This window comes from Rhinoderma darwinii, chromosome 12 (assembly GCF_050947455.1).
Source record: "Rhinoderma darwinii isolate aRhiDar2 chromosome 12, aRhiDar2.hap1, whole genome shotgun sequence".
In the NCBI taxonomy this organism is placed as follows: Eukaryota; Metazoa; Chordata; class Amphibia; order Anura; family Rhinodermatidae; genus Rhinoderma; species Rhinoderma darwinii.
In genome coordinates, this window is record NC_134698.1 from 7,504,371 (window position 1) to 7,576,459 (window position 72,089).

The 72,089-nt window shown below is 42.2% G+C and overlaps 8 protein-coding genes across 8 annotated transcripts; all 8 read left to right on the forward strand.

Annotated features, from left to right (window-relative positions):
* The first annotated feature begins 691 nt into the window (after positions 1 to 691).
* LOC142665042 (olfactory receptor 5V1-like) lies at positions 692 to 2,399 on the forward strand. Its single transcript, XM_075844580.1, has 2 exons — positions 692 to 1,589; positions 2,368 to 2,399. The coding sequence occupies exons 1-2, from the start codon at positions 692 to 694 to the stop codon at positions 2,397 to 2,399; spliced, it is 930 nt and encodes a 309-aa protein (XP_075700695.1).
* A 5,043-nt stretch (positions 2,400 to 7,442) lies between these two features.
* LOC142665043 (olfactory receptor 5AR1-like) lies at positions 7,443 to 8,405 on the forward strand. Its single transcript, XM_075844581.1, has one exon. The coding sequence runs from the start codon at positions 7,443 to 7,445 to the stop codon at positions 8,403 to 8,405; it is 963 nt and encodes a 320-aa protein (XP_075700696.1).
* An 8,294-nt stretch (positions 8,406 to 16,699) lies between these two features.
* Positions 16,700 to 17,638, forward strand: LOC142665044 (olfactory receptor 5AR1-like). The gene has a single exon (XM_075844583.1). The coding sequence runs from the start codon at positions 16,706 to 16,708 to the stop codon at positions 17,636 to 17,638; it is 933 nt and encodes a 310-aa protein (XP_075700698.1). The 5' UTR covers positions 16,700 to 16,705.
* Positions 17,639 to 27,758: 10,120 nt separating this feature from the next.
* LOC142665214 (olfactory receptor-like protein OLF3) lies at positions 27,759 to 28,709 on the forward strand. Its single transcript, XM_075844825.1, has one exon. The coding sequence runs from the start codon at positions 27,759 to 27,761 to the stop codon at positions 28,707 to 28,709; it is 951 nt and encodes a 316-aa protein (XP_075700940.1).
* A 9,952-nt stretch (positions 28,710 to 38,661) lies between these two features.
* Positions 38,662 to 39,630, forward strand: LOC142665279 (olfactory receptor 5V1-like). Its single transcript, XM_075844927.1, has one exon. The coding sequence runs from the start codon at positions 38,701 to 38,703 to the stop codon at positions 39,628 to 39,630; it is 930 nt and encodes a 309-aa protein (XP_075701042.1). The 5' UTR covers positions 38,662 to 38,700.
* Positions 39,631 to 44,713: 5,083 nt separating this feature from the next.
* On the forward strand, positions 44,714 to 45,682 carry LOC142665045 (olfactory receptor-like protein OLF3). The gene has a single exon (XM_075844584.1). The coding sequence runs from the start codon at positions 44,714 to 44,716 to the stop codon at positions 45,680 to 45,682; it is 969 nt and encodes a 322-aa protein (XP_075700699.1).
* A 7,738-nt stretch (positions 45,683 to 53,420) lies between these two features.
* Positions 53,421 to 54,254, forward strand: LOC142665046 (olfactory receptor 5V1-like). The gene has a single exon (XM_075844585.1). It carries the CDS (start codon positions 53,421 to 53,423, stop codon positions 54,252 to 54,254), a length of 834 nt encoding a protein of 277 aa, XP_075700700.1.
* A 6,643-nt stretch (positions 54,255 to 60,897) lies between these two features.
* Positions 60,898 to 61,911, forward strand: LOC142665047 (olfactory receptor 5AP2-like). Its single transcript, XM_075844586.1, has one exon. The coding sequence runs from the start codon at positions 60,898 to 60,900 to the stop codon at positions 61,909 to 61,911; it is 1,014 nt and encodes a 337-aa protein (XP_075700701.1).
* Positions 61,912 to 72,089: the final 10,178 nt, after the last annotated feature.

Below are 72,089 nucleotides of genomic sequence, written 5' to 3' on the forward strand. Positions count from 1 at the left end.
TGTGGGTATTGATACTTTAAACATATTAAAAGTTATATTTTATAGTCTTGTGACACCATCTCTTTGACTTAATTCCTGGAATAGTTCGGTGCATTTATATTGTGCCACTATTGGGTTATTACTAAATCCACGCCACCTAAGAGCCAGTTACAGTAAGTGGCAGAGGCGGCGTAAAAACAGTCTATGACATAGAGTGTTTCATAAATTCCTCCCCTAATTGTTATCCGTCTCTTGGATATATGGCCATCCGACTAATTTTGTCCGGAAATGGAATTAATAATCAGAAACTTTTTTAAGAAATATTCTTATGTCGGGGCTCCATGAAAAATTATTTATTACCTACTGGTTCAAAATGGTGGTTTTCTACTTAAATCTTTTCAACATTTCTTTACTGTGGTCACCCATAGAAGCAATGCTTCCAGGGAAGACGGCATGAATTGGCGCATCCCAGAATTTTTTGGGAGGATCTCAGTATAATGGATCCATACAATATGAATTCGTAATATGGCCATGTGCATGAGATCAACATTCCAGATATTTAAATCGTAGGCAGATGCAATTTATTGGGATTATACTGTTTACAAAAAATCACCCCTAGAGTATGGTAAATCAGTAGATGGAAAAAATATAAAAAATTGACATAACTATTGATGTTGACTCTGTTTCCTTTAGGTTCCCACTGACATGTGTTATGGCATACTTGAACGAAACATCTTCATATAGATTTCTCTTGATTGGTCTTTCCACTAACCCATCTCTTCAACCACTATATTTTACGATATTATTGATCATGTACATGGCCACTGTAACAGGGAACATTTTGATCATTATAGTGGTTAGAGCTGAACCCCGACTGCACACCCCCATGTACTTTTTCCTCAGTAACCTCTCACTAATTGATCTCTGCTTTTCCTCCACCATCGTGCCTAAACTTCTGATGAGTACTTTGGCCAAAGACAAGAGTATTTCTTTCTGGGGATGTGCCGCTCAGATGTATTTCCACCTCGCTTTGGGTGGGACGGAGTGTATTATTTTGGCAATCATGGCCTACGATAGATATGTGGCCATCTCTCACCCCCTACACTACAATACTATCATGAACTTGAAGTTTTGTCTTCTTCTCTCTGTCGGAACCTGGTCTTCAAATTTCTTGAACTCCATTTTCTATGCATACATCACTTTCCGACTGCCCTACTGTAGGTCTAATCATGTGAATCACTACTTCTGTGAGATGCCTCCACTCTTCCGACTGTCCTGTAAAGACACCTTAATGAATGAAATAGCAGTCTATGTCTCTGGTGGGATTGTAGGTCTTTGCTCTTTTGTGTTGACACTTCTGTCCTATATACAAATAATTTCAACGATTCTAAGGATCCGCTCAAGCCCTGGTAGGCGCAAGGCCTTTTCTACTTGTGTCTCCCACCTTTCAGTGGTATCTCTATACTATGGTGCTGTTGTTTTCATGTATTTACGTCCTCGGGGTAGCTACTCTGTAGATCGAGATAGATCTGTGGCAATTCTTTATACTGTGGTTACTCCCATGTTTAACCCTATTATTTATAGCATTAGAAACAAGGAAGTCAAGAATAGTGTGAGTAAAATATTTTTCAACAGACATTCTCAATCTACAATTCTTAATTACCATCATTGAAGTCAGAAAATATTTTTTTATAATAATGGATTTTGGCATTATATCTATATGAATAAATTACTAAATTTATTATTCCAGCCACAAGATTGAGATTTAGAATATTGCAATACACTGAATGAAGGTGGTTTGTGCTGTTAGTTGCTTACAGATATATAATCTATAAAGAGCACACCATATGGTTAGGCATGGTACTGCAAATTACATTTAACACCATTATTATGTAAATGTTCATGAAGAAGTAACCTATGTAAAGCGAAATAAATATTTCAAAAGTGTAAATAGATATATCGAAAAATGAAAAGTATTCATCACTTTGGATTTTTTTTTAAGCTTTACAGTGTGACACTATTGGATCATTGTGGTTTTATTGACGCTTTTTTTTTTACACTGATTAACAGAAGAAATGCTTTCATGTCAAAGTGAATATAAATTCATTACCATTATTGAATATAAAAAATAATTGGTTGCGTAACTATTCACCCCCTTAAAAAAAATGAACAATATATACTGTTAAATAGTATTCCGGTATGAACATATGTTGTAACTCCACACAAAATACATCTGTTGGCAACTTGGCTGTTTTTTAAGCTATGCTCCATGTGGGAACAACAGTGACTCCAGCCTAGCTACAGAATACAGTGAGTCAGGGGTAGTCTGAAATCCACCTCCTTTATGATTATTGGCTAAAGCTGTTGCTCTGTTCCTCCCTACTGCAGCTCTACTTGACCAGATTAGCTGCTGTGCATAAGCACAAGCCCACCACAAACTCCATGGAAAGTCAGTGCAAGGAGAGTTGATTTTTTTATTACAGGAAAGAATGGAGTATGGAGGTACACTTTACATTTTAAGACAGTAATCCCCAATATGTAACTCTTGAGATGCTTGTGCCTCTTAGACCCCTGAAACATAGCTCCCTTGGTAATGGCGGCCGGGGGGAAGTGGGGGGGGGTTGACATTCGACCCTCATGAGGCTTATATAAGGACCCCAGGATAAGTAAAAATATTATGGCGCAGCTGCCTTCCTCAGGATTCAAGCACGAGCTCTCCTCCTGAGATTTCTGTCCAACCATAAAGAACTAAGAACTTGTCTCTATTTTCTTCTGTTATGGGGGCACTGTGGTATATTTTACAACTCCAAAAGTTGGGTTGTGTTTGATTATATCCATCTATCTAAGTATGGGCTTTTCATATGCCTATGGTCTTTGTACTACAAATATGCAGAGTCATAAAGGAGTGTGTGTGTTCCTACTCGTTGACCCAGCTCTTGCTGAATTTAATGTATGGCCTTTTAATTTGGGGCCCCCACAATAAGTTGGGTTGACCACTATTCTACTATACACATGACTCTATGTGGATACTATTTGCCAGTGTCAGCCATATAAAACAGAAAGTCAGCTAAAGGTATCAAATGGAACAAGCTCTATCTTCCCTCAAATCTGAAGCCAACCAAATATATCACAGAATACATAATTCTCCAGCCGCAAACGATATTCAAGAGCTAAGGTAGGTTAAACACTCTCTAAATTTGTTTGTAGGAGAAAGTACCGGATATGGACCTTCTGAATATAATTAAATGACAATGGCCATCCATTACACCATACCGTAAAGTTTAGATATATTATACAAGTGTAAGTCTATAGATGGTGGCACCTACAAAGCCTGACAAACAAAACATGTCAGGATAATGCCAACCTTTGTGTAAGAGATATTTTCCATCTCAAAGCACCAGGTGGCATAAAATACCACCCTTTACCTCAGACCTTTAGTTTTGACAGCGGAATCTCTTGTATCTACTGGGGTACGAAAGATGCAGGTAAAAACAAAAGGATCTATGTTGGCGCTGCTGCTTAATGTGGACAAGCAGCAGCGCCAACATAGATCCTTTTGTTTTTACCTGCATCTTTCGTACCCAAGCGGTCACCTCGGTAACCGGCTCGGATCTGGCAGCAGCTACCCCGTGGACCCCAGCGTTGAACTCTCCTAACCTCACGGTGAGCATATATATCTCGTCTATTTCTCACCTCCACCTTCTTTGATCCACACCAAGTGGCGCCGTGGTTCTTTGCTCTTTACCCTTGTATCTACTGGGTAAGGGTATTACCCATATACTGGTCAGCACTCTACCTGGCTCCCAGTGGCATACTTAGAAGAAAGGAGGCCCATAGCAAAAATCAAAATGGGCCACCATTGTGGTGCTGGTTTTTGCCACCCAGGACAGTGTTTGTTTACCCCTTCTATGACACTTGGGCCAATTCTTCACTCCCGTGTAACAAAGCAGCTCCTTTGGAGATAGAAGTCCTGCACAGGTTCTCGCCACCCGGTAGCAAAGTGGATGGGACCAACCAGGGCTAGACCCCTTCTCACCAAATGCCCATAGCAGCTGCATGCTCAGCCTCTATGGTACGTACGCCCTTGTGGGTTGAGCCTAGGAGAGTTGAGTCATCACATCATCATGTACCTATAAACAAAAATACATAGACATTTTTTAAATAAAAAATTCTAGACATGAAGTCCGTTACTGGATAGCACTCACCTTCTACAACTTTATAGTGTGTATCTAATAATTCTTACTCTTCGCTGGGGAGATGGGTGGCCATCATGTTCAGTCGACCACCAGCACTTTTATGGTGTTTGAGTGGCACAATTAGATCTCCACAAGAGCATTCAAATCTGGATGGGTCACCCACTGCCCAGAGCTTGCTTTGCTAAGGAAGAGCCTGAAAATTAAGGTGATCAAATCAATCTGTGTGACTTGCCCATAGCCATGTCCAACGTATCCTTCTGGCTAGTGGATTTACAATGGATTTACAAAACCGCTAAGGGAACACTCCGGAAAAAATGAATACACTGTGTAATACTTAATACAGGGTTTGAAGGGCAGAGCCTGACTAATCTCATTGGTGTTGTCAGAGTAATAAATCTAATACCTGCAGATTTATATATTGTATTATTATCAAAATGACTGCATTATATTGTTTGAGATATGTATGTATTAGATATGTTTTTAATCTTCTCTTAAATGAATGTATTGCCTATCATCTAAGATAGGGTAAAGATGAAATCATCTGGCATTCCAAACTGATGGATACTAGGAAGAAAGTCATTACCTTATATGGAAGTATTTTTGGGTGTATACCTATATGTACTTGGCATCATCTGATTGGTTAATGTGTGTTAAGTGAAAGCATGAACCTATAAATAAAGTTCCGTCCACAGCCATTTCTGTATATCAAACCATTGTATGTGCAATCTCTCCCGATCGGTTATTATTTGTGAATATGAATGAATCCTGGACAAATTCTGTTATGGAGAAAAGGAACTCAAGAGTGATGGGGATTAATCTCACAGTGTTCTTTGAATCCCAGTGTCATGCTCCGCCCCCTCACATTCTGCTCTAGACAAAATACAATATATATGTTTTATCCGCAGTATTCTTTTAAAGCAAATTAACCTTTTTGTCCTCTCATTACTGTTTGTATGAATCTTAAAATAGTCAAACAGAGAAAAGAAGCAAATGTCTAAATTAAAGCTTAATCCCTGTTGGGAGGAGAATTTCAACATTGGTTTTGATGCTCCGTAATTGCTCTCGGGCCAATTAGAGGGTCTGTAACCTTGTATATAAGAACACATTAAATGCACGTAACACTGTATTTACACTACTTGCTTCAATAGACGTTGCCATTACCTTAATATTTAAAAGATTTCTGAAGATTTCACTAAGAACTCAAGGAGATGAGTCCCTAATTAGGTTGCATTGTCGTAAGTTTACCCATCGCACATAAGACTGGACCACTGTGTTAGATATTTAAAACTGTACATGGAATAGGCTTCCTATATTTCTTGTTACAGTATGGTTTCTATATTGTAGCACCAAGTGGCTGTAATCACCATGACATAAACTATATGGACTAAAGTATTGGGACACCTACACATTACACCTACAGGAGCTTTTATGAGATCCCATTCTGAACTCTATAGACATTAATATGGAGTTGGTAACCACTTTACAGCTAAAATATTTTCCACCCTTCTGGGGGCTTTCTACAAGATTTTGGAGTGTCTGTGGGAATTTTTGCCCATTCATCCAGGAGAGCATTTGTGAGGTCAGACACTGATGTTGGATGAGAGGGCCTGGATCGCAATTTCCTTTCCAGTTCATCTCAAAGGTGTTGTATAGGTTTGAGGTCAGGGCTCTGTACGGCCAGACAAGTTCTTCCACACCAAACTCCCCCAACCATGTCTTTATGAAGCTTGTGCACTGGGGCGCAGTCATGTCTAGTACAGAAAAGGGCTGAACCCCAAACTGTTCCCACAAAGCTGGAAGCTACAATTGTCCAAAATATATTGTATGCTGAAGAATAAAGATTTCTCTTTACTGGAACTAAGGGGCCGATCCCTGAAAAACAACCCCATAGTATTACCCCTCCTCCACCAAACTTTACAGCTGGCACAATGCAGTCAGCCAGGTAACGTTCTCCTGGCATTCACCAAACCCAGACTCTTCCATCAGACCGCCCGATAGAGAAGCGTCACTCCACAGAACACGTTTCCGCTGCTCCAGAGTCCAGTGGCTGTGGGTTCATACCCCTCCACCCGACACTAGGCATTGCTTGGTGATGTAAGGCTGGCATGCAGCTGCTCGGCCACCATGCCATGAAGCTCCCGGGCACAGTACTGGTGCGGATGTTAATACCAGAGGAGGTCCGTACTCTGCAGTTATGGAGCCAGCAGAGCGTTGGCGACTTTTCTGCACTTGCTCCTCAGCACTCAGCGCCCAAAACCCCGCCCGCCGCTCTGTAACTTTACGGGGTTAGCACTTCGTGGCTGAGTTGCGGTGGTTCCTCCACTTTACAATAATATCATTTACAGGTGATGGTGGAATATCTAGGAGGGAAGAAATTTCAGAAACTGACTTGTTACAACGGTGACGTCCTATTACAGGACCACGCTGGAATTCAGTGATCTCTTTACAATGACCCGTCCTATCACTAATGTCTGTAAAGTGACGGCAGGGCGAGTGCCGGATTATATACACTTTTAGTAATGTGACTGAACGAAACACCTCAATTCAATGATTAAGAGGTGTGTCCCAATACTTTTCTCCATACAGTGTATTTTCTCCCACACCTGGAACTTTGTAATTATCTTGTGCTACATGTGTGTCCATTTTATTTATTTCCTTTCTACAAATGTTAATCCCCATCATAACTGGCACCCAGTAAGAGTTTGGTCAAGGTGAAATTATGAGTATTGAACAGACACAGTGAGATGTCCCATTAAAACTGATGGTTGACTCTAATATGAGATCTCTTCTTTAGGGCATCTTTCATGTCAATCCCTCTTGCCCTCATAGTGTACACATATCAAGAGACTGGAAGTTCCAGGAAAAGATCTCAGGGCCAAAATTAAAGATACTACTCAAAAAGGAACCATTGACCACTTTGAAAAGTCAATTTACGATAGAGGATGGCAAGAAATGAAGAATGGGACATAGCGAATGATAAGTAGACATTAAAGTCTTCATGCTGTAGGCGTACAATGTTTTTAGGAATATTTTTTAAGCTGACCATCGATGATCGTTCATATGTAAGTTCATATTTGTAAGCATCGGCACCAATACTATTGATTATGATGAAGCCCATTGTGTCACTGTCCAATGAATCATTAGCAAACGGTATTTCATATTTTGGTTGATTATTGATTGCTATTCTATAATCATGATGATGAGTCAATAAATACTGTAAGCTTCCAACTTCACATCTTGTCCATGTCAAGTTCTCCTTTAGATGTTATGGAACTGTTCAACCAATCCTCTTCAAGCAGATTTATTCTCCTCGGTTTGTCCACTGTTCCTTACTTGGAGGTTATTGGCTTCCTTGTATTTTTGGCGATGTATTTGATAACATTATCAGCGAATCTTCTACTGATCATTGTGGTGAGGACGAATCCAAAGCTCCAGACTCCCATGTACTTTTTCCTTACTAACCTCACCTTCATTGATATTTGCTTCTCTACCACCGTGGTCCCTAAAATCTTGATGAGCACATTATCCAAAGATAGGAGCATCTCTCTACTAGAATGTGCTGTCCAGATGCACTTTCATTTGACACTTGGGTCTACAGAGTGTTTCATACTTGCGGTCATGGCCTATGATAGATTTGCTGCCATCTGTAAACCGCTGCACTACAACGCCATCATGAGCAAGAAAATATGTATCTGTCTGGCCGCTGCATCATGGACCTCAAGCTTCATCAACTCCATGATACATGTGGTCTACACCTTCCAGATGTCCTTCTGCCAATCCCACCATATCAACCACTTCTTTTGTGAGTTACCACCATTTTTACAAATATCCTGCAGTGATACTTGGCTCCATGAAGTAGCAATGTATATCTCGACAGGGATCATAGCTAGTTTATCCTTTTTCTTAACTCTGATTTCATATATCCATATTGTCTCCACCATCTTGAAGATGAATTCGACTTACGGAAGGTATAAAGCTCTCTCCACGTGTGCCTCCCACATCATTGTGGTCACTCTCTACTTTGGGACCATTATGATAATGTATTTACGCCCACACTCCCGTTACTTTCCAGACATGGACAGGTCTGTCTCTGTCCTCTACTCAGCTGTGACGCCCATGTTAAATCCCATCATCTACAGTGTCAGAAATAAGGATGTCAAAGACACCATAAGAAAAAATCTAATTAAAGACGTTCTTCAATTAAATGTATTGTTACAAAAATCGGATTAATATGGCCGTTAAAGATAGAACAATAGATAGTTTGAGTTGTGTAAAACCTTTTTGCTTCTCCTCTGCCCCAAGCTCAGTGCCAAGTTGGACTTGACTTGAAGACCTGAGCACAAGCAAAGATAAAAGTTCTTGGTTCTTGATGCAAAATCTGTAAGAAATTCTCCACACACACATCATAACAAGCCATCATATGACATTTATAGTACTGTTGTCCAAATATGTGGTCTTTTGTCCCCATCATTCACCAGGGCCGAATGTGGCAGGAACCTGACCTATAGCTCCACCTCTGGACCTGAGTGATCTTCATAATAAACACAATGAAAAATAAAAACTTCTACATCTGGATATGCTTTGTAAATTTGTCTTAAAATAAATATAGTACCACCTCAGGAAATAGGGATACATGTAGCAGCCACTGTACGGCCAGTTTTACCTGTAAAAAACATTTGTATATTACAAACATTTGAGAACCGTTGCTATTTGTGTTAAAACTGCATGTTGACGCAGTTGTCGGCGACACTTCAGCCGGACAGGGGCCTCTAAGTTTGTCCTTACCATGAAAAGGACAATGATATTTTTTATTTTTTTGATAACTTCCTTTCTTGATCTGAGTGCTGTCCTTGGATTTACGTTCCTCCCTGGTCCTATCCACAACTACGTTATCATTATCACCTTATTGTTATCTGACATGTCCCAAACTATTTTCCTTGCGAATCTCAAGCATTTATATACCTAGACCCACCACAGATTGTATTATGGCTAACACTAATAATTCTACTGCCAAGAACCTGTCACGGCCGTGGTCACGGACGGCCACCATTCCTTACCACACGACAGCCGCGACCACAGACTGTTAGCATCCTGCCAGCGTCTCTCTCCTAAGAGACGCCAGCACTCATGGCTGTAAGACCCTTCTCGGAATGTTAGGGTGTGCTCGCTCAATCTCGGCCTTAAAAGACCAGTGCGCGCACATGTTATAGTTCCCTAACCTATCCCTGATCCCCCTGCACTATGAAAATTTCTCCGTCCTTCCACTGCTTGCCTGAGCGTTGTCTACCCATGTTTGTATTGCAAATGGTCCCTTAGTTTTATCCTGCTCCCAGTGTTCCCCTTCCCTGCTACCTGTATGCTCTATCCCGTGCTGTATTTGTTCCTGAGCCTGTCTAGTGTTGGAGTCATGTTGTGTCATCTGCTATGCCTGATGTTATACACCACGTCTGGTGTCATCCGCTACACCTGCTGTTATACATCACGTTTGGTATCACCTACCTCGCCTGCTGTTATTCACCACGTCTGGTGTCATCTGCTACTTCTGGTACCATCTGCTTTCTGGACTCTCCCAGGTACCCTTTTGCTAGGAACTTTGCATAGACTTTGTATAGACTGTGACTTGGCAACCTGCCACTCCGCTATGCTGGAGTGGCATAGTGGGTCCACATACCCCTAGATCACAACAGTATGCTCAGGCCATGAAACCCACTGGCCAACCAAGACTGCGGTTTATGTGATGCAAACGGATATGCGTGACCTGCGTGCATGCCAGGATCAACTCCTCGTGGCAGTAAACTCTATCATCGCTCGACTGGATCAGCCTCCTGCTCTTCCTCTGGATGCTGCTGCCATTCCACTGCCCGTTACTCCTCCTGTCTGTTCCGGATCCACAGTTTCGCTGCCTCTTCCACCTTGCTATGACAGTCATCCTAGAGCCTGTAGAGGTTTCATCAACCAATGTACCATCCATTTTAGACTGCATGCTCATCTTTTCCCCTCTGATGAGGCCAAGGTAGCGTTCATCGTTTCCCTTCTCGCTGGCAAAGCCCTGACATGCGTGAACCCCATCTTGGAACGACAGGTCCCTGAATTCTCGGACCTAGCATTATTCTTAGAGACTACTGTGTTCGAGAAGCCTGGTCGAATATCTTCTGCAGCGACCACACTGCTAACTCTCAAGCAAGGAGGGTCCACGGTAGGAGAGTATGCTATCTCCTTCCATACACTGGCAGCAGAGTTGGCCATGGAACAATGAGGTGTTGGTGGCGACCTTTTGGCAGGGACTGTCCTCGCACATCAAAGACGAGCTAGTAGCCAGCGATCTTCCTTCTACTCTGGATGCTCTTATCCTGTTGGCGACCCGAGTTGACATGAGGATCCAGGAACGTGTTCAGGAGGTTCAGCGGGAGAGACGTTTCCACAGACTAGCACCCTTGTTCCAAAGACCCCTATTGCCTCCGCCTGTTGCTCTATGTGAAGAATCAATGCAGGTAGACAGAATCAAATTATCCGAACAGGGGAAACAGTGCATGCGCTCTTCAGGTCTGTGTCTGTATTGCGGCCTCAAAGGCCATTTCATGCGGCAATGTCCACAAAATCCGGAAAACTCCAACCCCTAGGGTTGGTTGGAGAGGCAACCCTAGGTGGGTCGACGCCAAATGCCAAAGCCTCTTCCAAGTTATCTATTCCTGTGACCATCATCTCTGAAGAGACATCACCCTCCCCCTCTGCCTATCTGCCTTCCGGAGCAGCTGCAAACTTTATCCAGCAGGAGCTAGTGGATCACCTACATCTACCCACAGTTCTTCTGGAGAGGCCCCTGGCTGTTGCCTCTGTGAATGGTCTACGCTTGCCCGATCCTATTGTGTCCATCACTAAACCACAAATTGGAGTTCTTCACTCAGAACAGATCACCTTCCTCGTCCTACCTTAAGCTATCAATGCTGTTCTGCTGGGCCTGCCTTGGCTTCATCCACACACTCCAGTTCTCGACTGGAGTTCTGGCGAAGTCTTCCAATCGGGGCCCAAATGCCTTAACTGCTGCCTGCCACAGGTTCGTCCTGTTTTGCCTTCACTGCCTCAGTCACTCTCCGATCTACCTTCCCATTATGCTAGCTTTGCAAACGTCTTTAGTAAGAAGGAAGTAGAGACTCTTCCCACTCATTTCATCTACGATTACGCTGTTGAGTTACTTCTTGACGCCTCACCACCTCGAGGGTGAGTTTATCCTCTCTCCCTACTAGAGACCCTAGCCATGATCCCCTACGTTAAGGAGAAACTTGACAGAGGGTTCATCCAAAAGTCTTCCTTCCCGGGCGGAGCTGTATTCTTCTTTGTGAAGAAGGAGGACGGATTTCTTCATCCATGTATCGACTATCGGGGTCTGAACCAAATTACGGTCAAGAATAAGTATCCCCTGCCGCTCATCTCAGAACTTTTCGATAGAATTTGTGGGGCCAAGTTGTTCACAAAGCTGGATCTACGAGGAGCTTATAACTTGATCCGTATCCGCAAAGGTGACGAGTGGAAAACCGCATTTAACACCCAAGACGGCCACTACGAATATCTCGTTATGCCCTTTGGTCTATGTAATGCTCCAGCTGCGTTCCAGGAGTTTGTAAATGAAATTTTCCGGAACCTGCTCTATGTCTTTGTGGTGGTCTATCTGGACCACATCCTGATCTACTCACCTGATTTAATAACACATCGGAAGCATGTTCGCCAATGACTCTGAGGAAACTCCTCAATACAGTACATCATAGATCCTTCTAGGATTATTGCCGCCAACCATCTGCAAATTAGAGACATTCCTCCTGGAAAACGCTTGTTTGTCTTGTTGACAGAAAGAGAATTCTCCGCTGGGGGCACAACTCTAAACTGTCTGGGCACTCTGGTGTCCGTAAGACACAGAACTTGGTAGCGCGTTACTAATGGTGGCTCACTCTGCCTAGAGATGTTGCAGACTATTTCTTGAAAAAGTCTACCCGCTCCAATCCTGCTGGCCTGCTACTACCCGTGCCTGTTCCTGATGCCCCTTGGCAGCATATTGCTATGGACTTGTCAATGAGAGAATAAAAAGGTTATGGCTTTTGAAATGCAGGGAGGAAAAAACAAAAATGAAACAAAAATTGCTACACGGCCAAGGGTAATCTTCCATCTTTTCATCACTGTTTGAATGAATCTTAGAATAGTTAAGTTATACAAAGAGAGAAACGAAGTAACTTTTCAAATTAAAAAGATATTCCCGGTTGGCTGAAGAATTTGAACATCAGTTTTAATGGTTCAGTTATTGCTCTGGGGACAATTAGAGAGACTGTAACATAGTATATAAGATCACATCTCAAGCATGTAATACTGTATGCACCCTATTGTAGTGGAGACCCAACCACTAGATCGATAGACGTCAACAGACGTAATCCAAAGGTGAATAAAGAGGATTAATCTTGGAGAAATTTTGAATATCCAGACATAACCATTACATTTCAGGATTTGCTTCAACCGTCGTAACCACTGTATCATATTCTTCAGGATCATCATTACTGTAAAATTTCCAATCACTGAAGTCTTTTTTTACTCTAAAGTTGTTACCTACTTTGGATTTGAGTTTTTCTTTTAATCCGACCATGTGTCTTCGGACCACTTCTAGGACCTTCAGGCACCAGTGGTAAAGCGAAGTTCTGATCGTTTCCTGTTCTATGAGAAATGCACATACATGGATAAATTGCATTAAGTATTTTTTATATGGGTAAATTATAATGGCAGCACTAATAGAAGCATCTATATAGGAATCCCTACATGTCAAACTGTCTTATGCCCATGGTGTACAGATATCAAGAATTCGGACGCTCTGGGAATAGATCTCATGGACAAAATGAAAAATACAACCATGTACCATGTTTTTGGGACTATTCTTAAAAGCTGTCCAGTATGATTTTCCTTAATAAGTGTAATAATTATTTGCACAGTGCCATCCTGTGTAACATAAAATTACCAAAAAACAAAAATAAACAATTCCCAGGATATAACAGCACACATTAAGGATAAAAAGGTATGCAAATTTATTCAATAAATATCTTAAAAATGTTTTACTAAAGGCAATTGCTCTCTTTTATACAAAAAGACTATGGAAAAACCACCAAAAGTATAATAAAAAAAAGAAAAAAACACAGCTCTGGCCGGTGCTAATACAATGTAATGCTGAGATATTAGTATGTCTCCTCATATTCAATGCGATAATTTTAGGCTAGGATCATACACACAGTTTTTGGTGTAGTTTTTGCCTCAGGCTTTTTAGCCAAACACTGGAGTAGATACAAAAGAAAGGAGATGCATCGGTCTTTTTTTTTACACCTTTTGTTCCTTTTGGACCCACTTCTGGCTTTAGCTAAAAAACTGAGCCAAAAAGTGTCACATAAATTGCATCAAAACTGTATGTGTGATCATTGCCTAAGGGTTCATATGAATCCACGAGCCATGAACACTTGTGCGAAAGTCGAACACTTAGGCTGGATTCATACGAGCATGTTCGGTCCGTAAAGGACGGAACGTATTTTGACTGCAAGTCCTTGACCAAACACACAGCAGGGAGCCGGGCCACTAGCATCATAGTTATGTACGATGCTAGGAGTCCCTGCCTCTGCGTGGAACTACTGTCCCGTACTGAAAACATGATTACAGTATGGGACAGTAGTTCCACGGAGAGGCAGGGACTCCTAGCATCATACATAACTATGATGCTAGGAGCCCGGCTCCCTGCAGTGTGTTCGGTCCGGGACTTGCGGCCGAAATACGTTCCGTCCTTTACAGACGTAACATGCTCGTGTGAATCTAGCCTTAATAGAGCTTAATTACATGTCCGTTTTCCGATTCTCGCTTATTCAAAGCCAGATGCACCGACCAGGTCAATATAAAGTAAAGTCATATTGATTAGTCACAACAATAACTTATCTATCTGATGTGCATTATGAGCGGGATGTCCTACCGGTTCGAATACTTTGCCATTCTGTCCTTGCGTTCATTGTTCAAATGTTTGTGTAGTTGGTATCCTCCGGGACCCCGGTTTGGTATTCTCTTGGCTTCCTGAATAAAGCGTTGAAGATCAGAGTCCCTCACCTATTCGAAATCTTGAGTCAATGTGGCAAGGAACATGGTACCTGGCCAGAGTCTGGTACAGCCAGTGTCACGTGGCGTCATGGTGTGATCAACCACTATGTGATGACATCACTTACATCCATCAAGTGGCTCTTGGCTGATGGATTTGAATACATATATGCTTAATACAGTCCATAGTGGGACCAACCCTTTATTTTAGGCTAACATACGGCAACTTCAATTTTAATTATTTAAATACTAAACATACTACACCAAGGAGAAGATATTTAATATGACAAATTTATCTCGGTTCATTATTAAAAAATTATTAAATATTATTAAAAAAAGACAGTGCAAATCACAAACTGACTGCTATTTCATGTGCCAGTGCAGTATCTTTTCATGATTTTTTATATTGTCCTGTTACTCATCGGCTTTGTGTTTTTTGCACTTTCTTAACAAAATGTTTTTGTGAATTTTTGGATGAAATAATAAGGTGAATTTGGAATATTACTTGGGTTCAGCATTACCTTTTTCTTGGTGTAGGGTATACATACATTGGGCATGAGGACTGTAACACCTGCCATGTGGACTTCTGTGGTTTCATTATTTATTTCAAAACCAAACGTAGTATATAAATATAATATTATTGCCAATTAATAACTGGATGGGAGGTGTTCCAAATAGGAAAAAAAAAAGAAGGGCTGAGGAAGATAAGAGAGGAAGAAAAGATGATTCTAAAGAGTTACTTAACCGGGTCTGAGGTATTAGGGAGTCAGATAAAGAGATTGATATAAAGCCACCCCAACCGGGTCCCCACTGACAAAAGACCAGGATCTAACACCCTACAATTGAACCAGGAGATCAAAACACTGATGAAAGTGAAGGATAAAATTAAGCCAAGTCTAAGTCCGGTGATGATGCTGATCAACAACAATCTTACCAGAGCCCCCACCAACAAAGACCAGGATCTCCCCCCACATTCACATAAGCATATAAAACTTTATCTTGTTATTCAGACCCTTCCGGTACAAAGTACCCAACGTGTATCTCCACATAGTCTCCTTTTGCAACGGGAGTATATTTCTAACCCCACCCCATCTATCCACAGGTAGTTGGTAGGTTTCCATAAATCTCAATCCAGAGGGGGATTGTCCATGATACGACTAAAATTAACGCCCTAGGGCATTTTTCATTTTACCCAATTTTTTGGTGATAATATTTTGCTACTATTCCCAATCGAAACCATAGTGGGAGATAAGGTGAACCCTATTATCTGTTTGTCTGGGTTTCCGTCTTTCTAGGATCCTATTCCTGTCACATCTCAGGGTTCTTTTATACCCACATTTTATAGCCTTCTTGGAATACCCACATACCCTAAAACGTGCAATACATTGTATTAGTTCTTGCAAGGGCTGTTTTTTTAAAAAAAAAGTTTGGTGTTTTTTCTATACTCCATGTGATTTTTGTATTAAAGAGGGCAATTGCATTGTTTAAAATAATTATTGAATACATTATCCTAGTTTTTCTATCTTTAATGTGTGCTGATTATATCCTGGGAATTTTTGCTTTTGGTTATTCTTAAAGCTGGCCATAGTTGTAATGATCATGATAGGACTACACTTTATCCTTCGCTCTAGCTTTGAACAATTTTTTTTTACTTGATTGTATGTACTTTTGCAGAAAAAAAATCAGATTTCAAATTGTTTTTAATTAAAAGTGTTCTACCCTTTGGTAAATGGTCCAATGATCGGGCAAATGAGCGTTCATATGAAACCTCGTTCCCAATCATTGTCCTGTATAAACATGGCAACAATCAAGCGATGAACAGTGAAACACTCATTCATCGGCTGATCGAATCTTTTATTCAGCATTAATTATCGTTGTGTGTAAACAGGGAGATGTGCTGCCAACATGATGGATATGTATGTGGACAAACGATCGTGGTAACGACTGCTCGTCCCCATACATAACCAATCATTGCTCCTTGTGAAAGAAGCAAACAAATGCCGATCAATGAGCTGTCTCATTGATCGGCGCTCATTTTTACAGCCCATATTGGCCCATGTAAAAGGACCCTTAGTCATTAGCTCCTCTTTGACTTCTCCTGAAGGCTAATCCACATGCAACTCGTTTTTAATGTACGCTCTGTTTTTTTTTTAGATCTACGCTTCGGGAGAGGTCAAGGAGAAGGTTAAGACGGAGTCGTCAGAGAGCCGTCTATCGGAAAGCAGACAGAACGGCATTGTGCAGCTTGCATTTTATTGTAATACATACAAGCTGCAGAGGGTAGAAAACTTTTAGATAAAAACAATTTGGAAACATTTTATTTTTTTTTAAAGTACATGGAAAGCAATTAAGAAAAATTGGTTCAAAGGTCTCAATAAACAAATTTCCATTTTAATTTCTTGTCTACGTCAGGTTATTATTTATGTGTCATGGAACTGTTCAACCACTCCTCATCAAGCAGATTTATTCTCCTCGGTTTGTCCACTGTTCCTTACTTGGAGGTTATTGGCTTCCTTGTATTCTTAGCGATGTATTTGATAACATTATCAGCGAATCTTCTACTGATCATTGTGGTGAGGATAAATCCAAAGCTCCAGACTCCCATGTACTTTTTCCTTACTAACCTCTCCTTCATTGATATTTGCTTCTCTACCACCGTGGTCCCTAAACTCCTGATGAACACATTAACCAAAGATAGGAGCATCTCTCTACTAGAATGTGCTGTCCAGATGCACTTTCATTTGACACTTGGGTCTACAGAGTGTTTCATACTTGCGGTCATGGCCTATGATAGATTTGCTGCCATCTGTAAACCGCTGCACTACAACACCATCATGAGCAAGAAGATATGTATCTGTCTGGCCACTGCATCATGGACCTCAAGCTTCATCAACTCCATAATACATGTGGTCTACACCTTCCAGATGTCTTTCTGCCAATCCCACCACATTCAGCACTACTTTTGTGAGATACCACCATTTTTACAAATATCCTGCAGTGATACTTGGCTCCATGAAGTAGCAATGTATATTTCGTCAGGGATCATAGCTAGTTTATCCTTTTTCTTGACTCTGATTTCATATATCCAAATTGTCTTCATCATCTTGAAGATCAGTTCTTCTCATGGAAGGTATAAAGCCCTGTCCACATGTGCCTCCCACATCATTGTGGTGACTGTCTACTATGGAACTCTTATGACTCTGTATTTACGTCCACATTCTCTTTACTCTCCAAACCTAGACAAGTCTGTCTCCATCTTCTACTCAACTGTGATGCCCATGTTAAACCCGATCATCTACAGTGTCAGAAATAAGGATGTTAAGGGCACCATTAGAAAGAATCTAGTTAAAGACGTTTTCTAATAGTTTTTGGGAAAGGCTTGGTATTACGATGGTAGGTCCGATTTTTAAAGAGCGACAATTCATTTCTTTTGAGGATTTACAATCCACGAATGGGGTAAATAAGTAATTTGGATATAGGTATTATCAATTTTGGCTCGCTAGCACTAAAACCCTTGACAAAAATTTGTTCAGGGTTCAAAAGCACTTTGCTTTAGAATGTATTAATGAGACGAATGAAGCGAAGACTTCTCTCTCAAGTATTTATAAAATAGTTATAAGTTTATAAGTTGCGAAACTTTTCACAAGTCAAAGGTGTTGGAATAGGGAATTAGGCCCAATGCATCAGGAGAAATGGGTGAATATGTATAACAACGGGAAGGAGACTTCGGTCTGTGCAAATCGTCTTATGGTCCAGTTCAATATTACGCGTCGCTTATATTATACTCCTGACTCTATTTATAAAATGGGTTTAACTGTGGAGGGAAAATGCCATAGATGCCCATATCCGGTAGTGGAGTTTTGGCATATGGTATGGCAGTGCCCTGCTATTGATTAATATTGGTCTTTGATATTTAAAGAAGTGGCATCCAAGTTAGATCGGGAGTTCTTGAAATCTGCTCAGTTGGCACTTTTGAATTGTACCGAAGATCTGGCAATGGCGAAGTTTTCGCAAATGCAAATCCATCTAATTTTGAGAGTTTTACTGCTTGCTATACTAGGTATTGTAAGGAAATGGATGGCAGTATTGTAAGGAAATGGATGGCAGAGTCTCCCCCCTCTTTTCAGGAATGGAGAAACACTGTTCTTAAAGGGGTTTTCCAGGGACACTAATTTTTTCCATGCGGGCAGCGCACGAGCACTGAGGAATTTCATAACTGAGAAGAAAATGGGGCGAGCATTGAGATGTAAGCCAAGAATTCAATAGGGCAGGCTTTGGGGAGACTGTGCACCAATAGTATGACTCAAACCCGGGTATACGTCAGAAGTCCCGTGTCTGAGGCCTCCTATTGGTCCACAGCCTCCTCAATGTCCGCTCCGTTCATTCTTTCCTTCTACTTCAGTAGCAGCATGATTTTCTTTGTGTGTATGCTATTCCTCAGTGCTTGTGCGCTGCCCGCCCCGAAAAATTAGGAATAGCATGCACGCAAAGAAAATTGTGCTACTATTGCATTAGAAGCAAAGAATGAATGGAGCGGACATTTAGAAGCTGTGGACCAATAGGATGCCTCAAACCCGGGTATATGTCAGAAGTCACGGGTTTGAGGCATCCTATTGGTCCACAGCCCCCTCAATGTCCGCTTAGTTCATTCTTTGTTTCTGCTTCAATAGCGGCACCATGTTCATCAGTGCCCGCAAGCTGCCTGCCACGATGGTATCTACAAGGATGGGGATTACAAATATTTAGAGATGATGGGGATTACATATATACAGGGATGATGGGGATCACATTAGTTATCTGAGGTGCGGTCATGTGATTCTGTGACCACACCTCAGATAAAGCAGGTGGGCGGGATAAACTAAAGGGGAAGGGAGAACTAGCGGGCAGGGCCAATAGACACATAGAGCGGGCGGAATAATTAGAAAAGAACAGCCCGGTGTCGTTACGTAGGTCAGATAGGTATCGAAACAGGACTGTATGTATTGTAACTCTCATGCACGAGCCGGTTTCGAAAGAAAAAGAGACACAGATGAAAAGTGGAAATTCCGGAAGAGGCAGAGGTAGGGTGAATAGGAAGAAATGTGTTCAGATTTAATTCAGAATGTATATTAGGAAATGTATTCAATATTTACATAGAGTATTAGTTCAAAAATGTTGTGTCTGGAAAACCCCTTTAAAATCAAAATGTATGAAAAGATAAAAACTAAAAACCTGAGTCAACTATTTAAATAGGAGGAGCTTTGGGGTATCTGAAATTGATGTGAAGTGTAAAAAATGTTTTCCATTCCTTGGATCTGGAGGGTTGGGGGCTAGGGTTGGGAATTTGTAGGTTATTGTGTGGAGTATTATTTTGTATTCTCCGTTGTGTTTGTATCACAATAATTTACTGAATAAAAAAAAAGACGTTTTGAAATCAAATTTATTTTTCCAAAAATGTTATTGATATAAAAAAACAACAAGGTCAAAACATGTAGGACCCTTAAATAGTGGTAATGGGGATCTTGTCACAGGGATCAAGAGAAGGCAGAGTTACTAAATGGGTTCTTCAGCTCTGTAGGTGGGGCCAGTGCTGAGGAGCTGATGTAGGGGGGGGGGCAGTGCTGAGGAGCTGATGTAGGCAGTGCCAGTTCTGTTAATACATCAACTAATATACTGAATTGGCTGAATGTAGATGTGGTCCAAGCTAAGTTAAATAAAAAAATGTGCACAAGGCTCCGGGGCCAGATGGGTTACACCCTAGAGTTCTTAAAGTACTTATTTCAGTTATTTCTGTCGTCCCCCCCCCCCTGTTCATAATATTCATAGATTCTCTAGTACTGGTATAGTGCCAAGGGACTGGCGCAGGGCATATGTGGTGCCCATTTTTAAAAAGTGCTCTAGGTCATCCCTGGGTAATTACAAACCAGTAAGCTTAACATCCATCGTGGGAAAAATGATTGAGGGGCTATTGAGGTACTTTATACAGGAGTATATGAATATAGTGTGTTTGGACTTTGCAAAGTCATTTGACACTGTCCCTAATAGACCCCTAATGGGTAAATTAAGGTCTATAGGTTTAGAAAGTATAGTTTGTAATTGGATTGAAAATTGTATCAAGGACCGTATCCAGAGAGTTGTGGTCAATGATTCCTACTGAATGGTCCCCGGTAATATGTGATGTACCACAATATTCAATGCTGGGACCACTATTATTCAACTAAATTATTAATGATATAAAGGATCGGATTATTAGGTCTTTTTATATTTTTGCAGATGACACCAAGCTATGTAGTATTGATTAGTCTATGGGAAATGTTCATAAATTACAAGCCGGCTTGGATACACTGAGTGTTTGGGCATAAACTTAGCAAATGAGCTTTAATGTAACGTTATGCATCTGGGTACCAACAATCTTCATGCATCATATGTCCTAGGGGGAGCTATACTGGGAGAGTCACTTGTTGAGAAGGATCAGGGTGAACCGATAGATCATACACAAATAACAGCACAATGTCAATCAGCTGCTTCTAATGCCAGCAGAAATCTATTGTGTATTAAAAGAGGCATGGAATCGCGGGACAGGGACATAACAATATCACATTACAAAGCAATAGTGTGGCCTCATCTAGAATATGCAGTTCAGTTCTGGGCTCCAGTTCATAGAAAGGATGCTCTGGAGTTGGAAAAAATACAAAGAAGAGCAACGAAGCTAATGAGAATTTAAGTTATATGGAAATTTAAGCTAATGCTAATGGAGAATTTAAGTTATAAGGAAAGATTAAAATAATGAAATGTATTTAGCATTGGAAAGAGATTAAGGAAGGAAAATATGGTGAAAGCCTGTTCCATGTAAAATCCCGTCAAAAGACAAGAGGGCGCTTCCTCCTTCTGGAGAAAAAAAGGCTCAATCTCCAGAGGTGACAAGCCTTCTTTACCATAAGGTCAGCTTAGAAAATTTCCAAAATGATCCAGTCTGATCGCCACTTGGGATCAGGAAGGACATTTTTCCATTTTAGGGCTGATTTGTTAATGCCTGGGTATTTTTTATTTTTTTTAACTACCTCTAGATCAATAGGGGCAAAATAACGTTCTATAGTTTACCCATATCCCTTCCCTTTCTCCCAACCCTTGGTTAAACTTGAACTTGATGGACTTATGTCTTTTTACAGCCGTACTAACTATGTAACTATACAGAGCAACCTCTGAAAGTAATCAAACGAGTTTAAACCTACACCTCCGCTAAACAACTCTCACATATAATTTATACCCAAAGTTACACAGTATTTACAGTCATAAAAAGTATATGGACTTCAACCAGCGATTGTTGGATCGTTTGCACGATATACTACAATACCAATGTATTGCAGTATATCGTCTTTCTGACAGGCTTCTATTAAGCCCTGCCTTTGGCCCACAGGCAGTCATAGCAACCATTGCCACCCCGCGATTGCATTGCGGGGGTGCAATGAGCTGCTAGAGGGGGTCGCCCCCCTCCCCTCTTTCTAACTATTGAAATGCTGCGGTCGCTACTGACCAGGGCATTTAACGGTTTAAATGAGCCGGGTTCGCCCTTGAGCGGGATCCCACTCGTTACTCTGAAGTGTCGGCTGTAACAGCCGACACCCACATCGTATGGAGCGGGTTCACTCCATGAGCCCATTCCATATTTCCCCTACCCGGCTATGATGTATGGATACGTCAAATGTCGGGAAGGGGTTAATGGTCTTCATCAACAGACATGCCACCACCTCCACAGGAGAAAAGGGGGCAGCACATCTGCTTGGACACTAGTACAAACTATTAGCCAATCTTCCATGAGCCGTAATGAGTACGCCCACCAGGGCTCTGGCCGCATTACTCGTACCTGGTAATTAGTATGCATGGGCAGCCAGGTTGTATTAATACGGAAATTCCCGCAGAAGAGAGTCAATGCGTTTAAAAGAGATCGAGGCAAACAAACCGGGCAAACCTTAAAACATACAGAAATTTTTGTTTAATCCTACCTAGTAATGAAAGAGGTAAAGAAGCCTGTTTTTCTTTAGCTTGGTTTCAAATGCCGCAGAGAGTCAATATTAATGGTTAGAAATTAATTTACTTAAAGGAACAGTGTCATCACAAATTATTTTTTTATATGTTAAAGATGTTAGTGCTTTATTAAAAACGTTTATATTCATTTGTGTGTTTGTGTTTTACATTTTCTTATTTTTACACTTTTTCTTCCCTATGGGGGCTGCCATTTTTTGTTCCATTTCTGTCTGTGTTGATTAACGACACATACAGACATGGAATACGGCAGCCACAGTCCCATAGGGACTGCGAACGGCTCCCGTCCCATTGACTTCCGTGTACGGCGTCTGTGAGGGAACTGCGCATGCGCCGCTCCCACACAGTCCAATTCGAAATTGGCGCCGTCCGGCGCCATTTTCCTGTGGACCGGAAGTCGCGGCCGGACAGTAATATTACTACTTCCGGTCGCGGCTTCCGGATTTGTGCACTTGGACCAGCGGCAGCAAACGGAGCGGACGGGCCGGAGGGAGCCGCGACGGCAGGAGCAGGTAAGAGATTTCAATGTATGTTCGTGTTTGTGTGTGTTTACTACTGTATGTAAACCTACTACACTGTGTGTTAGCTCAAAAAATGGCGACACACAGTGTAGGAGGTCACACCGTTCAAACCCCTCGTTTATCCCGGCACTAGCCAGGATAAAGGAGGGGGGATGCTGAGAGCTCACTAGAGCGAGGGCTTTTAACCCAATGTTGCAATGCTGCAATTTTGGGAATAGCTCCATCTAGTGACCAAAAATGGGTAGTATTATAAATTAGAATTAATTTATAATATTTCCTGACTCGTGAAAAAAATAAAAAAAATGTGAACAATGTTTAATCACCCACACACTAAATGTTTCATTAAAAAAAACAAAACATGTTTTTCTGGCAACACAATGCCTTTAAGTGAGGTCATAGATCCCAAGATATTTCAATTGAGTGACTCCTAGTAGAGAACTCTACAGAGTGAAAGCAGGGGGAAGGAAGACTTTTTGTGGGAATATTGCAGCCCAATTTATATGAAGGCCGTGAAGGACCCAAAACCGTCCAAAAACTCTAGTAGGGAAACCTGAGAATGGCCCATATCAGCCAGATAAACTAGAGTATCATAGACATACAGTGACACATTTCCACAATATATCAACTTTGAATACTTTGAATAGAGCCTGAGGTTCTATACATAGCAGCCAAGGGCTCTCTGATTAGTGCAAAGAGCGATGGATAAATCTAAATAGTTGTTTATGAATTCAAGGATCTGCATATGGGCAGGTCATTTTCCTTAGTTTGAAGACTAGATGTCATTGATAAAAACTTTATTGAACCACACAACAACAAAAATGAGTTGGCTTTAGCATGGCAGATTGGTACTAATGAGGAATGATCTTCTAACACTCGAAGAAATGCACTTCGAGTTGTATTAATATGGCCTTGTTTTACCAATATTAATCGGAATGGTATGAGACAAATGCCTACTCTGAACTTTTGCTTATGAAAACAGGGTCCTAAAAAAAATTAAACTGATGGAGACAAAAGAATCTTTTATAGATACAAATAATTTACTAATATGATTATCATCATTATGTTTTTCCACTAACTTCATCTGAAGAAATTGGCCCATATCTTTCAGGCTTCTTCTGGATCAACAAGATTAAACTTTTTTCTTTTTCATGGACATACATGGTCCTTCTTTGTCCATTCTATCTATATTATTATGATATTATTTCCAAGAATACGCAAATTATGAATAATGTATAGCTTGGGGATATTATTGTCTAGAACCTCATAATTGTGTAGGGACCATTTCTGATACCTTCTTCTGGGAGCAATCAGGATATGATTATGATATTATTTAAGGCCGACCACTGCAGAGTTCATGCTTGCTCCCATCTACAGGAGCTTCCTGCATCATTCTACTTTAGAATCAGCGACAGATACCTCAACTGAACTGGGCACCCATTAGGCCCACCGAAGCAGAGCTCCCATAATGTAGTTCAACATACAATTGTAAATAATTCACAAATAACATAGTCCTAATAATTGTTTGAGGACGAAACATTGAAATTGAACCAACAAAAATTTAGAGATTACAGTAAGTTCAATAGACATTGCACTTCATAACATCCAATAGTTACTGCTTGTTTTATTTTATTTTGATTCATTTAAAAAGTTTTCGTTTTTATGTTTTTCAAATTTTAGATTATATTCTAGTGGATTTATCCTTTATTTAAAAAAAATCTGTTTGAAATAATTTTTTGTTGAAAAAAATATATGCATACAAAAAAACCTCTGGTGATATAATATAAATCATATAATATAAAAAAATAACATGATAAAATAAGAATCTAAAATTAAAATATAATTTTAAATAAGCCAAATAAATCAATATTTGTAAAATAAAAACATATTTAAAATCTGAATAAAAATACGAAATACATTATATAAGGTCAAATTAATTTAGTTAATTTAGTAATAAAATAAATCATAAGCTTTGTCTCGGTACCAAAGTTGAGAGTAGTAACTAATGGAAATATTTTACATTTATCTGAATTTAAATTTGTTCTGTATTTGACAATTTTTTTTTTTAAAGAGGATGAAATATACGTTATTATAACTTTTTTATATTATTATAATTACTAATAATATTTATGATTGTTATTATCCCCATTATTATTACTGTTTTTACAATTATTATCATCATTTTTACTATTTTTGGATTTCTATGGCGCCTTCTCATTCCAATTAAAGGTAATACATTTAAAAGAACACAGGCACAAAATATTGTCAAGTACAAGTACAGACTAGATATTGTAGAGTAGGATAGACAACCCTGTCTATACAAGCTGATGATTTTTAGCAAGATGAATAATTTATTTCTTCCAAGTATTTAGAAAGGATGGTCAGATCTTGAATTACATGTATCAGTTAAAGGGGTTTTCCACGTTCTGACAGCTGATGACCTATCCACCGTATAGGTCATCAGTATATGATCGGTGCGGGTCTGACACCCGGACCCCGCACCGATCCGCCACTCCGGCTACCTCCGGGCACCGGACAATATTGCCAGAAGCAGATGGCTCCAGTCAAAGAATAGTGGCGAGCTGCAGTACTATTCAAGTGTATAGGAGCAGAGCTGCAATTCTACTGAACGGCCGCTGTGCTATGGTCGGAGCCATCTGCTTCCGCTCCAACTACTGCATACTGTTCAAAAGATCCGGTGCACGGTGGCAGCCGGAGTGGCAGATCGGTGCGGGTTCCGTGTGTCGGACATGCACCGATCATATACTGAGGACCTATCTGGTGGATAGATCATCTATTGTCAGAAAGTGGACAACCCCTTTAAGGTTGAACTTTCTAGTATTATAAACAATATTATTTTATATTAACTAATTAACTTGAAATCCTTCATGTTCATCTGACTGAATAGAGATTTATTGTTGGGCAGGGTTGTGTGCATGGATCATGTACTGTGGTGCACGGAGGCCCTGCAGTTCTAGGTAGCTAAGACTTTATCGGTATACCAATGCAATATAGGCCTATAGGTTTCCATGTAATTTTCAACATCTGGGCAGGTATAGTAAGTCTTGACTAAGATCCTTCCTATTTAGTGCATGTTATTACTGCCGGTTAGTGCTCTAGCCTATCATAGTCACAGATACAATCCCTTTGAAATTCTTAGTTTACAATTATCCAATCCTATTATTTGTATTTTTTTTATTTTTTATGTTATATATTTAAAGCGGTGGTCCGGTTTCAGCAAATAATGTTATTTTTTGTATACTTAAAAGTTATACAATTTTCCAATATACTTTTTGTATTAATTCCTCATGGTCTTCAAGATCTCTGCTTGTTGTTATTCAATAGGAGCCTTTATTGTTCATGGTCATGTGATGGACACACAGGTGCGTGGCTCGTTACATGGCCATGTGAGGGACACACAGTATGTGTCTCAGAGCTGTGTCTTCCAACTATCCATCACATGACCCTGTAACGATCACAGCACCTGTGTGTCCATTACCTGACCATGTAACAATCCCAGCACCTGTGTGTCCATCACATGACCATGTAACGATCCCGTCACCTGTGTGTCCATCACATGACCATGTAACAATCCCAGCACTTATGTGTCCATCACATGACCATGTAATGAGCTGTGCACCTGTGTGTCCATTCCATGACAATGTAACGAGCCGTGCACCTGTGTGTCCATCACATGACCATGTAACAATCCCAGCAATTATGTGTCCATCACATGACCATGTAATGAGTCGTGCACCTGTGTTTCCATCACATGATCATGGACAGAATTGTATCCACTGGAAGAAAACAATGAATGTTGCTACTGAATAACAACATGCAGAGATCTTGAAAATCGTGAGGAAGTAATACAGAAAGTATATTGGAATATTGTATAACTTTTAATTATCAAAAAAAAATAACATTAACTTGCTGAAACCAGACAATCCCTTTAATTATCAATTAGATACCAAAACACAGAATAAATATCAAGACTTGGAGTTGTCTGTTTTTTCTTTACTCTAAGGCTGGGTTCACACGAGCACATTACGTCCGTAATGGACGGAACGTATTTCGGCCGCAAATCCCGGACCGAACACACAGCATGGAGCCGGGCTCCAAGCATCATAGTTAAGTACGATGCTAGGAGTCCCTGCCTCTCCATGGAACTACTGTCCCGTACTGAAAACATGATTACAGTACGGGACAGTTGTCCAGCAGCGAGGCAGGGACTCCTGGCGTCGTACATAACTATGATGCTAGGCGCCCGGCTCCCTGCAGTGTGTACGGTCCGGGACTTGCGGCAGAAATACGTTCCGTCCTTTACGGACGTAACATGCTCATGTGAATCCAGCCTAAAGCCTCATGCACATAGACCATAGAGTTCTATGTGTGTTCTATAATGTACCTTGTATGGGTTCGTATTATAGCTGTGTACGTGAGGACTAATACAAATTCAACTACCAATTCAGGTATATTCAGATAATCAAGTTAGGTAGGGTCCGATCTCTGTGTCCCTCACCATTGCCAAGAACAAGGGGCCCCAAATCTCCATTCTTGGCCAGAAAGCAGAATGAGCATGGGCCGTCCCTCTTCATAGAGTTGAATGGGAGTGTCAGAAACAGCTGAGTGCGCTCAATGGCTGTTTCCAACTCTCCCATTCATCCCTATGTAGACGGACAGAACATGCTCGCTCTACTCTCTGGCCGAGAATGAAGATTTGGTGCTCCACGGTACTTACAGAGGTCAGAATCCCATCTAACTAACTTTTATGTAAGATGATGGGTCATACGCGTAAAACAGTTGTTTTTATGGTGGAACCTAAGATGAACATTTTACCCAAATTTTTTCTGACCACAGTCACACATATGTAACACTCTTCATTACACATTGACGCTGTCCCCATTCTTCTTGGTCTTACTTGACTTTTCTTTTCCAGAGCTCTATGGTGACAAGTATTATGGAGGACATGAACCAAACGGCCACGTTCAGATTTATTCTTATCGGACTTTCCACCAACCCTTACCTGCAGACTTTATACTTTGTAATATTCCTGGTCATGTACATAGTCACCGTACTAGGGAATGTTCTTATCATTGTAGTGGTGCGGATTGACACTCGGCTTCAGACCCCCATGTATTTTTTCCTCAGTAACCTCTCATTCATTGACCTCTGTTTTTCCTCCACCATCGTGCCTAAACTTCTGATAAACACTGTGGCCGAAGACAAGAGTATTTCTTTTTTGGGATGTGCAACTCAAATGTATTTCCACTTATCTTTGGGTGGAACAGAGTGTATTATTTTGTCAATTATGGCCTATGATAGATATGTGGCCATTTGTAACCCTCTACGCTATAGCAATATTATGAGCACACAGATCTGTATTCAGTTGGCCGTCGGAACTTGGTTTGCAATTTTTCTGAACTCCGCTTCCCATGCCTACTTCACTTTCCATTTGCCATTCTGTAGGTCCAAACATGTTGACCATTATTTCTGTGAGATGCCTCCTCTCTTTCGGCTATCTTGTAAAGACACTTTAATGAATGAAATAGCAGTATATGTCTCTGGTGGAATATTTGCTCTCCTTGCATTTGCACTGACGCTCATGTCCTATGTACAGATCATCTCCACCATACTGAAGATCCGATCAACCAAAGGAAGACACAAGGCTTTTTCAACTTGTGCTTCCCACCTTGCAGTGGTCTGCCTATATTATGGTGCCATTGTCTTCATGTACATGCGTCCTCGAAATAGCTATTCACCAGAGAAAGACAGAGCAGTGTCCATCCTGTATACGGTGGTAACTCCCATGGTGAATCCCATCATCTACAGCATAAGAAACAAGGAAGTTAAAGGAAGTCTTAAGAAGATACTGGCACCAAGGGCCTTTTCTTAATTTCTATATAAGTGCCAAATTCTACGTCTTAAATATGTAACATTTATTTTAAATGAATAAAATTATTAACTTTTTTATGGGTTTTTGGATGGTGAGTTCAATATGTCTATCACTACTGTTTCGCACAAGTCAACCATTGTAGACAACAACAAAGACACCCATTAGAAAGGTTAAAATGAAAAGGTTTCTAATTTATGGGCCGGTTTGGTCTTGATTTATATGTATAAAATTTTTACAAAATGTTAATTTTGTAACAAGTGACACTGCTGCCCCATCGAAAAGGGGTTACACTCGACCATGTCATCCATCAGCTATTTAAGAAATTAAAAGGTTGATTCTTACTCTCTTATTTTTTTTCTGTTTTTGCCTTCACACTTATCTACTTCCTTTCGTCCCCCTTTATCACTATCCACATTCCTTCCCCTTTCCAGTAATGGACGCACAATTACCCCTAACTACAACATTTAGGGCTCCTTTAAAAGTGGAGGTTGCCTCCCTTATCTGCTGCTATGCCTGTCACCCTGGCAGTTACCCATTTGAGGACCAGGGTATTGTATTTATGTAAGAAATACTATCCGATGCATAGAGAAAAGTAAAATAACTTCTTTAGGTCTCTTGCGCACGACCGTTGTGCAACTCGGGCCATTTTTGACGGCATCCGAGTGGCACCCGATAGTCTTGACGGACCCATTCACTTTAGCGGGCGAATCGGCCCTTGAAAAATGGTCTGAGACTCCGATCCAAGGAAAGATAGAACATGTCCTATCTTTCCTCGGATCACTGACGGGACTCGGACGGCACCCTCATTCGTGTGCATGAAGCGTTAGTGAATTTTTTGATCACCAAAGATTCAGCTCGGAGAGGGTCCTGGAGGTCAGACCCCCATAGATCAAACATTGATCTATCCAGTCACAGGATTTTCTGCAACAAATCTGCCGCATGTGAATATACCCTGATTACATAATCTGTATGGGTGGAGCAAACATGAAGCATCGCTCCTATTAACCCCTTCCCAACATCCGGCATATATGTACAGCGGAGGTTGAGTGGGGGAGTATACACAGGCTGAGCCTGCCCAATAGAACGAGCATGTCGACTGCATCTTATAGCCAACGCTTCAGTGTAAAAAGAGGGATTCCACTCGTTTAAACCCTTTGATCTGCCTTGTGTTAGCCATCCAATGAATGCTGGTTCAAGTCCCCCAGTAAAAAAAAAGTTAAAAACAGTTAAACAAAGTTTTTTTTATACAAATATATAAAGTATTAAAAGTTCAAAATAAAACTCTTTTCACATTTTCCACTAAAAGCAATGTAAAAGGAAAAAATTTGTATAACTGGTATTGCCGTCCCCGTAAAAGTCTGAACTATCCCAGTTTAAACTTATTAACCCGCACGGTGAATGACGTAAAAAAACAAAAAAAAAAACGCCAGAATCGCTATTTTTTGGTCATCTCATCTCCCACAAAAAAATGGAATAAAAAGTGATCAAAAAGTCTCATGTAGTCCAAAATACTGTCTGGTGCAAGATGACCACCTTTGAACAAGAAAAAACATGAGTTCATGAGTCACAAATTGTCTATGCTATTTGGGGGATTTTAGCCACAAAGGTAACAAAAGGCCCAAAAGTCGCAATTTGCTAAGATAATTCTGACTCTTGGCCATTCTACGCCACCCTTGCCAGGTTTTGAAAAAAGGGGCATAGATGGCCGGGCCACTACAGCCCAACAAATGTACGCCTTTTTGGGGTAGAGTAAGGTAAAGGTCCATGGTGGGTCCCGTACATTGTCCCCCCCACCGATCAGACTACTCCCTTATTAGACTACTGCTAAATGTATTCTCCCCTCACCACTCCACTACTCCCCTCTGGTCACCTCAGAATTCCTTAGTCTGTTGCTGCTCATACAAGGCCCTGACCCCGGGGACAGGGACCAAGGTCCTGACCCCCTGGAGGTCTCTAGAAGAAACCGCTTATATGCTCCACAGTACTAGCACCAGCGCCTGCAGCAGGGACGTAGCTAAAGGCTCAAGGGTCTCGGTTAAATGTTTTTTCTTCCCCCCCCCAAGTTCTTTTCATGGCCGACGGCCCGCAGATTTCATCTACATCGCTGGGTCTTTTAAGTGACCCATCAAGGCAGCACTAGCAGCCAGGGGTGTTGCTAAGGTCTTAAAGGGGTGGTCCATGACTGGACAACTGAAGAACTATCCACAGTATAGGTCATCAGTATATGATCAGTGGGGGTCCGACACCTGGACCCCACATCGATCAACTGGTTCATTCCGGAAGCAGATGGCTCCGGTCAAAGAAATGCCGGCCGAGCTGCAGCACTGCAGTATTCGAGGGAATAGGAGCAGAGCTGCAGTTCTGCAGCACGGCCACTATACAGTAGTCGGAGCTATCTGCTTCCGGCTCCAACTACTGAATTCCGTTCACAACAACCAGCAACAGGGGCTTGTGTTGTTTATTACATATACCTCATTTACTGCAGTAACTGGGGACAGATGTGGTGCGGGGGGATATGATCCCTCCTTATCTTCGGGGTCCAGTCACAATTGCAACCGCTGCTACCCCTATAGCAACGCCACAGGCCGACTGACATTGCTACTAAAGAATCAGGGCATATCCTGGCGGTGTTCTTTCTCAAAATCACACACACTAAATCAGAGGTCTCAAACTCGGCCGAGTAAGTGGGCCACATATAGAAAAAATGGGAAGTTGACGGGTCGCATTACTTTCAATTTGATACAATACAAAATTATTGTTAATCACTTAGTTATTTGAACTATTATATGTAAAGGATCTGCCAGACACAGAAGCTGTGTCTGGCAGATCCTTTACACTATAACACTATATTACTATAATAATAATACTACATTATTATAATAATACCGCTCTGTGGATGCTGCCGCAGTGCCCTCTGTGGATGCTGCCGCTGTGCCCTTTGTGGATGCTGCCAAAGTGCCCTCTGTGGATGCTGCCACAGTGCTCTCTGTGGATGCTGCCACAGTGCCCTCTGTAGATGCTGCCACATTGCCCTCTGTAGATGCTGCCACAGAGTCCTCTGTAGATGCTGCCACAGTGCCCTCTGTAGAAAATGCAACACACCCCTAGATAATGACACAGTGCCCTCTGTAGATAATGCCACAGTGCCCTCTGTAGATAATGCAACACACCCCTAGATAATGCCACAGTGCCCTCTGTACATACTGCCACAGTGCCCTCTGTAGATGCTGCCACAGTGCCCTCTGTAGATGCTGCCACAGTGTCCTCTGTAGATGCTGCCACAGTTCCCTCTGTAGATGCTGCCACAGTGCCCTCTGTAGATGCTGCCACAGTCCCCTCTGCAGATGCTGCCACAGTGCCCGCCGTAGATGCTGCCACAGTGCCCTCCGTAGATGATGCCATAGTGCCCTCCGTAGATGCTGCCACAGTGCCCTCCGCAGAAGCTGCCACAGTGCCCTCCGCAGATGCTGCCACAGTGCCCTCTGCAGATGCTGCCACAGCGCCCTTCGCAGATGATGCCACAGTGATGTCAGGGGATTGCCCAGGGCTGGAGTTCCGGAGCAGAGCCGCTTCTAGCACTCTGCCTGAGATTCCAGCTCTGCTCCTGACATCACTGTCCATATATGGACAGAGATGTCAGGGGCAACCCCAGAGCTGGAGTCCCGGGCAGAGCGCTAGTAGGCTCTTCCTGGGACTCCAGCTGTGCTCCTGATATCACTGGGACTCCTGCTCTGGTGAAGCCCCTGACATCATTGTCGATGTATGGTCTTCCCTGACATGTATGGACAATATATGGACAGTGATGTCAGGGAATTCCCCAGAGTCCCAGAGCAGAGCCTATACAAGTGCTCTGCCGAGGACTCCGGCTCTGGGGAAGCCCCAGACATCGTGTGTCCAAACATGGACACCAATGTCAGGGAATTCCAGAGTCCCGGAGTAGAGCCGATACTAGCGCTCTGCCTGGGGCTCTGCTATGGGGAAGAGCCTGACACACGGACAGTGTGTCAGGGTCTTCCCTGACATGTATGGACAATATATGGACAGTGATGTCAGGGAATTCCACAGAGTCCTGGAGCAGAGCCGATACTAGCGCTCTGCCCGGGTCACCGCTCTGTGGAAGACCCTGACACACTGTCCATATATGAACAGCGATGTCAGGGAATTACACAGAGTCCCGTAGCAGGGCCGATACTAGCGCTCTGCCCGGGACGCCGTTCTGGGGAAGACCCTGACACACTGTCCATATATGAACAGCGATGTCAGGGAATTCCACAGAGTCCCGGAGTAGAGCCGATACTAGCGCTCTGCCCGGGACTCCATACTGGGGAAGACCCTGACACACTGTCCATTTATGGACAGCGATGTCAGGGAATTCCACAGAGTCCCGAAGCAGAGCCTGTACTAGCGCTCTGCATGGGACTCCGGCTCTGGGGAAGCCCCAGACATCTCTGTTCATATGTGGACAGCGATGTCAGGGAAGTCCAGAGTCTCGGAGCAGAGCCTATACTAGCGGCTCTGTGTCCCGCGGGCCGCAGATGACAGCCCCAGGGGCCGCATGCGGCCCGCGGGCCGTGTGCTTGAGACCCCTGCACTAAATCAATGTGATGCCAAGATATATAATACAGAAGCCCGGAAGTAAATTACATGTTATTTTATTAGACTTATGGTTGTGCAGATTTATCACCAATAAAGTGTAACAAAACGGTACACACCCGGCCTACACGACACAATTTTTTAGGCATAACAGGGCGGTTCAGTGGATAGTATACAGTGAAGGAAATAAGTATTTGATCCCTTGCTGATTTTGTACGTTTGCCCACTGTCAAAGACATGAACAGTCTAGAATTTTTAGGCTAGGTTAATTTTACCAGTGAGAGATAGATTATATTTTAAAAAAAAAAAAGAAAAAGAAAATCACATAGTCAAAATTATATATATTTATTTGCATTGTGCACAGAGAAATAAGTATTTGATCCCTTTGGCAAACAAGACGTAATACTTGGTGGAAAAACCCTTGTTGGCAAGCACAGCAGTCAGACGTTTTTTGTAGTTGATGATGAGGTTTGCACACATGTTAGATGGAATTTTGGCCCACTCCTCTTTGCAGATCATCTGTAAATCATTAAGATTTCGAGGCTGTCGCTTGGCAACTCGGATCTTCAGCTCCCTCCATAAGTTTTCGATGGGATTAAGGTCTGGAGACTGGCTAGGCCACTCCATGACCTTAATGTGCTTCTTTTTGAGCCACTCCTTTGTTGCCTTGGCTGTATGTTTCGGGTCATTGTGGTGCTGGAAGACACAGCCACGAGCCATTTTTAATGTCCTGGTGGAGGGAAGGAGGTTGTCACTCAGGATTTGACGGTACATGGCTCCATCCATTCTCCCATTGATGCGGTGAAGTAGTCCTGTGCCCTTAGCAGAGAAACACCCCCAAAACATAATGTTTCCACCTCCATGCTTGACAGTGGGGACGGTGTTCTTTGGGTCATAGGCAGCATTTCTCTTCCTCCAAACACGGCGAGTTGAGTTAATGCCAAAGAGCTCAATTTTAGTCTCATCTGACCACAGCACCTTCTCCCAATCACTCTCAGAATCATCCAGATGTTCATTTGCAAACTTCAAACGGGCCTGTACATGTGCCTTCTTGAGCAGGGGGACCTTGCGGGCACTGCAGGATTTTAATCCATTACGGCGTAATGTGTTACCAATGGTTTTCTTGGTGACTGTGGTCCCAGCTGCCTTGAGATCATTAACAAGTTCCCCCCGTGTAGTTTTCGGCTGAGCTCTCACCTTCCTCAGGATCAAGGATACCCCACGAGGTGAGATTTTGCATGGAGCCCCAGATCGATGTCGATTGACAGTCATTTTGTATGTCTTCCATTTTCTTACTATTGCACCAACAGTTGTCTCCTTCTCACCCAGCGTCTTACTTATGGTTTTGTAGCCCATTCCAGCCTTGTGCAGGTCTATGATCTTGTCCCTGACATCCTTAGAAAGCTCTTTGGTCTTGCCCATGTTGTAGAGGTTAGAGTCAGACTGATTAATTGAGTCTGTGGACAGGAGTCTTTTATACAGGTGACCATGTAAGACAGCTGCCTTTAATGCAGGCACCAAGTTGATTTGGAGCGTGTAACTAGTCTGGAGGAGGCTGAACTCTTAATGGTTGGTAGGGGATCAAATACTTATTTCTCTGTGCACAATGCAAATAAATATTCAAATTATCAAAAATGTTGACTATGTGATTTTCTTTTTTTTTATATATATAATCTATCTCTCACTGGTAAAATTAACCTAGCCTAAAAATTCTAGACTGTTCATGTCTTTGACAGTGGGCAAACTTACAAAATCAGCAAGGGGTCAAATACTTATTTCCTTCACTGTATATATTATAAATACATCCACCTTTTAAACTTGAGTTCATATAACACCCCTGCCATTGGCTATGATCATTATTCTATCTCCATACTGTGGAATTGGGGGTCATTTTAGAAATATATTTCTATACAAAAATTTATTTCTACAAAAAAATCACACACATGATATTGAGTGTAGTATTTGCTATAAATAGGTGTTAAGATGACGGAAAACTATTGACAACTTTATTACATGTGAATAACTTTATATAATGAAGGCTAACGTCCCAAAAAGTCAACGATCTTGTAATTGTATTGGGAGAATCCAACACTCAGACCAATCATTGAATTCTATTTCTTGTACTTTCCCAGATCTTAAATTAAACAAGACACTTGAGAATATTTTAATTATATATATATATATTCATGGTTAGGGACATTGATGATATTCTTCGGCTTTGCTGTAAGATGCAGTTGCGCATGAGGCAGCTGGGCAAGAATATCGAGAGCAATGGCCGAGTGGAGAATGGATCTAATTCAAGATACACGGATAAATAATTTTTAATGCCTCTTCAGGGCTCATTTTTCTTTCCAATGGATGGACATCAACTACTAAGTTGAACGTCCTGAATCTTGAATTCCACCTTATTCTATATCTACTGTGTTGTAAGTTTGAACATTGAAAGAAGGATCCAAGGAACCAGAAAGAACCTTCTTTCTATGGTCTACTCGGTGGGACATTAGTGGAGGGTCTCATCAAGTCTGCATGGGTGACCATATAGATAGTGGTGATGAGCTCCTACTACTGTGTAACTTTGAACATTACTATTGATTATCGGTGACATCACCTTTCAATATTCCTAAGCTATTTTTGAGAAGTTGTGGAGCTTGAGATCATATCAACCATCAATTTGGTATAAAGGCTGTAACATTTTGTATTGTAATACAGGTGGGTGAATATATTATGTTTTATTGTATATTTATCCGTGTGATAATGAACACATTATTAGATGGATTGGAAACCCTAGCCAAAATATTAAAAAATTATAACTGTATCTATTGTACAATGTTTATCTCGATAATTGTCAGTCTTAGGCCGGATTCCCACGAACGTTGTGAACCATAGACGTGAAAAACGACCATTTTTCACGTCCGAGGTGCATCCGTGCTGTACGCTACGAGTCGCGTTATTACACATCCCCCATAGACTAGGGTCTATGGAGGGATGTGTGAAGCATCCTATTGTACTATTCTCTCACGGACCCTTCTCACGGTCTGTTGAAACAACGGCCATGTGAACTGCCCCCTTGAATTACATAGGTTCATGCGACGGCCGTTGTTTAAACGGCCATCACTCGGACGTACTGTATTACACGTTCATGTGACTACATGTGACTCTCCCTGTATATGGGAGATACGGTAATAGTCAAGTCAGTGCTCATCTCTGATAGATGGAGATTGGCTGTGACCTCTCTGCTAGGGATAGTGGCAATCCCACTCTTAGGATCAGTTAGATACCCAGCAGTAGGACTCCCAATAATAACACACTTATGGGATATCAAAACCTTCTTCACCCTTTTAGGACCGGGCCATGTTTTTTTTTTTTTTTCATTTTTGTGTTTTCCCTTCTTGTTTTCCAAGAGCTAGAACTTTTTTATTTTTCCAATGACATGGGCTTTTTTTTGTGGTACAAGTTGAGTTTTTTAATGGCACCATTTAATGTACCATAAATGTACTAGGAAACTTGGAAAAATTATTTTATGGGGCAGAATGGAAAAAAAACCTGTAATTTCCCCATTGTACTTTGTGTTTTGTTTTTACGCTGTTTACCCTGTGATAAAAATTATATATTTATTTTATTCTACCGGTCAATACGATTATAGCGATTGCAAATTTATACAGTTATTTTCATGTTTTACTACTTTTACAAAATAAAAACATTTAAAAAAACAAAAACTGTGTAGTTATATTGTGAAATTCAGAACTTTTTTATTTTTTAGTCAATGGAGCTGTGTGGGGGCTTAATTTCTGCACGCAACCTGTAGTTTTTATTGGTATAACTATGGGGAACATTTTGATCACTTTATATTCTATTTTTTGCTGGCAACAAGGTGACCAAAAAAAGCAATTCTGGCTTCTTTTTTTTTTACGTGTTCATCGTGTGGATAAGACAATCCTATATTTTAATAGCATCTAAGTGGTTAAACAGTTGGGATCGGCATTATCTCCGATCCCAGCCATTAAATCAGGGTGTCAACTCTAATAAACAACCCATGAGCATTCTGTTTACAACCCCCTATGATGTACATGTACCATGATTGGTCCTAATTTGGTTAACCAAGCCATAAATCTAAAAGTGTTATTACTTTTAAGCCTTTCAAAGAAACTTACCATAATATTTTTTGTTGAGCAATATGTTACTCCATTATTATTAACAGGGTTGTCTGGTTATGACAAATCCCTAGACAATAATTTCATCATAAGGCGACCCTCTGTGATTAACTTCAATTAATTTTATCACCCCAGCGGTATCATGCCATACACCACTGATGCCAGTATTTGGCTGTAACAATCATGGGGTATATGGCCACGTCATAGCTGCAGCAAGGAAAGCAAAGAGGGACCACTGGATGTTATTTTGTGTAATTTTCTCCATTCGGAAACATTTTTTGAATCTAGAAAAAACCCCTTTAAGTTTTAAGTATTATATTATGGTTGAAAATAGACACAAATCTGTCAAGTGTTGATCCAGAGGAAGACAAAACAACATCTTGGAATTGACAAGTGCATAATTACGACCAAAAATTATACACGATTACACATATCAGAATAAATCTCTCGATCAATGAGCCATCTCTAGAATCTACTACTGATAACACCCAACCATCACAACAGCCTTCGGCAGGAAGTTCCGTAGTCTTACTGCTCTTACAGTAAAGAATCCCCTTCTATGCTGATGGTAAATCCTTAGTGGATAAGAAAAGTGGAGTAATGGAGTATTATTACCTGGTGCCCTCCAGTTGTGCCCCTCTGCCGTGGCTATGCCGTTTTAGGGTCCCCTCTGTGTTGTCTTAAAATGGCCACAGCGCTTCTCAGACTGAGAGTCTAAGACACTCCCTCTGACACTCCCTCACGTGAGCAGCTCTGGCCAATCTGAGATTAGTGTCTCAGACTCGGAGTCTAAGAAGCGCAGCGACTATTTTGGGACAGCACAGAGGGGACCCTAGAATGGCGGATCCACAGCAGAGGGGCATAACTGGAGGACACCAGGTAATATTACTCTGTATACCCCATCATATATAAAATGTTATCCCGGAACAGAGTGTGGCTTTAAGCCATCCATTCTCTCAATTGTTTTAAGCTACCTCCAGTTAAGCTGTGTACTGTATAAGACACAGCTCAGATAATATCTCCATATGAAATGATGTTTGTTTTGAGTCTTCAAAAACCTTTATGATAAAGTAGTGTATGCTTCATTTGTAAGAAGATCCCTATATAGCTACATCGAGATAAATTTCAAAAAGCATATGTTAAAAAAAAATTCTACTCTACCATAAAAAAAAACTGCATTTTCACCATTTGTACAACCATGATTAGTAAGGTCATTCTTATCTTTCAGGTAAATAATTGGAAATGATATGGAGAATGTTAACCAAACATTGGTAAGAACCTTCCTTCTTGTAGGACTTTCTAACGCTCCTGGCTTGCAGCTGGTCTTCTTTCTGCTGTTCTTTCTGATGTACACAGCAACATTGTCTGGGAATCTTCTACTGATCATTGTGGTGAGACTTAATTCCCGTCTCCAGACGCCAATGTACTTTTTCCTCTGTAACCTTGCATTCATTGACATTTGCTTCTCCACCACCATTGTCCCAAAAATTCTTGCCAACACAATATCCCATGATAAGGAAATTTCGTTTTTGGGATGTGCGGCACAAATGTATTTCCATTTGGCTCTAGGGGCTACAGAATGTTTAATATTGGCTGCCATGGCCTATGATCGGTACATTGCTATATGTAAACCTTTGCAGTATAACGCTATCATAGACAAAAAACTTTGCCTATCTTTGGCTGCCGGATCATGGACTGTGAGCTTTTTGAACTCTGTGATCCATGCAGTCTTCACCTTTCGGTTGCCTTATTGCAAGTCCAACCAGGTTAACCACTTCTTTTGTGAGATGCCCCCACTCTTCCGGCTTTCATGTACAGATACTTGGTTCAACGAAATTGCTGTATATATCTCTGGTGGACTTATCGCCCTTTGTTCTTTCTTATTGACACTATTATCCTACGTTTATATCATTTCCACCATACTAAATATCCACTGCACGGAAGGAAGAAAAAAAGCTTTCTCTACATGTGCGTCCCACCTTGCAGTGGTCTCTCTCTACTATGGAACCATTATGTTTATGTATTTGCGTCCACGATCCAGTTACTCCCCAGACCGGGATAGAGTGGTCTCCATCCTCTATACAGTGGTGATTCCAATGTTGAATCCCATCATTTACAGTGTAAGAAATAAGGACTTCACTGGCACCATTAGAAAGACTATTATATCATATTACTGAAGGATCAAATGTATGTAATGACATTCATGCCCGAACATTAAAAAGTTTCTACAACCTGGTCTTTAGGCTTGGTAGATCAGTATCTGTGCATTACCATGTTTTATAGATGTGTCGAGTTTACTCTACAGAACTTGAATCATATGCATGTTATATTCCATAAAGGTCTAATAGGTAAGAGACCCTCTGTCCCCTATTCTGCCAAGTTATGAGACCGGCTGTGACCTCATCCAAGCAAAGGCTGAGCTCTTTCCACTTAAGTCTATGGTTGGTTATGGAAACAGCCAAGTAAGAGCTGGAACCCCAAACTATCAGACATTTATGGCATGCCCTGTGGATATGCCATAAATGTCTAAGACAGAAACATCCTTCAAGAGGTCCAAGCATTCCACAGAATAAAAAAATGTATATTATAAATAATCTTTATAGCCAGAGCATTAATAATCGAATTACCTATACATAATTGTATGTAAAGCTATGTATGTATGTATGGGGATGAGCGCCCGTTACTCCGATTGCTCGTCCCCATACATTTCTATCATGTCGGCAGCACATCACCCTCTTTTCCCTGAGATGTGCTGCCGAGAACGATAATATTTTAGGCTGCCAAAACTATATGATCAGCCGGTGAAGTACAGGCTTAACTAGGTTCTCCTGCACCCGGGGCAAAGATTTAGATGGGCGCCCTCCAAACTTATTTCCCGACATCTCCTTCCCCCTCTCCATGTTTGCTTTCCCTACCAATCAATGAGGTGTAATTTTTTTTCACAATTTTTTTTAATGTAACTCGAGCATAAAAGCATTTCTACATTTTACAAGCGATAAAGTTATATAAGGAAGTTAGAATAAAAATAAAAATAAAAAAATAAATGAAAGTGGCCACACACCGCCCCTCTGTAGATAACGCCATACACAGCCCCCCTTCTAGTTAACGCCACACTGTCCCCCTGTTGTATATAGCACCACACAGCCCCCCCTTGTAGATAGCAACACACACAACCCCCTTGTAAATAGCACCGCACACACCCCCTTATAGATAGTGCCGCACAGCCCCCCTTGTATACAGCGCCACACAGCCCCCCTTGTAGATAGCTCCACACAGCCCCCCTTGGAGATAGTGCCACACAGCCTCTCTTGTATACAGCACCACACAGCCCCCCTTGTAAATAGTGCCACATTGCCCCCCTTGTAAACAGTGCCACACATCCCCCCTTGTAAACAGTGCCAAACAGCCCCCACTTGTAAACAGCGCCACACAGCACCCCCCTGCATATAGCGCCACACAGCCCCCCCTTGTAGATAGTGACACACACAGCCCGCTGCCCCCTTGTAGATAGCAGCACACTCCCCCTTGTAAATGGCGCCACACTTCCCCCTTGTCCATAGGGCCACACACAGCCCGCTGCCCGCCTTGTAAATAGCGCCACTCTCCCCCCGTTGTAAATAGCACCACACCCCCCTTGTAAATAGCACCACACTCCCCCCATTGTACTTAGCACCACACTGTAAACAGAGCGGAGAGCGGTAGCCTACCGCTACCACTTTCCACTCTGCCTGACGTGACTCACCGGAGGAGCCGAGGAGGGCATGTGGTGCAGGCAGCAGACGAGTTCCTTCTGACTAGGGTCGGTGACAGCCCGGGAGTGGACCAGTCCAGTCACCTGACCTGAGTCATCTGACATCATGTCACTGACATGAGATCAGGTGACAGGTCAGGTGACTGGACTGGTCCACTCCCGGGCTGTCACCGACCCTGCAAAGTGTGATATCCCATATCTTGAAACTAATTAGTAGTCAGGAATACTGAATGTACAATGGGAAGCCCAACACATTTCTATATGGACATGTGACACATAAACATATTATACAAAACACACAAAAGTTCACTGGTAAATAGACAGAAAATGGGTTTTTGTTATATATAATTTTTTAGCTATTTTTATTATATTAAGGGGGTTGGCAAACTAAAATGACCCCTTTCCAAATATATCCTACTAGGGCATATGGACATTGTACAGCCAGAGACCACAGCTCGAGATCCCCCTCCATGAGCCAGAGACAAGAACCGCTAAGTATCAGCGTTCCTCATGAATTTTGTTTTTTAAATTGAATAATTTTATATTTATTTTGCATTATGCTGCATTTACCTATGGATACAGTGAATTTTAACCTTTTATCATCATGTGTTTTTTAGGTCCAAAATTCTGTGCTGATTAAGTTTTTAATATGTCTTTATGGTGTTCGGAGCTCTGTTTTCCTGATACACAGATCCAAATCCCCTGTATAGATATAAAGATTATATTCGGGCTGCCTGGGGTGCATGGGAGCTTACGTCATACTGTCTTATTTATTCAATGTATAACAGTATCCAGTAAGCTTTCTCTTATGGTGGCCAGTTTTTCCTAGGTGCCATTTTGGATTACATATAAATTAGCATTTAATTTATATTATTTTACAATAAAAAAATTATTTTAGTCAACCGATCACAATAAATAATTCCTTTAATTTTTTGGGTGTCTGGGGATATCCAATATGATATATTATTATGTTTTTCTCTATTTTGTCAAGTTTTTACCATATATTTTTTTAATCCTAATAAGAGATTTGAAATTCTGATCATTATTTGCAGATAATTGCACAACATTTTCTACAATCTTTCCTTTGCATTTGTCAGTGTGACAGCTGCTTATCTTGTCTAGGCAGTACAGTAAACTAGTAATTCGATTGTTAAGCCCTGTCTACAAAGTAAAGTAATAATTTTTGGTTTCATTGTGAATTACTGGCCTCTTTTTTTAATTCTTCATATTAAAATACTAAATGTAACAAATTCAGAACATGTGATAAATCTATTGAGATTACGGTAATGTCTCAAAAGGCCTAAAGACCTAATTGTGCTGGGCCATCATTAAAGCAAATTGATTGAACTTTTATACCTGAACACTTATACCTCTGGGGATATTACAAGTATATTTATTAGGTAATATTTTGGGCCGATGATCATACTCTTTATATTTGCTGATAGTCATGGATGAGAAAGCTGTGCAAATATATTTTAATAATACATTGGATTGGACAACAGTACAGTAAGTATAAATGAAGCACTGTTCAGTACGCAGAAAGAAAATGGTAAATGTACATTATCCAAGCCAGCGTGTAGGTAGAATAAAAAAACGTGTCACTCACCAGTATAAAAACGGGATATTTTATTTTGAGGCCTGAGGAAGCACGCTGTAGCGCAAAATGGCCATAGCCCAGCAGCGTGCTACATTGTACCACCGCTGGTTGTATGCCGTTGGTTTGAAATAAAATACCTGCCTTTATACCGGTGGGTGACGCATTTTCTATTCTACCTACACGCTGAATGGGATATGCTGGTCTATATGCTGAGCACCTCCAGCTTTGGGGGAGTCTCATTCCTTTTCATGTTGGGACTTTAGACACCACCAGAGAAGAGCCGACCGTGTTTGCAAACTGCATGGGAGGAATTATTTTCTTGCCTGTTGCAAACACTCTTGGAGGATCGGTTGCAAGCACTCTGGAGTTGGGATCTTTGGTAGGCACTTTCAGGGATGTCTGTTACCTACACTCTGGGGAACATCTAAATCACTTTATGGGGGCATCTGAAATGGAGGTACTTATGAGGCATCTGTGTTCAGGGCACATTGTAATGAAGGCAATGGGGATAAAAAACATAAGAATTAGAAAAATTTGTGTAGTGTTGCTGCACTACAGACTATTTAACATTTTGCTGTGGTGCGCTCTCGTAAGAGTGGGGGTGGGCACTCATGAAATCTTTGCAATGGGCCCACCAATGTATTAAAATGGTCATAAATTATTAGAGTTAAGCTCTAAAAAATAAAGTGAAGGCTCAATTGAAGTGTTAATAATATGTCACTCATTATCTGCAATTTATTTTTGTTACCTTTTTAGATTTGCTCTATTAGGACACTTCCATTATCGGTGAAAAGAGCCTAACTGTATTATCTAATGAGAGTCTAAAATAGTCCTAAATCCACATCTATCACTTCAGAGGCTCAGTTTGCTCTATTTGTACCACATTTCTTACACTGCAGCTCTGCTTTTTCAGGTCGGCTGCTGTGCACAAACACAAGCCCTCCACAAGCTTGCCAAAAAGTCAGTACATGGAAAGCTTATTTCCATTACAAAAAGAACAGAATTTTATGTACGTGGCTCTTAGCAAATAATCTTACTGAATTAATAGGTAATAGTATTAGAGAATCATTTAAAGGTTTCAAATTGACAGTGAATCAGAGTGAATCACATTTTGGAGATTAGGATATAGAAAGATTCACTCATCTCTAGTCTTAGATTTCCAGTCACAATGACACATTAATAACTAAAAACGAATGATATACGTGCTCTGTACTATTATTGTAATAAAAAGTTTTTAACGTTAAAGGAGCATTCTACTTTTAAGAAGTGAGGGCATATTACTAGGATATGCCATCCTTTCATGATTGGTGGTGATCCATCCTCTGGGATGTCCTTCAATCACGAAAATGAGCTACTCAGCTGTGTAACATCTCTCTGCACAACGCGTGTAGATGGGAGCAGAGCTGTACATGGAAATTCTAATTGACTAACATTGCGGACCTGCTGGCAGGACCCCAACCAATCAGAAAAAATGTAATGTAATAGTTTTATCATCACCTTGAAAAAGAACATTGGTACAATGCCTGATGGATCATTCCAATGCTTTATTGCACGTGACAACACGTTTCAAGTTACATGTTAAATTTGTAATTTCACCCATTCGTAGAGTTCAACTGGGAATGTTTTTCTTTATTTCTGCAGTAGTAGTGGCTCAATTTTGTGGTTCTCAGAGCAGCTGTCCCATCCCTACCCTACAGAAAGCTGAAGGAAGTAAACTTTTTCTAGTCCAGGTGGTATAGTGGAGAAGTTGGCATTTAGTGGTGTTGGGTTACAATGTTCTGTATATTTTAGGTAGAACATTTTGAAAATAATTTACCTATACAAAAATTATAAATGCTAATCTTCTCATCAGTTTACCGATGTTCGTAAATTTAATTCTCATCTATTATTATAGGAAACCATACGAAACGATATGGAGATCTTGAACCAAACATTCGTGAGGACCTTCATCCTTCTAGGACTCTCTAACATTCCTGGATTACAATCTGCCTTATTTCTTATATTCACCCTGATGTATATGGTGACCTTGTCTGGTAATCTCCTAATAATCGTTGTGGTGAGACTTAATGCCTCTCTTCAGACGCCGATGTACTTCTTTCTCAGTAACCTTGCATTTATTGATATTTGTTTCTCCACCAACATTGTACCCAACCTTCTTAAAAATACCATTTCCCAGGACAGAACAATTTCCTTTTTGGGATGTGCGACACAAATGTATTTTCATACAGGTCTAGGGGGTACAGAATGTCTAATGTTGTCTGTCATGGCCTATGATCGATACAACGCTATCTGTAATCCTTTACGGTATAACACTATCGTAGACAAAAGACGTTGTCAATCTTTGGCTACCGGATCATGGACTGCAAGCTTTTTGATCTCTGTGATTCACGTGGTCATGACCTTCCAATTGCCTTTTTGTAAGTCTAGCCAAGTAGACCATTTTTTTTGTGAGATGCCCCCGCTATTCCGGCTCTCGTGTACAGATACTTGGTTCAACGAATTTGTAGTGTACATCTCTAGTGTACTATTCATCCTTCTTTCATTCTTATTGACGCTGTCATCCTATGCCCACATAATTTCCACCATACTAAAAATCCACTACACTAAAGGAAGACTAAAAGCTTTCTCTACATGTACATCTCATCTTACAGTTGTATCTCTCTATTATTGCACAGTTATGTGTATGTATATGAGTCCAAGGTCAATGTACAAGCCGGATCGGGAAAGAGTGGTCTCCATCCTCTATACAGTGGTGACTCCCATGTTGAATCCCATCATCTATAGTGTAAGAAATATAGACTTTAAAGAATGCATCAGGAAGACCATTAACATTATGACAAATTTGGGAAGTGTCTCATTTCATTCCATTTGCTTCCATTGACCGTCAATAAAGCTCTCTGATATACAATTAGGTTGTTTTTCTTAATCAAAAGTATCTTTTCACATAAGACTGGGACTTCATGGAGGCTTTTTGCAGAGCAACGTTCCAATGTCAACTATTGAGTGACCTCATGTAACTCCAAGTATTCCAATGGCTGGTAGCTGGCACTCGATAAAATTGGAAAGTCATTCTACAAGAAGTCTCCATGTAGGCCCAACCGTTTTGTTAAGGGCTATGAACTGTTCTTGAGTGTGCAATGCTTGTTTCACTATATAACATTAGAGTGATTATTCGTAACTCAATATCTACCCCAACATTACTTTACTTGACAAACCAAGTTGCCCTCATTATCGTATGTACCACGTAGAAAAGGCCTATGACTTCCCTAGCATCTGCAATTTCAACTCTGAAAATGTACTTACACTGGTTGGGTCCAATTTATTCTACCTCAGCGTTCCTTTTACAATGGTGGACATAATACATACAAAGCTGGTATGCCAGTGTTTCAAAAATAGTGTTTTTTGGAAACTGGTCAATGGTTCTCTAGAAAGAGCAGAATCTTATACACTATGGAGAATTGGAGCAGACATTCCCTGGGAGTGAAACTATTTTTCAGGGTTCCCCCATGGCAGTCTTCTCCAACCAGTATATTTATTGTAACAACACGCCAGCTCACCCTACACGGAGCACCCGCTCTGGCTCTGGGTTTTGCGCATGCAAGGGCCATTCCCCCATCTCTCCTTGCCTGAACAAAAATGTCCATTAAGTTCCTGAAGTTTGAAAAGATGTTTGTTCCTGATTCATCTGGTAGCGACCAAGCTTGTATATTTGACCACGTCTTCCTGTCTGCTGACCATCCTGATGACCAATCTCTGCCTGCCTTGACACTGCCCTGACTTTAATTCCTGCCTGTTGCCTTGGTACTCCGTCCTGGTGACTACTGTCAATGTGACAGCCTTTGCTAACAGAGACTACTTCGGGGATAACAACCTTCGGATTTCCTGTGAAAAAGTCCAATCCCATAGACTCCGCTTCCTGGTTTAGACCAAAGCCAAATCCGTTAGTGACCCAGTGGGTCCATTGCTCTGTTGGCCCCATTACATTTATGTTATGTTTGATAGCTTTTATTCAAGAGAAAAAGAATGTATGGTAAGATGTGTTGTAATTCTTTTGTTTTGTTTTTTACTTACATAAGAAAGAAAATCGAAACTATTGAACCTTACATCTTTTTGCTCCACTAGGACTAGTGATGATAATTTTTATTCCTTTATCTCTGTATTTCATTGCAATATTGACCTCAGCAAGAAACTGACAGTAACTATTAGGCCATGCCTAACGCCTCATGCACATGACCGTGTGTGCCGTCCGAGCCCCGTCAGTGATCCGAGGAAACATAGGACATGTTCTATCTTTCCTCGGATCGGAGACTCGGACCATTTTTCACAGACCTGATTCACCCACTAAAGTGAATGGGTCCGTGAAGACTATCGGGTGTCACTCGGATGCCATCAAAAGTGGCCCAATTGGCACAATGGTCGTGTGCATGAGGCATTAGACATTGCCTAATAGACATTCACATATAACAGTCTGGAGGTTTTGTTAGGTCCCTGGATGCCATATATAACCATTGTGGAGTTTAATTAATGACGTAGCCTAGTTTGGGCTGACATGAGTCACTTTATGTGGTAATAACTCTGGTATGCTTATACCTATCCAAGCGATTCTGAGATTGTTTTCTCATGACACATTGGACTTTATGTTAGTGGCAAAATTTGGTCGATACATTCAGTGTTTATTTGTGAAAAAAAGCAACATTTAGAAAAATTTGGAAAAAACAAATTGCAATTTTCTGAATTTTAATGTATCTGCTTGTAAGACCGATAGTAATACCACACCAAATAGTTACTAGTTCACATTTCCCATATGTCTACTATATGTTGGTATAATTTTTTTGAACATTCTTTTATTTTTCTAGGATGTTGCAAGGCTTAGAACTTTAGCAGCAATTTCTCATATTTTGAAGAAAATTTCAAAAGCCCTTATTTTTTAGGTACCAGTTCAGTTGTCAATTTAAAAATGAGACCCCTCAAAGTATTTAAAACAGCATTTAGAAAGTTTCTTAACCCTTTAGGCAATTCGCAGGAATTTAAAGCAAAGCAGAGGTGACATTTACAAATTTCATTTTTTTTTTGCAGGAAATCTTATTTATTCAATTTTCTTAGTAAAACAGAAAGTTTTACCAGAGAAACACAAAACAATATTTATTGCCCAGATTCTGCAGTTTTTAGAAATATCCCACATGTGGCCTAGTGCACTTATTTACTGAAGCACCAGCCTCAGAAGCAAAGGAGCACCTAGTGGATTTTGGGGCCTCCTTTTTATTAGAATATATTTTTTAAGAGATTTTGTGGTGCCAAAAGAGTGGAATCCCCAAAAAGTTACCCGATTTGGCAAACTTCACCCTTCAAGGAATTTATCGAGGAGTATAGTGAGCATTTAGACACCCACAGTTTTTTTTTTTTTTGCTGAATTTTCTGGAATTAGGCTGTGAAATTGAAAATCACATATTTTTCAGATAAAAGGTACAAATTTAAATTTTTTACAAGGAATACAGGAGAAAAGGCAGCCCAACATTTGAAAAGCTATTTCTCATGATTAGGTCAATACCCCATATGTGGTCATACACTGCTGGTTGGATACACGGCAGAGCTCAGAAAGGCAGGAGCGCTATTTGGCATGTAGATTTTTCTGGATTGGTTTCTGGGCGCCATGTCACAATTAGGGGGCTTCTGAGTTACCAGTACAGGGGAAACCCCTTAAAAGCGACCCCATTTTGGAAACTAGACCCCTTGAGGAATTCACTGTAGTTTTCATGATGTGCATGCGGCTTTTCGATCGGTTTTTATTCTACTTTTTAATTGGCGTGGTGACTAAAAAATAGCAATTCTACTATTGTTTTATATTCCTTTTTTTATAGCAATAAATGACATATTCACTTTATTCTGCGTGGCGATATGATTACGGTGATACCAGATGTTTATAGTTTTTTGGCGTTTGCACAGTAAAATACTTTTTAAAAAAATAATTAACTTTTTGTGTTGCTTTATTCTAAGAGCCGTAACTTTTTTATTTTTCCATCAAGAAAGCCGTGCAAGGACTTGTTTTTTGTGTGACTTTAGTTTCAATCATTACAATTTTTGGGTACATGCGACTTTTTTGATCTCTTTTTATTCCATTTTTCGGGAGAGGATGTGACCAAAAAATTGTGATTCTGGTATGGATTATTATTTTTATTTTCTTTTACGGCATTCCCCGCGCGGGATGAATAACAAATTAATTTTGTAGTTCTGGCCATTACGGACGCAGCGATACCAATTATGTATAGTTTATTTTATTTATAGTTTTAATAATAAAGGTCTCTTAAGGGGAAAGGGGGGATTTTTACTTTTATTACTTTAAAAGTTTTATTTATTTATTTTTATACAACTTTTTTTTAAACTTTTTTTTTGTCCCACTAGGGGACTTGAAGGATGAAGCCCTGATCTCTATTCTAATACACTGCACTACATCCATCCCCCGATGCCCTGGTGGACCAGTCCAACAATGGACTCCCATGACATCCTTATTACTTATGCTATAGATCAGGGGTCTCAAACTCGGCCGGGTAAGTGGGCCGCATATAGAAAAAATGGGAAGTTGACGGGCCGCATTACTTTCAAATTTGATACAATACAAAATTATTGTTAATCAATTAGTTATTTGAACTACTATAACACTATATTACTAGAATAATAACACTACATTACTATAATAATAGCGCTAGGTTTAAAATTTGAGATATTTCTCCACGTGCTTATTTCAACAATCCAGCTTTCCAGTTTAAGTGTCGCTAAATGCAGTCCGCTGGCTCAGTTAGCACACATGTCAAGATTGGGCAGCCCCTTTTTAGATAGTGCCCTCTGTGGATGCTGCCGCAGTGCCCTCTGTGGATGCTGCCGCAGTGCCCTCTGTGGATGCTGCCGCAGTGCCCTCTCTGGATAATGCAACACACCCCTAGATAAGGCCACAGTGCCCTCTGTAGATAAGGCCACAGTGCCCTCTGTAGATAAGGCCACAGTGCCCTCTGTAGATAAGGCCACAGTGCCCTCTGTAGATAAGGCCACAGTGCCCTCTGTAGATAATGCAACACACCCCTAGATAATGCCAGTGTCCTCTTCAGATACTGTCACACACCCACTTGTAGATAACGCCACAGTGCCCTCTGTGGAGGCTGCCACAGTGCCCTCTGTAGAGGCTGCCACAGTGCACTCTGTAGAGGCTGCCCCAGTGCCCTCTGTAGAGGCTGCCCCAGTGCCCTCTGTAGAGGCTGCCCCAGTGCCCTCTGTAGAGGCTGCCCCAGTGCCCTCTGTAGAGGCTGCCCCAGTGCCCTCTGTAGAGGCTGCCCCAGTGATGTCAGGGGCTTGCCCAGAGCTGGAGTCCCAGGCAGAGCGCTAGTAGGCTCTTCCTGGGACTCCAGCTGTGCTCCTGACATCACTGGGACTCCTGCTCTGGGGAAGCCCCTGACATCATTGTCGATGTATGGACAGCGATGTCAGAGGCTTCCCCAGAGTCCCGGAGCAGAGCCGATAATAGTGCTCTGCCCGTGACTCCGCTCTGGGGAAGACCCTGACACACTGTCCATATATGGGCAGCGATGTCAGGGAATTCCACAGAGTCCCGGAGCAGAGCCGACACCAGCGCTCTGCTCGGGACTCCGGCTTCGAGGAAGCCCCAGACATCGCTGTTCATATGTGGACAGCGATGTCAGGGAATTCCACAGAGTCCAGGAGCAGAGCCGACACCAGTGCTCTACTCCGCTCTGGGCAAGACCCTGACACACTGTCCATATATGGGCAGCGATGTCAGGGAATTCCACAGAGTCCCGGAGCAGAGCTGACACCAGCGCTCTGCTCGGGACTCCGGCTCTGGGGAAGCCCCAGACATCGCTGTTCATATGTGGACAGCGATGTCAGGGAATTCCACAGAGTCCAGGAGCAGAGCCGACACCAGCGCTCTGCTCCGCTCTGGGCAAGACCCTGACACACTGTCCATATATGGGCAGCGATGTCAGGGAATTCCACAGAGTCGCGGAGCAGAGCAGACACCAGCGCTCTGCTCGGGACTCCGGCTCTGGGGAAGCCCCAGACATCGCTGTTCATATGTGGACAGCGATGTCAGGGAATTCCACAGAGTCCAGGAGCAGAGCCGACACCAGCGCTCTGCTCCGCTCTGGGCAAGACCCTGACACACTGTCCATATATGGGCAGCGATGTCAGGGAATTCCACAGAGTCGCGGAGCAGAGCAGACACCAGCGCTCTGCTCGGGACTCCGGCTCTGGGGAAGCCCCAGACATCGCTGTTCATATGTGGACAGCGATGTCAGGGAATTCCACAGAGTCCAGGAGCAGAGCCGACACCAGCGCTCTGCTCGGGACTCCGGCTCAGGGGAAGCCCCAGACATCGCTGTTCATATGTGGACAGCGATGTCAGGGAATTCCAGAGTCTCGAGCCGATGCTAGCGGTTCTGTGTCCCGCGGGCCGCAGATGACAGCCCCAGGGGCCGCATGCGGCCCGCGGGCCGCGTGCTTGAGACCCCTGCTATAGATGATAGGATTTAACATTGGTGTTACCACTGTATAGAGCAGGGGTCTCAAACTCGGCCGGGTAAGTGGGCCGCATATAGAAAAAATGGGAAGTTGACGGGCCGCATTACTTTCAAATTTGATACAATACAAAATTATTGTTAATCAATTAGTTATTTGAACTACTATAACACTATATTACTAGAATAATAATACTACATTACTATAATAATACAGCTAGGTTTAAAATTTGAGATATTTCTCCACGTGCTTATTTCAACAATCCAGCTTTCCAGTTTGTGTCGCTAAATGCAGTCCGGCGGCTCAGTTAGCACACATGTCAAGATTGGGCAGCCCCTTTTTAGATAGTGCCGCAGTGCCCTCTGTGGATGCTGCCGCAGTGCCCTCTGTGGATAATGCAACACACCCCTAGATAAGGCCACTGTGCCCTCTGTAGATAAGGCCACAGTGCCCTCTGTAGATAAGGCCACAGTGCCCTCTGTAGATAAGGCCACAGTGCCCTCTGTAGATAAGGCCACAGTGCCCTCTGTAGATAAGGCCACAGTGCCCTCTGTAGATAAGGCCACAGTGCCCTCTGTAGATAAGGCCACAGTGCCCTCTGTAGATAATGCAACACACCCCTAGATAATGCCAGTGTCCTCTTCAGATACTGTCACACACCCACTTGTAGATAACGCCACAGTGCCCTCTGTGGAGGCTGCCACAGTGCCCTCTGTAGAGGCTGCCACAGTGCACTCTGTAGAGGCTGCCCCAGTGCCCTCTGTAGAGGCTGCCCCAGTGCCCTCTGTAGAGGCTGCCCCAGTGCCCTCTGTAGAGGCTGCCCCAGTGCCCTCTGTAGAGGCTGCCCCAGTGATGTCAGGGGCTTGCCCAGAGCTGGAGTCCCAGGCAGAGCGCTAGTAGGCTCTTCCTGGGACTCCAGCTGTGCTCCTGACATCACTGGGACTCCTGCTCTGGGGAAGCCCCTGACATCATTGTCGATGTATGGACAGCGATGTCAGAGGCTTCCCCAGAGTCCCGGAGCAGAGCCGATAATAGCGCTCTGCCCGGGACTCCGCTCTGGGGAAGACCCTGACACACTGTCCATATATGGGCAGCGATGTCAGGGAATTCCACAGAGTCCCGGAGCAGAGCCGACACCAGCGCTCTGCTCGGGACTCCGGCTCTGGGGAAGCCCCAGACATCGCTGTTCATATGTGGACAGCGATGTCAGGGAATTCCACAGAGTCCAGGAGCAGAGCCGACACCAGCGCTCTGCTCCGCTCTGGGCAAGACCCCAGTTACACTTATTTATTTAAACACGAGCATTTTAATAGAGCTGGGACCCTTCAAATCTTCAAAGCAATTTTTGAAATATTTTTAACTAAATTTTCAATTAGACGTACAACTGGGAATGAAGAAGATTCTCATGGTTTCTCATGCAATCATATTTAAAGTCCCATCTTGTAATGCTCACGTCTTCAGACGCCTGACTGTTGATGCCAGTGCTTCAATGCTGGAAACAGAAGGCTCAAAAATTCTAATTCTCTGAGTAATTCTATACAAAAATGATCTTCCCTTGTCATCTTTTCAATAAGCCAATTTTTAAAAAAGGTTAGTATGTTATATTTCAGCATAAATAGTTAGAGCATTGTATTACATTTTTTTGTAATTGTCACTATCTAGATTTTTTATTATTTTTGGAATTTTGTTTTTGAATTTTTTTTCTTTTTGAATTTCTTATAGAGATGAATTTATTCTAAACATGATAAGAAGATACTTATTAAAGCCGACCAATACTAATATTTATTTTTTGAATACAATAACTTTAGATAAGCAGAAATTGTAATATTTTAAAAAATTTTTATCCATTACCAATTTTTTATAAAAAAAAAAAACACATTTCGTTTTTTAATGATAAAATAATTTTTATAGAACACATTTTTTGCTATTTTTTACCACACATATTTCATTTTTTTTATATTTTCTACTATTCCTATGTTGAGCCATGTCAGGATGTTGTGGAGTACGTCAATAAAACTTCTGTGAGCCAATTCATTCTTCTGGGACTATCTAAAATTGTTGGTCTTCAAATTGTGTATTTCTTCATTTTTTCGATAATGTATCTGCTGATTTTATCTGGAAATCTTCTGCTGATCATAGTGGTGAGATGCAATTCAAGACTTCAGACCCCCATGTACTTTTTTCTCAGTAATCTTTCCTTTGTCGACATTTGCTTCTCTTCTACTGTAGTACCCAAAATGCTGGTCAACACTTTATCTCGGGACAGAAGTATTTCCTACTCGGGATGTGCAGCCCAAATGTACTTCCATTTGGCACTAGGTGCTACAGAATGCCTGATATTGGCTGTGATGGCCTATGACAGGTACACCGCCATCTGTAAGCCATTACAATATACTATTATCATGAACAAGAACCTTTGCTTATCACTAGTCGGGGGATGTTGGGCCATGAGTTTTTTAAACTCATTCATTCTAACATTTTTTACCTTCCAATTACCGTATTGCAGGTCCAACCTTGTCAGCCATTTCTTCTGTGAGATGCCCCCTCTTCTTCGTCTTTCTTGCAGAGATATCTGGTTCAATGAGGTGGCCGAGTACATCTCAGGTGTATTAATTGCTTTTGGCTCCTGCTTGTTAATATCAGTATCCTACCTCTACATTACAATGACTATTCTCAAGTTACGCTCCACAAAAGAGCGGCAGAAGGCTTTTTCTACATGTGCTTCCCACATTGCAGTTGTTGCTCTTTACTATGGAACGGTCATGTTCATGCATTTACGGCCCCGTTCTAGTTATTCCCCGGAACAGGATAGAATTGTGTCCATCCTCTACACAGTGGTGACCCCAATGCTCAATCCCATTATCTACAGTATCAGGAATAAGGACATCAAGGAGTCAATCAAAAAGACAATGAGTAAACTTTTCCATTGAAAATGTTACCTTCAAACCTTCAAGTCCATTAACTATACCGACATGGATGCATATGTAGGGTTCCCTGCAGAGTAACACATCCTCCTTAATTTATTTCCCTTCCAAAAGTCCAATATAAGCATAGGCATAACTTGAAGCTCCTGGGCCCCAATGCCAAATCTGTAACAACGCCCTCACCCACCAGGTACCATTTATAATACTAGTGTAACAATTCTTATGTGACAAAGAGGTCTTTGGGCCCCTCAGGCACTAGGGCCTGGGTGCGTCTGCCATCTCAGCACCCCTTATTACAGCTCAATTATTTTTGGGGAGACTTGTAGGGATATTTTTCCATACTACTTGTAAATATCTTCATAGTACCATACCTTCAAAGTGTAAAAAGTTGGGGCTTCTTCTGCTTCTCACGATCTAATAAAATCCAAACACCTTCAACATGGGTGTAACTTTTACTATAGCATCCGTTGTAGCTGCGATGACGCTTAGAGACAAATAGATCGGATCAGGTGAAAGAGCATTGTTCCTTTTTGTGTCAGAATAACACGTTGGTAGCTTTGTGCTATCTACCACTATTATGTAGATTTTCTGATAGATGGCGCTATTATCCATACTTTTAATTATTGCTACTTATATTGCTGTCATCACTAGGTGGTAATTGGGCCCACCTAATTTTGCTTTGGGGACCTATGAATTTTAGTTACGTTGCTGACCTTCAATTATGTAGAGCTATCTGCTTTTGGGCGTCCTGTCCATTTTTCTGACCATACCAGCAGCTTTTTTGTTTGATACAGTAAGTATGTCTTGATCTACACAGCAATGTACTTGGGGTCATTCGTTTGCAGTAAAAAAAATCCTTCAAAGTATTAAAGTTTTTTTGCACTTATATGCAATTATGATGCGTCACCAATTTTTTTATAGTCCCAAACCTTGGACAGATTCTCCGTCATGCTTCACTGATGGTTGTAGACATGGCTCAAAAAGTATTTTACCGCTTCTGTGAACAAACCTAGAGAAGAAAAGGTGACACACTGCGCCACATCGTGCATATCAAACAGGATAAGTGAAAATCTATAGGGCGATAATAAAATCGCTCCCCTTGGAGAGAGGTACAACCACAGGTACAACACTGGTGTAGACAGGTAATAACGTATGGTCGGCTGCAGCTATCCCCAAAACTGGTGGGTGTCAGACACCGTCGCAAATGTATGCAGATAAAATATAGAAAATCTGGGAAATAAACATTCAGAAAAATCATGCAGTGTTGGAGTTTAATCCGCATATATAACAGTGGCTACGCGTTTCAACACCAGACCCGCATCTTCATCAGGCTATTACAGCAGTACAACAGAGATGCAGTTAAATAGGAGATAAAACAGAAGAAGAAAAAAAAACGGAAGAAAAAACCAAACAAACGGTAGAGCAGGTAAAAGTGATGTCATAGGGAACAAAGGATCGCTCAGCATGACAGATCACACAGTCAATCAGAAAGCTGCAAAACAGCACAGTTACAATACACATGAATAGCAGGAGATACAATATGGGAGCAATAAAACAACATTTGCTAAAATAAAAAAATGTTTTGTGTCACCATATTCTGAGAGCCATAACTGAGCTGTAGTTTTCACCAATACCCTTTTGAAAAAAATCGCAATTTGCATGTTTTATATATATTTTTACAGCATTCACTAAGCAGGTTAAACAACGCTATATTGTAATAGTTTGAACTTTTACGAACGTGTCGATACCAGTTATGTTACGTTTTATTTATTTCTAACATTGCTTTAGGGGAAAAATTGGGAAAGGTTTTTTTTTTAACTTTTAATATATATTTTTTGGAACATTTTAAAAAACTTTACTTAACTGTCTTTTACTTTTTGTGATTAGCCCCCTTAGGGGACTTGAAGCAGCGATCGTCGGATCGCTTGCAAAATACACTGCAATACTAATGTATTGTAGTATATCGTGATACTGACAGTCCCCTTTGAAGGCCTGCCAGAGGAAGGGCTTCAAAGGAGTACAAAGATGGCAGACCTGAGGGCCATCATTAGGCCCCCAGGCTGCCATAACAAATGCCATGTCACCACCCGATTGTATCTTGGGGAGGGAAGATGGCGCGTTGGAGGGGGGATGCCCACATGATTCTAACAATTTAAATGCCGTGGTCGCGATTGACCGCGGCATTTAAGGTGTTAAGCGGGCGGAATCAAAGTGATCTTTGATTCCACTTGTTGCAGTGAGGCGTAGGCTGTATAACACAATCGGCACTGGCTAAGTATGGACATGCTCAACCCGTGAGCCTGCTCCATACTTCTCCTTAATGGCTGTCACGTACTAGTACGCGACATGTCGCTAAGGGGTTAAACAGATAAAATACATGAGCTATGAATGATCAGTCAGATTATTGAGTATGTGTCAGGGAACATCAGACAAGATGTCAGTGAGCGCGAGCACCAGGCTGTCTAATGAAAATGACCCACAATGATCGTCCTGATCAGGAGATGTGCGGGCCCAGACCAACTCATGGAGAAAGAGGGAATATGATATGGGATAATCTAAACACAGGGTCTAGTAAGGTAAAATAGGTAAAACCATCGTCATAGGAATTTGACATCAAGTAAAGCTAAAGAGGAATGATCCGGCATCAGATCTACATAATAAAAAAAGAACACAAATATCAGAGAAGGTGGGGGGAGCAGTGTGAATTATATCATAATCCATAGTAAAATGATATGATGCACAGCCCCATGGTCATTGGTACGTGACCCATAGTGACTATGGGGTATTCAGACACTGAGAGGAACAAAAGAAACTCAGGGAAGGGAGAAATAAGGTCTATAGGGGAACGTACAATGATGGGGGTATTCTATTTCTAAATAAAATTATGTCCTAGGGTATATTAAAAATTAGATTCAATAATATCATTGAGCCGGTTTGGATTAGAGTAGACATTTTGTAGATCCAGTAATTTTCTCTCTGCTTGATTCTAATACATTTTCTTGGAGTAGAGGCCGATATCTGTTCGATGGGGGCTTTAGAAATACCATCAAAGACTGCAGTACAATGGTCGGAGACGCTGTGTTTGCGATTGTCTAAATTAGTATTGGATCTGTGTCTTTTGGTTCTCCTACGTGAAGGCCCTACAGTCTGTCGTTCACAAGGGCAGCGGAGTAAATATACCACATATTTACTACTGCAATTTAGAACGAATTTAATGGGAAATTCATCCATGGTGAAAGATTTAAAAGTACCCACTCTATGTGAAATGCTTTGGCAGCATAGAAATCTCTGTTTTCCGAATCTAAAGGAGCCCACCACGGTGGGGAACATGTTCTGTACAAGAGGTTCTTCACACGTAACCTACTTGGTGCAAGTGCGTTGCACAATGTCATGGCCCTCCTATCTGTCATTTGAGGTTTTTTGGGGAGTATCTCTTTTAGATAGGGGTCACTGCTGATGATGTGCCAATGTCGTGCAAGGATATCTACAACATCTTTATGTCTGGAGTTGTATGTAGTTATAAAATGATGTTTCATGATAGTGATGAATGAGGGATGATGAGACATCATTTTATAACTACATACAACTCCAGACATAAAGATGTTGTAGATATCCTTGCCCGACATTGGCACATCATCAGCAGTGACCCCTATCTAAAAGAGATAATCAGGTATTCATGGTGGAATCCACTTCTGAAGGATAGAAATGAGAGGAAGAGTCTTGGCTTAGGTCCAGGAAACCAGGCAGTCAACACTAGATGAGGCATAATTTGGGGTGTGTTCTAAAACCACCCAAGGCGGGCACCAACAGAGCTTGTCCTGCCCCTGATTAACTCAGACCCCAGACTCAGATGCCCAAACTAGTTCAGACCCTAGACTCAGACCCAGGGGCATCGCTAGCACCGGACCTCCAGGGCACAAGCCCGGAGTAGCCCACTGCCCCAGATCCCCGGGCGACTGCATCTACAGGGGTCGCAGCGGTCGCGTATGTGACTGGGCCGCAAACCTCCACACCGCGTCTATAGAAATTTACTATAGTAACTGGGGCCTATGTCATAAAATTCACGTGCCCCTGTTACTATAGTAACACCACTATACTTACCCTCCTTCCTGAGCGCAGAGGAAGTCCTGACATCTTCTCGCATCATGACGCTGTGCGCCGTGCATGATGTCACGACGCTGGATTGTGTCAGGACATCCGCTGCACCGAAGATCTGGGTAAGTGTAACATGATTACTGTCTGCTGGGGTCCTGTATCTAAGCCTGCCATGTGGTAAGCTTAGATACAGGGTCCAACAGACAGCATCACACATGGGCTTAGATACAGGGCCAATGTGTGATACTGTCTGTTGGACCATGTATCTAAGCTTACCACAAGGCAGGCTTAGATACAGGACCACAGCAGACAGTAATCTTACACTGTATAAGATTACTGTCTGCTGGGGCCCTGTATCTAAGCCTAACATGTGGTAGGCTTAGATACAGGGTCCAACAAACTGTATCACACATGGGCCCTGTAGCTAAGCCTACCACATGTGTTACTAATGGTTTTTTTTGTGTGTTATATTTTTTACAGGTTTGGACGTTGAACTACGTCCGATTCGAGGACTACTGCGATGACGGCTTTTTTATTTTCAATCTTCTTTTAAACTTCATTACTACCGCCTTAGTAATGGCCGCTGGCTGATTGACGGCGTCCATTATTAAGGCATGGCTTAGTGTTAACCGGTTCAGACGTTAACACTAAATCCCATTATTACCCCGGTACCCACTACCACCAGGGATATCTGAGAGAGCTGGGTACAAACCAGTACCTGACCATCTGTAGTGATGGTCGAGTACTGGTGCGGCTGCATGCTGGGATTATTAGGCTGGGAAAGGCCAGAAACAGTGGCCCGTCCCACCCTGGTAATGCTGTCTGCTGCTGTGTTGTATCTGGCTGGTTATGAAAATGGGGGGGACCCCACGTCATTATAAAAAAAAATGATAATAATTCTCCAAAAATAATTCAAAATTATATTTATTCCAAATTGGTCAGCATAGAAAGTACAGCGTGTCCCGCAAAATAAATATGTCTCATGCATCTGCCTCAACACATTAAAACTGCTGGGATGCCAGGAAGCAAAACCCAAAAACTTTCTTCCGATTCTAGAGCTCTAAACATTCGGCAAACTTCTGACATCTCATAATGACATGTCAGAAGTTTGGATTGGTGGGGTCCGAGCACTGAAGCCCCTACCAATCGCTAAAACGAAGCAGCTGAAGCGCTCGTGTGAGCGCTCAGCCGCTTCGTGTCTGTTCGGCTTTCTCCGGAAATAAATGTATCAAGGTACGTACTCAATAGAAAGTCTGAGCCCGTACTCCGATACATCGGCTTTCCGGAAAAAGCCGAACAGACACGAAGCGGCTGAGCGCTCACACGAGTGCTTCAGCTGCTTTGTTATAGCGATTGGTGGGGGCCTCAGTGCTCCGAAACCCTACCTATGCAAACTTCTGACATGTCTCTATGACATGTCAGAAGTTTGTCAAATGTTTAGCTCCACTCTAAAGGTTTTTTTTAGAACTGTTTACAAGGCACTGTGCCATACATTTAGTAGTGACTATGCCTGGTACTGCAGCTCAGTCCCATTCAAATGAGCTGCAATACTAGGCACAGCCACCACCAAATGTACGGCGCTGTGTCTGGTAAACAATTAAGGCAAGCTGATGGTAGCGGCTGAAGGGAGCCAGACCCATCGACCTGAAATTAATGGCCTATCCTAATAATAGGTCATCATTATCATAGTACTGAAAAAATACATTAAGAGGGTTGCCTAAACTTTTCAATAAACTTCATAGAGGGGGTCTTCGCTGTGGTGAGACAATTACTTTAGTGGTTAAATAACTTTTTTGCCAACACATAAATAAAAAACATATTAATAAAAATGTTCAAAAATATAATTGAATCAATGGTAACCCCGTAAAATGTACCAACTTTCTTTTTACATGTATAAGGTTTCTCACTAAAACAACACCAGCCCCGAAGACTTGATGGCCTCTCCCCAAAGGCAATATTGAACAGCTAATTGGGTTGAGGCTCTCAAGTCATTAGCGCTTATCTTAAACAAACTGGAGCATTTTAATTGGGACTCAGCTCATAAGGGTAAAGTAAAAAGTTGTCAGATAGTATTTAAATCCACCACTTGTAGTACTGTAGGTGCATCCATATCCTTCACATATAGGGCGTATGGAACCACAACTTAGGTTGTGAACATCTCAGGAATGACATCATGACAGTGCTATCAGTCCCAATTACGGGAGATATCTACCATCAACAATTTGGCTTCACCAACTTTATTGTATAATACCAGGTCAATTCCTATACTAGTGTTACCCCAGTTGACTACTATTCTTGGTTAACCTAAGACCATATAGTATTTGTGGAGCCTAGAAGTATCTCACAGTGTTATGTTTTTGAGGATTCTAAAACTCTACTGTCACAATTACTGTTTTTGTACTTTTTTATGTTGATTTTTAAAATATAGGTGCCAATAATCAATTGACTCTTATCTTCCATAAATCTTAACAATAGTTCTACAAGTATAGGCTAAACCTCATTACTATTCTTCATCTTACATTCATTTTGCATTTCATCCCAAAAAAACGAAAATATGTTGGACAATGCTGTGGAGAATGTAAACCAAACATTGATTCGTACTTTTATTCTTCTGGGACTTTCCAATGTTTTTGGTCTTCAGATTATTTTCTTCTGGATGTTTTCAATGATGTACATGATAACGTTGTCGGGAAACGTCTTACTGATCCTTATGGTTAGACTCAACCGCAGACTTCAGACCCCTATGTACTTTTTCTTGAGTAACCTCTCGATGATTGACACCTGCTTTTCCTCAACCGTAGTCCCAAAAATTTTACAAAACACAATATCCCCGGACAGGAGTATTTCCTTCGTGGGATGTGCAACACAGATGTATTTTCATTTGGCTTTGGGTGGCACTGAATGTCTTCTACTGGCCGTCATGGCCTATGATAGGTATACTGCTATCTGTAACCCATTATATTACACATCTATCATGGACAGGAGACTATGTGTAGGTCTGGTCACTGGATGTTGGATTTTGAGTTTTCTAAACTCATTTATTCTCACATTTCTAACCTTTCAGCTTCCCTACTGTAAGTCCAACCTCATTAGTCACTTTTTCTGTGAGATGCCTCCACTCTTTCGACTTTCTTGCCGAGATATTTGGTTCAATGAGGTGGCAGAGTACATCTCAGGTGCTATAGTTGCTCTTGGTTCTTTCTTGTTAATTCTTTTGTCCTACCTTTGCATTACCATAACTGTCCTAAAGATCCGAACCAGTAAGGAACGGCAGAAGGTGTTCTCCACATGTGCCTCACACATACTAGTGGTATCTCTCTACTATGGTGCCATCATGCTTATGCATTTACATCCTCGATCTGCTTCTTCTTCAGAGCAGGATAGAGTTGTGACCATCCTCTACACGGTGGTGACTCCTATGTTGAATCCCATTATCTACAGTATAAGGAACAAGGATATTCAAGAAGCCATAAAAAAAACAATGAGTAATGTAATACAAAAATTTAGTGCTATGAAGTTTGATCAGTTGACAATTGAAAATGGTGTTTTTCGATCTTCCTTGCCTTAAATTTTTTTTTAAATAATACACTTATCACTGGTTATAAGAAACCCTATGGAACTTGGGAAAATATTTTTTATTACTTATGTTACCATTAAAAAAGAAAATATTGAATTCAATGTAAATGTTTATCATAGTATTCTTTTATATGTACCTTAATTAAGCTAGTTACATTACCTTAAAAAGACTGATACATTATGTTATGCTTAGTGTAAGGCAAAAGGAGGCGGAGCATGACACAAGGATTCAAAGAATATCCAATGAGAGAATCCCTGAGTCATGCTCCACCCCCTCAGGTACTACACTAACCATAACACAGTGTATCAATTTTGCCAGGAGTGTTCTAACTCCTTCATGCCCATGACGTAAGCAACCAAGTCAATCTAATGAACCGCCAGGCTGTTACGTGGTGAAGGTACGAGTGCTTGCTGTAAGTAAACTCAATCCGACTGTTAATCCCCTTGGATGTCACAGTCAATAGTGGCAGCTGCATCTAAGGTTTAGACAGAGGGGGGTGGGCTCATGACATCGGTCATCATGGCATCAGTGACCCTAACAATGCCCGCGCGACTGCCATGCGTATCTGGCTAATAGGTTACTTAATACAGAAGTATTGCCGTGTATTATTTAATCAATTAGAGAATTGCACATTTAAATACTATTGTAAGACTAAAGAAAAGAAAAAATTATGAAATAAAATTTATTTTAAAAAAATTACAAATTACAAAGCAATACAACCAAAAATAGACTTACAGTGCAAAAATAGTAAAAGTATTAAAAATATATATATATATTTGGTAGCGTAGCATTCGTAACGACCCATATAATAAAGTTAAAGTGCTATTTATACCACACAGTGAACGATGTAGAGTAATGTAAAAAAAATAAAAATGCTGCTTTTTTTCATATTAACCTTCTAAAGAAAATACTAAAAGTTAATAAATTAGTTATATGTACACAAAAAAGGTACCATTTCAAAATATAACTTGTCCGGCCTAAAAGAAGCCCTCAAAAATTAATGTTGACGGAAAAATTAAAAAGGTAAAACTCTCGGAAAGTGGTGATTAGAGATGAGCGAATTTATGAAAAGTTCGGTTCGGCTGGTTCGCCGAATTTCATGAAAAAGTTCGATTCGGACCGAACTAGTTCTGACCGAACATGTCATTCAAGAAAGCCCCTAAAAATCGTGTATAACACTGTTTAAAAGCCCTAGAAGCCCTGTATAACACTCTTAGGTCACCCATGAGTGTATCCAAGTACTTTTGAGCTGTCTTTAAGGCAAAGTTAGTGTCAAAGTTACGCCAACATGTATGGCTATAGGAAAACGGATGGGACACGGTGATAACTAACAGAAACCATTGCACTTGTGCATGTTGTATGCTTAATGCATTGTTAAAAAAGGTACAAAAATTAACCATTTTTGGCGGCAGATGCCTGCCAGGGTTCATACATATAAGGTGGTAAAAGAAGAAGCAATGGCTTTTGACAAGCCCTCCAAAAATGTACCCTTTTTATTGGCAGATGCCTGCCGGGGTTCATCCATACAGATACATGGATGTAAAAGCAACAAGCAATGGCTTTTCCCAAGCCCTCCAAAAATTTACCCTTTTTATTGGCAGATGCCTGCCGGGGTTCATCCATACAGATACATGGATGTAAAAGCAACAAGCAATGGCTTTTCCCAAGCCCTCCAAAAATGTACCCTTTTTATTGGCAGATGCCTGCCGGGGTTCATCCATACAGATACATGGATGTAAAAGCAACATGCAATGGCTTTTGACAAGCCCTCCAAAAATGTACCCTTTTTATTGGCAGATGCCTGCCGGGGTTCATCCACACAGATACATGGATGTAAAAGCAACATGCAATGGCTTTTGACAAGCCCTCCAAAAATTTACCCTTTTTATTGGCAGATGCCTGCCGGGGTTCATCCACACAGATACATGGATGTAAAAGCAACATGCAATGGCTTTTCACAAGCCCTCCAGGCCTGCTTGTAGCAGACGGCAGTGGAGGTGTATTGGTGGTAGTAGAGGTATCCAACGGACAGCAAGGGTGGTGGTAGTAGTAGTAGCAGCACATTAAAAGAGACTGGACAGTCACAGGACAAAGCCCTGTGGTGGGGCAGGCCTGCTTGTAGCAGACGGCACTGGGGGTGGATTGGTGGTAGTAGAGGTAGCCAACGGACAGCACGGGTGGTGGTAGTAGTAGTAGTAGCAGCACATTAAAAGACACTGGACAGTCACAGGACAAAGCCCTGTGGTGGGGCTGGCCTCAGGCCTGCTTGTAGCAGACGGTAGTGGAGGTGTATTGGTGGTAGTAGAGGTAGCCAACGAACAGCAAGGGTGGTGGTAGTAGTAGTAGCAGCACATTAAAAGAGACTGGACAGTCACAGGACAAAGCCCTGTGGTGGGGCAGGCCTGCTTGTAGCAGACGGCACTGGGGGTGGATTGGTGGTAGAAGTAGTAGCAGCACCAACAGCGGCACATTAAAAAAAGAGTGGACAGGACAGAATTCCGTAGTAGCAGGCGGCAGTAGCAGGCGGCAGCGGCAGCAGCAGCAGCAATGTCAGATCTAATCAGTGGCATCAGGCACAGGGGTTTTAAAATTCTCACCGATCCACGCTTGATTCATTTTCAGAAACGTGAGATTTTCCAAGCTGTTGGCGGACAATGTTGTTCGCTTAGGGGTGACGAAGCCCCCTGCCGCGCTGAATACCCTCTCTGACGCTACACTGGAGGGTGGACAAGACAGTACACCCATGGCAAACTGGGCCAGTTCTTGCCAATGATCCAATCTGCTGACCCAGAAGTCCATGGGGTCTGGGATCAGGATTTCTGACGGGGGAAAGGGCACAGTCCAGGTACGAGTGAACCTGGTTGTTTAGGTGCTGGTGATGGTGAACATCCCTTTGGTGACTACGATGTGTGTCAGGTCGGGGTATTGGATGTAAAAATGTTGTCATCATATTTTCCAAACTGAATTGGCTACTGCTGCTGCTGCCGCCTATTGCAGAGGTAGCTCTGCCAGAGGCGGTGGAACGATGAGACAGTGGGGAGCGGAGAGTGGCCCCCCGGTCAGACATGCTTGCAGCAGGTGTTTGCCGTTTGAAAGCCGTGACAAGCTGGCTGCATAGCTTCTCTCGATAATAAGCCAATTTTGCCTCCCTCTCGGAAGGCGCAAAAAACTCCCCCATTCTGGCTTTATACCGAGGGTCTAAAAGTGTGGCTATCCAGTACTCATCTCTTTGCTTCATGCTAGCAATACGACAGTCAGCGCGCAAGTAATGAAGCATACAGCTCGCCATCCTGGCCAGCGTTTCAGAGGGCCCGGTTGGTTCCATCTCTGCCCCATACTGCCATGGTTGTTCATCATCAAGGTAGTCGTCAGACTCGTCATCATCATCACTGTCATGTTGTGCAGCTGCCTCGTCCCCTATCCCTTCCTGTGATTCCATCTCCAAATCCAGCTCCTATTTAGGTCCTGTTTCCTCATCCTCATCATCCTCCTCCTCCTCAACATCCATAGCCAGATGTGATCCTTCCTCCATCCTTTGCTGAATCATCGCTGTGAGCGTTTGCTCCAGAATGAATATCAGCGGCATAACATCGTTCATTCCGCTAGCGTCACGGCTCACAAATCGTGTGGCCTCTTCAAAGGGCCTCAAAACGCGACATGCGTCTCGAAATTACACTGGCTCCAAACGCTGCCCGTCTGCTGCATCAGGAAATCATTCACGGCTTTCCGCTGTTCGTACAGACAGTCCAACATGTGCAGGGTGGAATTCCAGCGTGTTGGAATGTCGCAAATCAGGCTGTGTTCTGGGAGATTGTTTTGACGCTGCAAGTCCAGGAGGGCATGCTTAAATGCATACGAACGTCTAAAGTGAACGCAAACCCTCCTGGACATGGCCAGCACACCCTTCAAACCAACATATGACTTTAAGAAGCGTGTTATGACCAGATTGATCACATGTGCCATGCAAGGAGCGTGTGTCAGGTGACCTAGACGCAGTGCAGCCACAACGTTCTTCCCGTTATCAGAGACAACATTGCCCAGTGTGAGTTTCAGAGGAGACAGCCAGCGTGCAATTTCCTCCTTGATGCACAGCAGCAGCTCCTGCCCTGTGTGGCTTTTCTCGCCCAGGCTCAGCATGTGTAAGACAGCATTGTGGCGCTTCACCTTGCACCTATGAAAAGAGGAGGGAGGAGGAGTGGAAGATACGCTGTGTCCTGTCGGGGACGGGAAGACCTCCATTGAGGAGGGCAAGGAGGAGGAGTAGGAGGAGGAGGATGGTAGGCGCCTGGTGTCCGGAGTTGAACCAGAAAGATACAAGCGTGGAGGTGGTAATGCCTGGCATTGCTGCGGTGGTGCATCGGACAGCAAAATATTGACCCAGTGGGCCGTGAAAGACATGTACTGTCCCTGCCCATAGTTGCTGCTCCACGTGTCGACGGTGGCATGTACCCTGCTGCACACGGATAATTGCAAGGACTGGCCCACCTTTTCCTCCACGTGCTTGTGCAAGGCAGGGACAGCTGTTTTGGAGAAGTAATGGCGGCTAGGTATTCGCCACCTAGGCTGAGCGCACGCCATCAATTGCTTGAAGCCGGTGGAGTCGACCAGGTGGTACGGCAGCGACTGCACCACCAACAACTTAGCCAGGTGTGAATTAAGCCGCACGACAAGTGGATGACTGGGTATATATTGTTGCTTATTGGACAACGATTCCGTAATGGATAACTGACGGGACGTAGGAGGAGCACTAGATGACAGTGATGATGATGACAACGAGATGGTGGATAAGGCCTGGCTACTACTTATATCACAGGGACTTGGAGCAGCAGCAGCAGCAGCGGCAGAGGGGTCTTCATTAGATGTACATGATGGTGGGGCATGTCGATTGTCCCACATGGCCTTGTGATGCCGCTCCATGTGTTTATGTAGAGCGGTAGTTCCTACATTGCTGCCCTGCCCACGCCTTACTTTCTGCTTGCAGATACGGCACTGTGCCATGTTTTCTTCCTCCGGGAAGGTACAGAAAAATTGCCACATGGCAGAGTACCGTAAAGAGGTAGTACCACCACCACCACCCGAGCTTGCCCCTTGTCTGGCAGGCTTTTTTCGGGAGCCTACACCAGTAGCAGCAGTGTCGCCGTCACCGGCTCTTGAGCTGACCCTACCGCTGCAACGTTTTCAGATTTACTTCTGCCCTTACCTCGGCTTGGCTGTTTATCACTGCCAGTGCCGCCACTACTACCCTCCTCCTCTGACGCCGTCATCACCTCGTCACCTGGTTCCCACGTCCTGTCTAAAACATCATCATCATCATAGCCTTCCTCATCATCCCCGCCACTTCTGTCACTGTGTTGTGAATGTGATGTGACATCATGGCGGGCTCCATGCCCCCCTCATTACTGCGTCTGCCCCCACGGCTACCACCAACACCCCCACTACCACAGCTATGCGTCTCGGACACCGCTTCCACCTCCACCACCTCAACACACTCCATTGGCTGACTCGCGGAAAACAAATCATCATCACTATGTTGTTCAGTATCTTCCTTCGCACCCGAGGAGATGTCTCTTAGGACGCTCAGGAAAGATGGCTTCCCGCTAGGAAGGGGGAGTGAAGACATAGATGATGGAATGGAAACGCTAGAAATACCCATATTACTACTGTCACTGTGCCAAGGAACTGTAGAGGATCTGGAATCCAACGACGAAACCTGGCTTGAAGCCAGATCGTCAGAGTCTTCCTGCTGAGATGACCGCGAGCCAGCCAACCAGTCCACAATGGCCGTATTGTCTAAAATAACCCGCCCACCGCAGGAGATGGACAAGTCTGGCTTGCTGATACTACTACTAGCAGGCACATGGCTGCTGCTACTAGTAGAACTGGGCACATGTCTTGTGCCACAAATGCTGGTACTGGGTCTGGCACCAACAGATCCAACATTTGGACTGGAAGAGGACATGGCATGGGTGTTTTTTCCTCTACCCCGTCCTTTCACAACCTTTTTTTTTACCAGACATTTCACTGCTGGAGTGCAGCAAGTTGAATCAAAACCCCTTCCCCTACTAGAGGAATGAGGCCCTTATAAAATATTATTTGGACTGGCTGAAAATGAGTGACTGTGAATAGGTGGCAGTCAGTGTATGCTGTGACTTGTATAATAGCACCAAAGGCACCGGCTGAACTTAATTAGCACGTTGAATTAAACCCTTAGACAGAAATGAGGCCCTTTTAAATTGTTATTCGGACTGGCGGAAAATCAGTGACTCATAAGGTGCCAGTCAGTCAGGGAATGCTGGGCGTTGTAGTACTACAAAGGCTGCCTGTAATGCCAGTTGGATGTTAACCCATGCAACGGAGATGAGCCCCTTCTAAAAGCTTATTCACACACTGGCTTGGCAAATGGCAATGAATGAGAATTTCTATCAGCCACTGTGCACTCAGGGAATGATGGGCGTTGTAGTACTACAAAGGCTGCCTGTATTGCAAGTTGGATGTTAACCCATGCAACGGAGATGAGCCCCTTCTAAAAGCTTATTCACACACTGGCTTGGCAAATGGCAATGAATGAGAATTTCTATCAGCCACTGTGTACTCAGGGAATGCTGGGCGTTGTAGTACTACAAAGGCTGCCTGTATTGCAAGTTGGATGTTAACCCATGCAACGGGGATGAGCCCCTTATAAAAGCTTATTCACACACTGGCTTGGCAAATGGCAATGAATGAGAATTTCTATCAGCCACTGTGCACTCAGGGAATGCTGGGCGTTGTAGTACTACAAAGGCTGCCTGTATTGCAAGTTGGATGTTAACCCATGCAACGGGGATGAGCCCCTTCTAAAAGCTTATTCACACACTGGCTTGGCAAATGGCAATGAATGAGAATTTCCATCAGCCACTGTGCACTCAGGGAATGCTGGTAGTTGTAGTACTACAGATGCCTGCCTGGATTGCAAGTTGGATGTTAACCCATGCAACGGGGATGAGCCCCTTCTAAAAGCTTATTCACACACTGGCTTGGCAAATGGAGAATTTGTATTGCAATTTGGATGTTGAGAGTAGAGTAGACTCCCGCTGTAGTGGATGAGCCCCTTCGATTGCTGGATTCCTGGCTTTTAGATTCCTAAAGCTTTCCCTTACTGCACAGAGATGCTATCCCTACAGCTCCTGTCTGTAAAATGCCCGCTGAGCTCCGTGCATAGACTTTTATTGCAGGCTTGAGCCCGCCCCTATGCTGCCTCCCGATTGGCTGGGAGAGCCGTTTGCAAGGCATTATGGGGTAGCCTGATGTCAGGTGATATTTTGAAATCCTCCATTTTAGATCTAACATGTGGCAGGCTCCAAAATGTAGCCGGGTTCGGTCAAAACGGGTTCGGCCGAACCAGGTGAAGTTCGGATTCGCTGCGAACCGAACTTTTCACGATGTTCGGACCGAAACCGGGTTCGGTTGTCCCGATTCGCTCATCTCTAGTGGTGATGCAAAAACATTTTTTTTTCCATGAAAAATACTTTTATGGCCAGTTCACACGTTGCGCAAATACAGCGGACTTTCAGCAACAGAATTCGTTGCGGAAAATCCGCAGCACATACAGTAGCAGCAAAGTGGATTAAATTTAATAAATCTCATCCACACGCTGCGTAAATACTGAGCAGAAATACTACTCAGAAATTGACCTGCGGTGTGGAAATTCATTCCGCGGCATGTCAATTGTCTTTACATAAATGCTGCTAATATGTTGCGGGATTTCCCCATTGAATTCAATAGGGAGGTAAATCCCGCATCATATAGCAGTTGTCCTGTTTTATGTGGCGGATTGGCCGCAATCCCGCCGCAAAAAAACGGGACTATGAATCTTTTTTTTTATTAAACTTACCTAGGAGTTTGTGTTTCATCCTGGGATGACGCTTCATCTCATGTGACCGCCGCTGCAGCCAATCACGGGCTGTAGCAGTAGTCACATGGATGAGACGTCATCCCAGGAGGCCGGCCTGGTAGCAAAGTGCTGCAGTTTTTTGCAGCGGACATTCCAGGTGAAAAACTGCACCACAGTTTGGTGCGCTTTTTCGCACGGAGTTCCTTGTGGTGCACAGGGAGTGTGCGTGTTATTACGCAGTGTATCTGCCACGAGCGAACACTTTGCCTTAGTGTGCAAAAGTTGAAAAATATATAAAAATAACTGTACATATCTGGTATCGGCGTCAACGTAACGACCCATAGAATGAAGTCAGTGGTCCCTGAGCTAGTGGCCGGAGCCCAACCGCCATCATGTCCTCTATACCCTGAAAGGGGGATTTATTAAAACTGGCATTTCATTCGCCAGTCAATATAACCAGAAAATTGGAGTAAGAGGCGACGTATTTATTAACCCCTTAATACCGAAGGTATTTAAAACCTTAATGACCGAGCAATTTTTTAAGTTTTTCCATCGTCGCATTCAAAGAGCTATAACTGTTTTATTTTTCCATCGGCATAGCTGTATAAGGACTTTTTTTTTTGCAGGACAAGTTGTATTTTATATATTGATTAACTTGTTATTAACTTTTTAAATGGGGTACTGGAAATTTTTTGCGTCTTAATTTTACGCCGTTTACTGTGTGGTATATATAACATAATAACTTTATTCAGTGGGTCATTACGATTGTGGAGATACCAAATTTATATAGGTTTTTTTATGTTTTCCTACTTTTACACAGTATAAAACAGGTTTGTTTTTTTCAAAATTATTTGTTTTTGTGTTGCCGTATTTTAAGAGCCATAACTTTTTTACTTTTTGACAAATGCAGCTGTGAGGGCTTTTTTATTTTTGCGGTACGACTTATAGTTTTTATTGGTACCATTTTGGAGTACATGCGACTGTTTGATCACGTTTTATCACATTTTTTGAATGTAGGATGAACAGAAAACTGGCGTTGTTTTTTATTTTATTTTTTACGGCGTTCACCGTGCGGGTTATATAATGTAATATTTTTATAGTTGGGTTCGTTACGGACGTGGCGATACCAAATATGAGTAACTTTTTACTTTTTTTCATAATAAAGTACTTTATAAGAGGAAAAAGTGGGTTTTTAATTTTTTGACTTTATTTTACTGTTTTTTTAGTCCCACTAGGGGACTTTACTGTGCAAACTTTTGATCGCTATTATAATACACTGCAATACTTCTGTATTGCAGCGTATTATTGCCTGTCAGTGTAAAACTGACAGGCAACTGTTAGGCCGGGCCTTTGTTAGGCCCCCAGGCTGCCATAGAAACCATCGGAAACCTTGTGCGATGAATACAGGGTACCAGTGGGGTGAGAGAGGGAGCCCCCTCCCTCTGAAATCACTCAGATGCGGCGCTCGCTATTGAGCGCCGCATCTGAGGGGTTAAATATGATCGGAGACCACTGCTAGTGGTCTCCGATCGTTGCCCTGAAGCCCGTAGCAACAACCCGGGCTTCGGCAGCACCCCGCACGACGCAGGAAAAGTTCTTCTGTATCGCCAATCTGAAAAGTAGAACTACCCCGAACATCCGACGTAAAAAGGCGTTAAGAGCCGAACACATCTTAACTAATGTGTCGCATCTTACAGCCAAATGTGCGCCACAGCTGTGGCGCAATGATGGTGGCCGTGTAACGACCATTCCCCTCTTCCCATCGGACAAACTGTAAAATAAAACATAGGTATACAAGTATATAAAGTCATCTAATAATAGTGCTACACAATGTATAAATAATGCTGCCATACAACTCATACTTAAAATTGCAAGTGAAAGGGCAAAATGTGGCGCCCCCTTCAGCATGGGCAGCTGTAGCACCCTGTGTGACCGCACGGATCGCACACCCCTAAAGTCGGTCATTACAATACGGTTTTAGTTCCTGCTCACCCCTCTGAATATATGAGTATAAAGCATGAAGATAATGTAACAGAACCTCTGCAGAACCGAGTCCAATGTACAAATACAGAACCAAGTATACAGCAGCGATAATATAGAGACATAATAATATACGAATGGAGCCGCCGTCTGATGCTGTTCACCCCACCGCACCCCGAACCACTAAGGTCTTATTATTTACCCCTATTTGCCCCTCATGTCCCTGTATAATAAAGATGTAGAAATAACCCGACCACTGTAATGATAAAAAGATGAAAACCTCAGGATATAATCAAAGAGACCACAAATAACCTGATCA

What these genes read in the sequence shown, in the direction of transcription:
- LOC142665214 (XM_075844825.1), top strand. Translation starts at nt 27,759, where the DNA reads ATGGTGACAAGTATTATGGAGGACATGAACCAAACGGCCACGTTCAGA.
- LOC142665047 (XM_075844586.1), top strand. Translation starts at nt 60,898, where the DNA reads ATGTTGGACAATGCTGTGGAGAATGTAAACCAAACATTGATTCGTACT.
- LOC142665045 (XM_075844584.1), top strand. Translation starts at nt 44,714, where the DNA reads ATGGAGATCTTGAACCAAACATTCGTGAGGACCTTCATCCTTCTAGGA.
- LOC142665042 (XM_075844580.1), top strand. Translation starts at nt 692, where the DNA reads ATGGCATACTTGAACGAAACATCTTCATATAGATTTCTCTTGATTGGT. An exon ending in AAACAAGGAAGTCAAGAATA is followed by an intron (nt 1,590 to 2,367) that starts GTGTGAGTAAAA and finishes TCCCTACTGCAG; the next exon opens with CTCTACTTGACCAGATTAGC.
- LOC142665043 (XM_075844581.1), top strand. Translation starts at nt 7,443, where the DNA reads ATGGAACTGTTCAACCAATCCTCTTCAAGCAGATTTATTCTCCTCGGT.
- LOC142665044 (XM_075844583.1), top strand. Translation starts at nt 16,706, where the DNA reads ATGGAACTGTTCAACCACTCCTCATCAAGCAGATTTATTCTCCTCGGT.
- LOC142665279 (XM_075844927.1), top strand. Translation starts at nt 38,701, where the DNA reads ATGGAGAATGTTAACCAAACATTGGTAAGAACCTTCCTTCTTGTAGGA.
- LOC142665046 (XM_075844585.1), top strand. Translation starts at nt 53,421, where the DNA reads ATGTATCTGCTGATTTTATCTGGAAATCTTCTGCTGATCATAGTGGTG.